The sequence below is a fragment of the Quercus lobata genome, chromosome 4, assembly GCF_001633185.2.
Source record: "Quercus lobata isolate SW786 chromosome 4, ValleyOak3.0 Primary Assembly, whole genome shotgun sequence".
In the NCBI taxonomy this organism is placed as follows: Eukaryota; Viridiplantae; Streptophyta; class Magnoliopsida; order Fagales; family Fagaceae; genus Quercus; species Quercus lobata.
The window spans coordinates 47847017-47918869 of NC_044907.1; the positions used below are offsets into that span (position 1 = coordinate 47847017).

Genomic DNA, 71853 nt, shown 5'->3' on the forward strand with positions numbered 1-71853 from the left:
CTTAGGTTTTAAGAAACTGATCACCTTTGATGGAGGATAATTAAAATAGGAAGACATAACTATTCCTCAACCAATCTTCATTGTCTGGAAAAGTATCTGATTTGTTAACCTCCTTTAATTTTTCTTTTTTTAAAACTCGTCTGTATGGTATTGTGACTGCTTTGGCATGACTGAACTCCTTAGATTCAGAACCTTCAATACCTCACACACCCCCCCCACCCCCCCAACACATACACCACAAAAGGGGAAAACTGAAAAATCTTCTCCTCTTGTATACTCAATCAAGCATGTGAAAGGACATGGTTGTCTTGGCTGAAACACACAGAACTTAATTGCTTGTTTATTAAAACTAAAAAAGGAATGTGAGATATATTTCTGTTTAGCATCTTCACTACTTGATACTATATCTTGACAAGGTGTACTCAATCGTCTATCCTGTAGGTGTTTGTGCACCCTAGATAGAGTTGAATGGTGAATGAGAACTCATGTAGCCATTTCCAATTAGTAGGGCTTAAGGATTAGTTGTGTATTTCGGCATCACCCATCATGTTACTCTGTAAGTAAACCTTAATCCAACCTTTGTTTCCAGCCTTTTCCACTTCAAACCCTTACCCTAGGTCTTCCTAAACACTACAACAAATGCTGTCCAGAAACTCCTAAATCATATTTGGTATCACCACCTCTGTCCCACATCAATCTTACTAAGCTGTGTATAATAATGACTGGTTTGGTGACTTAGGTCAAGAATTTTGAAAAATTACTAAAATGTCAAGTTTTTGTTTGTATTTGGAGCTGGAATACACCTAAAAGCACATAGAAAGAAAAAAAGGAAAGTAATTATAGGACTATAGGAGAGACGAGTTGAACATCAACTACAGTTCTTGGCCATCACACATCAATCAAGTAGCTGTTTTCCCCCTTTTTTTTCATTCATTTCTTTAGGAGTATGTAAATCCATAACTAATACAGATGATGGCCAACCAAACTTGGTGCCCATGTTTTGTCAAAGTCAACATACTTGCTGCTGAACTCAAAACTGATAAATCTTACCCTACCTTGACACATGAGTTACACAAAACTAAAGTCAGAAGCTAAAAGATTGCAGATATATCCTTATGCTTAACTTTGTAGAAGGGTCAAGATTTATTACAATAGTTCGTATTTATCAGAGAAGTGCCAAGAGCTTTCAGACTTGAAATTGGAATTGATTTGATGATCTACCATTCTGCAATATCCACTCTGCTCTGTGTGTTTTTATGAGGGGCAGAAGTGCCATGCATCTGGGATTATTGAGGTTCTTATTGTGAGGTTTCCCTTTTAAGGAAAAAACAAATCTGTCAGTATTTTTAATACTAATGCTATAACTGGCTAATTCCTTCCTGTCTACAAGTCTCTCAGTATTTTTAATACTAATGCTCCATGGTTGTCTATCAACTCATGCATGATATTTAATCTTACAATTCCATTGTTAGCAATAAGTTAAAGCTTGAGTTGTGTTTCACATGCAGGTACCTTATTGGTTGACATATGACTTCCCACCTGAAGTCAGGGAAAAGCTTAAACATCAGTGGGGATCAGACTGGAAGGGTCAAGCACAGAAGTGGTAAGCATATGATACAGCCATACATTGTTAGATGCGGTATATATGGTGAAGGGGCTGCAACTGAGTCTAGATTAGGTCAGATTCGGTTTAGATAATTAATCAAACTGAGGATTAGTTTATTAAACCTAGGAAAATTCAAATGTCAACTTGTAACCATAGGAGACATTCAACCTAACATAACCTAATTTAACGTACAAAATTTCAGAATTTTTTGGTTGGGTGCACATAGAATATAGTAATTTGGATATGCAAGTAATTATAGAATTAAATTTATCTCCATAGATGTACATGCCTGTGAGTGTAAATTTGTATTTAACTTCGTCAAACTTGGAAACCCTTTCAGGTTTCTTCTTAAATTCACTGGGAAGGATGAAGAAATCAATCCGTTGGGTGATGGGACCGAGAAAGCTGAATTTGGCGAGTGGTCATGGATGTCTCCGGAACAAATAGTTGAGCTTGTGGGTAGACTGTACCTTATTACTTTTTTTTTTTTTTTACTGGTTTAAAGATTTGGTATTTTGTTCTTGTTGGTTTACTTACATGGTCTTTTTTACATTCTATGCAGGCAGTGGATTTTAAGAAGCCTGTTTACAAGGAAGTTATGACAGTTTTTGCTCCACATCTTCAGTAAACTTAAGTTATAGTATTCACTATTTGGTTGCTTCGAAATGGGCAGTCCTTCAATTAACCGAATGGGATGATTCAAAATTGGAAAATAATTCAATGAGCCATGGTTGACTGAGTTATACATACCGGATATCAGTTGCAGGTCCAAGTCTTTGTAATGACAACATGTTTGCTTTATCAATCAAAAAATTTAACCTGATAAATTCACTAGGCCTGTTTGTGGCAATATCATCCTGTTTGTGGGGGATATCTCTTCATTCTCGACAGAGTTAATTGTTTATTTAATTATTTTACCCCAAGCCAATAAATGCTCAAGAACCTGCCAAATCACTGGCCAATACTTGGGCAAATCAACGTTCCCTCTCTCCTCAATTGATGCATTTTGTTATGTCTTTGGCTCAGTGGTTTATCTTTAATGAACTCATGCTAAATTTGCAGGAGGATGTGATTATTTGGTATGGAATCTGGATTCGATTGTTGTAAGAGGAGTGGCAGTACTGTAACCCTGACACTACAAGCCTTTAAAGAAGTTGAGGGCTGACAGCCCACGCCAATGCCTTCACTTTTAATGGTTTCTTTGGTTGGTGTTATAAGGTTGGTTTTAATACCATTTATCACAATCCATAACGAGTTGGCCATATTTAGACAAGGGTAGTGTTTGTTACATACAACTTTGTGTATAAGAAATTTGTAGTTCAATCCCCACCTTTACCAAAAACTGATTGGTGTCTTGGTTTGATGATATAGAGCTATCATCAGGAGCGGACGCCATAAGTTAAAACTCTCTTAAAAAAAAATGTATTTACCTTTTAGACAATACCTTCATAGCTATCGGAACAATACCTTAATAACCATCCAAAATTGCTTATAATTATTCAGATCGACTCATTACAACAAACGTGGGTCCCAGTACACGCAATGTCTTTTTAATCTAAATCTGCACAATCCTTGTCCTCCTTCTGGAGTGCAGAGAATCAGACATAAAGAAGACAATAAATATGTGCCCACAAATGGCTTTAATTTTGGCACATGGATTTGAAGCACCAAGGATCAAAATCTGTTCCATGAGAAATTCCTATGTACGGAAACTGCATTCAATGACGAAACGGCTTAGAAAATGCTATGCCACTAAAAAACATGCACAATCTACTTCGGAATGGCTTGGTATCTGCCTCAACTTAACTGTAATGGGTCCAAGTGAGCATTGCAAGTATTAAGTCTTGGTGATTAGTTACAAGATTGCAAGAAGTGCACAAGGTTAGTTGCAAGATTGCAAAATGTGGAACTAAGTTAATTACAATTGCAAGAAGTATTCAAGAAGTTGAGTCAAGTTGGTTGCAAGATATTAGTTGATTATTTTAGCCAATAAGACTTGCAAGTAGCTTATATAAATACTTGTAATCCCTAGCAATTGATTATTAGAGGAATAAGTCATAACATTTCTCACTCTCTCTCAAATTCTCTCTTTTTCAATTTTCCCCTTCCTCTTCCTCCAAGTCAAATTCCATCCATTCACTTTTATTTCCCCAAGAAACCAGATTGAATCATTACATTAACCAACTCCTTCAGCAATCTACACAAGTCATCTTGATTACAAGCTCAGTTGCTAGACTGAACAAGTTCAACAAAAAAAGCAATAAAGAACAATCTCTAACTTAAAGAACCATGACTCTTTTAACTCGTCTTCAGAAGTATGTCTTGTATGTGATTAGTAACAATATTTGCTACAATCTCAGGAGAGAACCTTCTTATCATGTCCTCTCTTGATTGCTTACCTTTGGCCTCAGCTTCCTCAACATTATTCATCACATGCCTCATTATGAATGGCCCTTCCATAACCTCACGCATTTTATCCATTGGCAATAAATAGTTGTTCTCCGTTTCTGTATTATCATCTACATTGTTTTTAATAAATTTTCATTAACGTGAAGGATTGTGAGAAAATTGGATTTTACAAGTGTTTCAGTGACCTTTTTTGACCCAAAATAAAAGTGGAACCACATATTCTTTGAGGGTAGTTAAAGTTGGGTTGTGTTTTTCTCATCATGTAGTCACCTAATTAAAATTTAAAACTATAAGGAGTGAATGAGAAATTAACTCATAACTGATAAAATTGTTTACCTGAACATTTGATAGAAGTGGTGAAATTACTTAAATCTCAAGTAGAAAATGGAAGAGACATTTTATGAGTTTATATACAAGTATATTGGTTATTAGGTTGGGCCCTAAGAGACACCTCATTTTTGTGTAAGGGGGAGGACCAACCAAAATGGTTTTTCTATCCCACTCCCAATCAAGTTGGTTGGGAGTGGGATCATTATAGTAAGTCTATTCGCTTCACGCCTATTTGAAGTTTTGAACTAGTGCATATATATGTTTATAAATGGGAATTCGGTTGTTCATTCCAGAAAACTTTTTTATTCTCATTTTCTTGCAATAGAGTCCTCCAGAGAGGAAACACACTTTTGTACATAGATTGCTATGATTCTTCTGTGTAAAGTAGATTATTGGATTCTAGCATCTTGAACCCCAAGTCTCCTCCTTAAACCCCAAGCTCCATATCCCTATCTAGCGGATGCTTTCTTGATTGTTTTGATTGGTTCACAATAGTAGTGTTAATGGTCCGATCATAAAAAATTATGAAGTGCTAAAAAGTAATCTTTGACCCTTTTTTGTTTTTTTACTATTATCATTATTATTTTAATAATTAGATAGTTACAATAGGACAATGAGGATTTGAATTCTAGAAATTATAGTCAGTAAAGTTACAAAACTTTTGGATTTAACTATAGCCTCTCTAAATATATTTCTTTTAAAGAAAGTTTCTAACTTACGATGTCTACTTTTGATGATTGCTCTTCTAAAACACCAATCTTATTTTTCATACCAGAAAAAATTAGTTAATGACCCATAATCAAGCCAATACTAGTATATCGTGTGAAAAGGATATTTTCTTTTTTCATTATCATCATCCACGGATTCTCTCCCCAAGGTTATAGGAAAAAAACGCTGGTATTTATCTCATCAATCCTTCTAAAAGGTATATCATATCCTATTTCTCTATCTCTGTGTTCTCTGCATTGTGTATTTATATCATTATATGTATGTTTTTTTTATTTTTTTTAATTATCTATTTTAGCTGCAGATTTTTGCAGCTTCAAGGCTAGATAAACCCAATTCTTGGCAAATGCCGCAGGAGAATTCTTTTATATTTTTGTTTCCTTTGATAATTTTTTTTTGAGTATAGTAATTTGATTGCTTTTGAAACTAAATTGCTGTGTTTGCGTGCTGTGTTAATTTAAGACATTATGTATATAATTTTGTGTATACTATTATTATGTATATAATTTTGAAAATTACTATTGAATACCATATATACAATATCAATTCATAATCACGGTTTGTGAAATTTTACTAAATACAATACAAAATATAAGAATAAATTAGTCCAATAGTATCTCCTAAATTGAATGGGAATAGGTGCATAAAATCGTTCAACTCAATTATAGTTTATTACGTTCAAGATTTTTGCATACAAAATATCTAAATAGAAACAGTATAAAAAATATGCTCATTAGTTCAAAAAAAAATGACAGCAAACATCTAAACAATTTAATTTGTATGGAAAGCTAACAAAAACAAAATCGAATTTTGATTCTAATTGAATTTTCACTAAATTTTGATTATATATATATACGCACACTAGTTGAATGTTCATGCGTTGTACGGTTTTGGTCAAGAACTTATTAAATACAATATATAATAATGCATTTGATAAATAATAAATTAATGAAATATTTTTTCTTAATAGAAAAAAATTATTGTATGACTTTAGAATTCTCTTCAACAGTACCAATTTTCCAATAAAACTAAACAATATTTGATTCCATAATGAAAAACAACACTATTTCAAAAGTACTAAGAATTAGCTTTCAATTCCTATTAAAAAAAAATAAGTATGAGAATCACTAATTTTTCTTATTTATTGTTGGATTGAGATTGTGATATGGTGATAGATTGAACCTATTAATAAAACAAATTTCCTTGCCTTTCCATTTTAATGTTACAAATTGTGTTTAGATTGTACCTACCTTTCATGATGGCATAACTTAGATTCATTAGATACAATAAATGATTTTTGCCCATGCATAGTAGATGGAACATAACCTAATTGATATAGGATTTTAAGATGGAGAAACCGTACAATTTTTTTGGAAAAGATATTGATTGAGTTTACAAAATTTAATCTTTTAAATGGTAAACATGTGGCAGAGGTTTAATTTAGCTATTTTAGATAATGTAAATTATTCTTGATGATGAGATATAGATTATTACTGTAGGGTCACGATTCAAGGCCCAGGCCCAACAGGTATGGGGTTCTGGCTCAAGGAGCCCGATACAATGAATTTATAGAGAGTGGGCTTCAGAACTAGGCCTTAACGAAGTGTATACTAGCTAAAATTGGGCCATGCAACAATTGAAAGTAAGGAAATCCCCTTCATGTCCATTAGATATTCAGTCCGAGGAGACGTGGAGGATGTATATCGGTCCCTGTTCAAAGGCTATGGTTCTATACTGTTCTTCTGTTCTAAGTTCCTTTTTTCTCTGTCCCCTTCTTCATGGGGACTCCCCTCTCTTATATAGCCCTCTTGAAGTCATCAGGGCCTAACACTTGTTGATCATCTGGACCTTCACTTGAGTGCCTGTCCCATTGGACATCCCCCCCATCTTTCTGTAAGTTGTGGTAGCCAAGACAATACTGTTCACAAGTCCTCTCCACATTAATGTGGCCAGAAAAGTAGCTACCATGCATTTAATGTGGCAGCTGCAGCCTTACCCTTGGCATCCTACCCTTTCTTCTTTCTTACGGGCTTGTGGGACTCATCCTTGTTACTAATATTCATTGGGGTGAATCCTTTTAGCTGGTATAGTGCATGTTTGAGCCATATTTGGTACGTCCGAGGAGACATTTCTCCTCGGATCGCCTTTTAAACATCTTCAGGCCCACAAGAATTGGGCCGGGAGCCCTTTTGGCACCCACGCCTTCTCCTCATACGTGGTCGAATTTTTCATACGGGATCCAAGACCCATTGTATGATCTTGGGCCTTTCACCCCTACAATTACAAATTAGTTTTCTTTTTTACAAAAGATAGTGTAGACGCACGTTTTCGGTAATATAGTTTTAATTGCTATTCAAACAAATTAGATTTCTCTTAAATATAATTATTTATACTTTTCTTTAGTTATTTTATAACTTCTTTGGATAAAGTTATAGGTTGATAACAACTTCTTCTTCTTTGTGGGGTTTTATTTTATTTTAATTACAATGGTTTTTTTAGATAAATATAACATATTATTTTTTCTTATCAACTTTTCTTCTATCGTTTTATCATTTCTTAGGATAAAGTTGTGTTGTTCTTTGTGGATTATTTTATTTTATTTTAAACTTTCTACGTTTGATAATTAGGTTTTAATTAAAAAAAAAAAAATCATATCCTATTTCCTTACAAACATCAATCACGTTTGTTTGTTTGTTTGTTTTGTTTTTTTGCTTTTCATTCTATTCGTAAGACCTCTCTTTTTTTATTAATTCTATTTTTTTAGTATGGCAATATAACACGTTGATTAACAATACTATTTTTAATAGGATTTAAATTTTATATCAAATGGGACTCTCTATATATATATATATATATATATATATATATATATATATCCTTAATAAAAAAAGAAATCTATCTTATATCCTTATTGACTCAACCATCAATCACATTTTTTTTTTTGCCTTTGATTCTATTCATATCTTTTTTTTATTATTATTAATTCTATTTTTTTTTAGTATGGCAATATAACACATTGTTTAACAATTATATTTTTAATAGGACTTAAATTTTATATCAAATGGGACTCTAACAATATGCATGCTTTCATTCTAAAAAATAAAAAAAAACAATATATATGCTTTTTTTAATTCCATTTTTTCATGGGATAAGAGCAACATGTTAATTAGAAATCTTAATTATAATGGATAACAACAAACACTTTAATTGGAAATTCTAATTATAATAGGATATAGTGATATACATAATATTTAATTTTTTTATTTAAAAAATTCTTTAATTTTTCTTCAATTTGATGCAGTCACTTGGTGCAACCTGGCTTCTAAGCCCAAATTTTATTATATAATATATGATATGATATTATCTAATTAGTAATGAATGGTATATAATCATGGTATATTATATAAATAATTTATAAATTTGAATTATTTTTAGTTACAAGAAAAAATATCTTATAAATATACCGTCATTCAAACTCTTTCAGGTGGTTCTATTCTCCACCATTACCTGGAGTTTATGGTAGCGGAGAAATAGAATGAGAGAAAACCAGTCAACTTGGCCACTTCATGAGGTTGGTAATGGAGCAAAGGCCTTAGTGGTGGAGTTCTTTGATGTCCACAAACAAGATCCAGGACCGATCGACTACTAGACTCGCCCCAGTCCGCTGATCTCCACCTCCAGAAAATCTTTATAAGTCAAATTTTGATGCAGATTTTGGGATGAGAAGGTTTAGGGGTGGTGTTCCAGGATTCCACAAATATTATTGCAGCTTTGAGCCAGAAGATTGCAATGCCTCAAACAGTGACGGCAGAAGCTTTGGCAGCAAACCGAGCGAAGGTATTAGCCAAGGAGTTAAGTATTTTCAAGGTGGTGGTCAAGGGTGATTGTCTTCAGGTTATCCAGGCCTTGAATGCTTCAGGAAGATGTCACACGATGTATGGTCATGTTATTAAAGAGATTCGACTCGTTTGGTAACGTTGTTTTAGTAATATTGTTTGTATTTTAATATGTGTGAGTGAAAAAGTGTGTGAAAATACGTGTAATATTGTTTAAATATTAAAAACTGTTATTTAAGAGCACTAGAACACCCTTTAGTTGCTATTTTACAACCTAAGCCACCCAAAACCCACTCCATCCGGGTTTGTAAACTTAAAAAATTTGCAACCTTACTATTCATAGGTTGTAAAAAAAATTATTTTAATGTGTGGTTGTGTGTGAAAAAAAAAAGTGAGTGGAGAAAAAGAGAGAGAATAATACTTTTTATTATTTTATTAAGTAGTTTATATTATTTTATTGGATTGTATATAAAAATAAAAATTGGGATGTAGAGTGAGTCATAAAATGGGTTGGTAAAATAGATAAAGTAGTGTTTGAGGATACAAAATAGTTTTTTTCTTTTTTTTTGCATCCCCAGATACTAATGCTCTAAACAATGTAGACAAATGGGCCCTCGATACCTTGGACCCACCTTACAGCATTGTTATTTTCACGATGTGAGAAAAGAAGGAAATAAGTTGACACAAGCCATCGTTAGAAGAGCAATGTCACTTACAGACACTAACTTATGGGTAGAAGAACTACCTAGTGATTTGGATAATATATTTCAATTTAATTTAGATCAATAAAATTACTTACCTTTTTCTCAACAAAATAAAAAATTCTCTTTCTCTAATTTTATATATAAAGCTAGATATACGATTAGATTTTTTATGGTTTATTTATATTGACTCTTCGTTTTTTACATTGAATTAACTCACTAGGTACAAAAATTTAAAAACTTAGATTAGATGTGACATGTAACACAAAATTAAACTCTACTTTTTTTTGTCGAAAGAATTAAACTCTACTTGAAATTCAATTTTTACCATAAATTAACTCACTTTGCACAATTTTTTTTATAATTTAGGGTATGTTACTATATTTGGTATCCTGTAATAGTTCTTATAATGGAATAGTTATTTATGTGTAATTGCAATTCAGTCATTTGATTACATCTTTATTACATGGATTAGTTATTATATTGGAATAACTATTCTTAAATTGAAGAATAGTTATTCATTTTTAAAATAAATGTAATAGTTATTTCTTAGTGCATATAATAAGTTTTAAGAGTATAAATGCTTGTGGTCACTCCACAAGTATAAATGTTTGTGGGGTGTGAGGGGCAAGGAACAGGGTTTAAATCTTTAAGAGAAAATTTCACATATATATACACTTAGATAATGATAGAGTAGAAATTTCTTCTTGTCTTAAAAAAAAAAAAAAAAAGAAAAAAGAAAAGAAAAGAAAGAGTAGTAATAATTTTTCCACTAAAATGTATTTTAAAATTACTCTCTGTTTTGATCCGATTGACTCGACATGACCGTTCTGCCATGTCAATAGTCAAAGAAGGACAGCAATGGGATGAGTGATGGAGAGTTTATTATGGCACCGATTCTCCCTCTTTATTAGCTCTCCTAAATTCAAGTCCCTGTCACTGCCACTCTCGCTTCATAACCAAAAGCCTTCAAAAACTGAAAATCTAATACACTCTCCTATTCCTATACATCATCTTCCATGGATTATACTCCCCAAGGTTACAGGAGAAACGTTGGTGTTTGTCTCATCAATCCTTACAAAAAGGTATGTTATGTCTATCTCTTTCTTCTGTACATGGGTTTTTATATGTGTATGTGCTGTTGAATTGACTTGCATGTTTTTCTTATTCTTTTTTTGGTTGTGGCAGATATTTGCAGCTTCAAGGTTGGATATAAACAGTGCTTGGCAAATGCCGCAGGTAGTTTTTTTTTTCTTTTTCTTTTTTGGTTTTACATGGAGGTGTCGTAATTTGATTGCTTTTGAAACTAAGTTTCTGTGTTTGCTTGCTGCGAAAATACGCGATATTTTATAAATAAAATGAGAAATAGACAGACCCCGTTTGTATTTGATGGACCTATGTTCTTTCCAAGGGTGTTTTATTTTTTTCATCGATGAAATGGGTTTCTGGGAAAGAAAGTAACTTCGTAAGACTTTGTTGATGAATTATGTTTCATCAATCAGCATGTTTTATTTTATTCTTATTGGAATTTTTTTAGTTTGATTTGTTTTTTATTGAAACAGATGGAACCACTGTTTCAAATCTTTCTTGTGTGAGGAGTTGGTGACTTGAGTTGAGTGATACAATAATGACCCACAACAAACAAAAAAGGGATGCTAAATACAATGTGTGTGTCGATATTGTGTCAACAAAAAGGAATTCCAAGTTTAGGTTCTGACCACAATTTGGAACTAAAATGCAAACTTTATTGTAGTATGTGCTTGAAGCGGAGGCTATGATGGCTGTTGTATGTAGAAATTTAATGTTTAATCTCAGCATGTAACTTGTTAAGGAAAGTCTGATCTGTGCTTGTAACTGCAGCATTTTGAATTTGAATGCAAATACTGCATATGGGGCCAGCATATGGTTTTTTATATGCCAATATATGGAGAAAATGTAGAACTTGTGAATGACATTGAGGGTTGCAGCTTTGTAAACATGCTTAATTGTTTCTTTGTCCTACACAATGTGGGTGCCTCCTATCCTAGAAAGCACAGACACTTCATTTAGGGTGTTGTACCTAGGGGTGTCAATTCGGGTTAGCGTGTCGGGTTCGTGTCGTGTCAAGGTAGGGGTATTCGACTAAATGGCTCAACCCTAACCCGACCCATTTAATAATCGTGTCATGATCCTTCAACCCTAACCCGACCTGTTAACAAGGCGGGTTGACCTGACCCAACCCATTTGACACGCTTAATAAACGAGTCGTGTTGGGTTAACACAAATGTAACACAACCCATTTCAACCTACATAATATTAAATATAACATTCATCTAGAAATAATTTTTTTTACATCACAAAAAGTAGTGCATACACTTCAAGTTTTCAACCCATATTCAAAATAATATAGTTCAACAAAAATATAACATTCATCTAGAATATAAGTTCTTTACACTCCAAAAGAAGTGCATACACTTCAACCCAAATTCAAAATAACAAAGTTTAACAAAAATAAAATAACATAGTTCAACAAAAATATAATATCTTTGAAACTCGCCAAATGCTAAGAATCAATATTGAAAGAATTTGAGCAAACAGTAGACTAATCCTGACTATGACCATGATTATCATCCATAGATTCTTTGTTGATGTCCAAATTTATAACATCTTCCACAAGCTCATCCATTTTCATTTGTGCAAGTTCTATGCCAAAAAGAAAAAAAAAAAAAAAAAAGTATTAGTAGCTCTAGGGTCTATAAAGTTTCAATTTCAAATTATATCTCATGTAAATTTTTGTAATTACTCACTTTTCTTTTTAAATTTAAAATAAAATAAATATTTATTTGTTATGCGAGTTAAACGGGTTGTGTTATGTGGGTCATTTCGGGTTGACACAAATAAATTGGCGTGTCAAACGTGTCTATTGTGGGTTACGAGGGTTGACCTGCTTATGACACGTTTCTTATCGTGTCGCTTTCGGGTTGACCCGTTTATGACCCAAACCCATTAAGGTCCAACCCTAACCCGAAAAAACCCGTGTCGGGTTCATGTCGTGTTCGCGGGTTGGGTCGAACATTGACACCCCTAGTTGTACCTATATCGGACACGGGATACGCTTGGGACACTTTTGTAATTGTGTTCCTTTTTTGAAAAATTGTAGGACACAACTGGGACACTTATCTTTTATTTCTTTTTAGTTTTAATCTTGAACACTTATCTAGTTGTCTTTTATATACTCTTTTAGATCTTATACTTGGTTTGTATCCTAATTTCTAATCATCATACATTAATCATGAATTCCCTTTATTATCCTTTATTGCTCTTAAATTAATATATGTTTAACATTTTATGAAAAAATAAATGCTTAACAATATTTAAAAGTAAAAATAGAAATATATTTAATAATTAATTAATATACGTATCCCTGCCATACCAATACCATCCCAATTTTTTTAAAATTGCCATGTCACCGTGTCGTACCCGTATCCGTGTCCGTGCTTCATAGCTCCTATTATATTATCTGAATTATTAAAATAGGCAATCTGGGAAGTTACCTATCAAAAAAAAGGAAGTTGAAATGAAGGGTGTTCTGATGATTGCAGATCAGTCATAAAGGGGAACGAAGAAGTTGGAAAGAATTTACCATATTTAGGAACTTACAGGAATCCTGTGTCTTACATAAAGGGATATGTAAGGGTTGCGGTATTTTATAGAAAATGTTGAGATTTGCTACTAAGTTCAGATCCAAAAAACCACTGTGTATGTTTTATGTTTTATAAAGTATTGCCAAACTTGATGTACTTTTTAGTACCAAAAAGCAATTTAACAAGACATCAACTTGTCATCAACAAGTCCAGCATATAGTAATTATTACTGTAGTCTGTCCAAAAAGTTAATAACATCCACAATGTTTTATCCCTATAGTGATAGGTATCATAGAATAAGTTGACGAGTTCATCTTTTTTCTCAAGGTATAATTACTGGTTCATCCAATTTTGTGGAATTATGTTTATGTGAGGGCCATGCCTGCTTTTATAGTTTCTTGATAAGTGACAAAAAAGTCTGAATTTCATCCACATGCATGGGTCCTCACCTCAGTGTTGCTTCTGCCTTGTTCTTAGGTTCCATTCAAAACTGTTCAAAGGATAAAAATAATATAGAATTTTATGCGTGAGAAAGAAATTTTAGAGGTGATTTAGTGATTATTAGGATTCTACTCTAGATGTTTCTAATGCATTTCATATGCAATTTAGTTGGTATTTTACATTTTGTAACTGTAAATTTCCAAAACCTTTTATGCAGTATTATGCATTTGTTCAATCATTTTGTTTTCAGAATTCATTATAAACTTGTTTAGTGATTTTGCAGTGGTAGCTGTTCTTTTAGTTTCTTGAAGTCAGTGCTAGGTTGGTATTAGAATTTTAGAACTGCACAACTATTGAAATTTCGGGCTGTTACATATAGTTTGATAATCTCTTGAGACTATATCTCCAATTATCATTGCATGATGAAAGCAATCACTTCAAGGCATCAGCCACTGGGTCTATTAGCAATTGGGGATATATACAAGTTTTTTGAATCAAATTGAGCCCGTCTACAGTTATTTATAGTTAAATTTTGGAGACTTGAAACCAAAACTAAGACTTCTGTTTCTGTCTTCCATAGAATATGTGATGGGAGAAAAAGCATCATAGTTTTTACTATGAAGATGTCAATGTTTTGTGGTTTTAATTATTGAACTAAAACTTCTACTAATTAAAGTTGAGGTAGTCTTTACTAAACTTGTGTTTCCTTTTTGCACAATATGATTCTTTTATGTGAGATTATAATTGGTGTTTTGTAAAATTTAATTTAATAGGGTGGTGTCAATGAGGGTGAAGATCCTAGAAGTGCAGCCATCAGGGAATTAAGAGAAGATACAGGAGTTAGTTCAGTGGAAATTGTTGCAGAGGTATGAATTTTGGACTTTCTTAAATTACAAAATTTTGGGATGCTTGTATAACAGTCTCTCTCTCTCTCTCTCTCTCTCTATATATATATATATATATATATAACTACATTTTGCTTGAGGAAAGTGTGAGATTGCAGCAGAAATTGCATAATAAAGTTATAGATACTTCGCTTTGGAGATCTGAATTGATTCTCTTATGCCTAGGTTTGGAAAAGCTGACCAGCTTTGATGGAAGAGAAGTTAATAGAAAGGCATAACAATTCATTAACCAATATCAATTGAGTGCTTTTCCTATTGAGGCACATTAGCCTTTTTGTTCTTTCTATCACTTTCTCTTCTTTTCTTCTCTTTGTTGTGGTACTATTCACAGGTACTATTTATACAGCCCTGAACACTATAAGTTTCTCTCTTGTCCTTCCTTCTCACCCCAAGTCAAGCCCTTACTCTTGCCTATCAAAACTGTAAAGCCCCACGTATATTCTCTATCAAATAGCCATAAAAAAGCTCACCAAACCTTAGCCAATTTTGGAGCCCTAACATCTTTCTCGTACAATTCTAAACCCTAGATCCACACATCCTCCTAACCTTTGCCTACCATAAGCATGCAAACAAAGTTCCCCAATTTGTCCGAGGTCACTTGTACCGATGACCACCAACAAACTTGGTGTCCATGTTTTGTCAAAGTCAACATACTTGCACCTGAACACAAAACTGATAAATCTGGGGCGAAAATGGGTAATTACCCATCAAAATCGAACTATTTAGTTAATAGGGTCCGTTTGGAAACATATTGACAAACTAGCAACTCGAGCCTCTGAGGCTCGATTTTGAGCCCCTAAATCGAGTTTCTAAGGCTCGATTTTCATGCGTCGTTCCTCTCTGATGTGGCGCTTTGTCCAGGTGGCATCAACATGAAAATCGAGTCTCTAAGACTCGATTTACATTTAAAACAAAAACAAAAAAAAAACTAAAGGGCAGCAAGAAAAGAAAGCCCAGAAACAGAGAAGAAAACCAGAGGAAAAGAAAACCCAGAAACAGAGAAGAAAGCCAGAAAACCACAACGCGTTCATCAGAGAAGAAAGAAAAAAAAAAAAAAAAAACCCAGAAACAGTCGCGCGGCGAGGCGACCTGGGTCGCGGTGCGACGCGACCTGGGTCGCGGTGCGACCTGGGTCGCGCGCGGCGACCTGGGTCGCGCGCGGCGACCTGGGTCGCGGTGCGACCTGGGTCGCGGTGCGGCGACCTGGGTCGCGCGGGGCGCGCGGGGCGACCTGGGTCGCGTGGGGCGACCTGGGTCGCGCGCGGCGACCTGGGTCGCGCGCGGCGACCTGGGTCGCGCGCGGCCTGTGTGTGTCGCCATTCCTTCTTCTTCTTCTTCTTCTTCTTCTCTTTTTTTTTCTTTCTTTCTTTCTGCATTTTCTTTCCGCTGTTTCTGCATTTTGGGTTGCATTTTGGGTGATTAATATTTTATTTTTCGGTGGAAATCGAGTCTTAGAGACTCGATTTTAACGACGCATGAAAATCGAGCCTTAGAAACTCGATTTAGGGGCCCAAAATCGAGCCTCTAAGACTCGAGTTGTTAGTTTGCCAATATGTTTCCAAACGGACCCTATTAACTAAATAGTTCGATTCTGATGGGTAATTACCCATTTTCGCCGATAAATCTGATCCAATCTTGACGCATGGCTCACACAAAACTAAAGTCAGAAGCTGAGTAAGCAGCTGGTGGTAAAAAAGTAAAGGACTATAATACCCTTGGCTAGAAATTACAGATATATCTGTATGGCTAAATAACTAGAGGTTCTACCTTATTTTTAGTACCAAGATTTATCTTACAATGGTTGGTATTTACCTGAAAAGTCCCAAGAGCTTCCAGCCTTGAAGTTGGGATTGATATGATGATCTATCATTCTGTAGTTTCCACTTATATTCTGTCTTTTCTTAATTCTGCAAGAGAGAGAGATTCAGCTAACTAAGCCCTTGTTTAAAGTAGCTAACTCTTTGATATGTGAGCCCTTGGACTCCTCTTAGAACAATATTTTGCCATTAAATGATTAAAACTTTAGATCCCCTTGGGAGCTTGTTCAGGTAGAAATTACCAAACAAGCTTAGCGGCTAGAAATTGTGGAATTTATTGGGAGTAGATTTTGTCTCCTGCCTTATTGATGCACTGATAAATAGCTTTGGTAACCCCTTCTAAATTTGTTTAACAAATTTAATTATTGAGAAATGGCAATGCCTTCAAGAGCTGATTTTTTTGGGTATCATGTTCAAGTCAAGCAAGATGTTCAATCTTTTTCTTTTTCTTTTTTGATAAATAAGAAAGATCCGTATATAAAAAAACTACTTTATGCAAAGGAGTACAAACTAGTCAAATGGTACAAAGGAAGAAAGAAAAAGAGAAAAGTCTAAAACTTAATTACAAAAGAAAAGAGAATTTTCTTTTGTCTCTTAGAATAGGTTTTTGATTCCTTTATTTATTTATTTTTTCTATGTTGTTCTTTGTTCACTATCGTGAACTTGTGTATCTTTTCTTCTTTTCTATTAATAATATTACTTTCTTACCTATCAAAAAAAGAAAAAAAGAAAAAAAGAGAATTAATAAACAGAGGAAGGGATTCACTAGATGTGAGAGAAACTAAGCCCGTGACCAATCAAACAAAGAGCCACTGAAAGAAGCAAACAGCTTGTTATGCGAACTATCCACATCCTCAAACTTTTTTCGCCGATTACACTCCCTCCATAATGATTAACAGGGACAGAAATGCCAATTACGCTCCCTCAAACTTTCTAGTGCGTGTCAATGTCTAATATCCAATCTGCTGTGTGTGTGTGTGTGTGGAGCAGAAATGCCGTGGCATCTAGTTTTATTGGGGTTCTAATTTTTGTTTTGTGCCCTTTAATCCTAACATTCTTTAAAAAAAATAGAAAATAAAACTTCGGCTACATTATAACTGGCTAATTTCTTCCTGTCTACAAGTATTTTTAATACTAATGCTCTGCAGCTGTCTATCAACTCATACATGATATTTTAATCTTACAATAGATCTGGAGTCCTGCCCTATAGCCAATTTTGCTACATTTTGTTGTTAGGAATAAGTTAAAGCCTGAGTTGGGTTTCACATGCAGGTACCTTATTGGTTGACATTTGACTTCCCACCTGAAGTCAGGGAAAAGCTTAAACATCTGTGGGAATCAGACTGGAAGGGTCAAGTACAGAAGTGGTGAGCATATAAATGGAGCCATGCATTGTTAGATGCAGTAGATACAGTGAAGAGTTGCAACTGAGTCTAGATTAGGTCAGATACAGTGAGTTAAGGGAATTAACCAAACTGAGGATTAGTTTATCAAAGCCAGGACACCTCAAATGCCAACTTAAACCTTGGATGCATCCATTGTAATTTAGGGCACAAATTTTCAGATTTTTTTTTTTGGGTCGTGAGCATGTAGAATATAATTTAGATATGTAAGTAATTTCAGAATTAAATTTACCTCTGTAGATGTACATGCCTGCGTGTAAATTCAGTTAACTTTATCGAGCTTGCAAAATTTTCAGGTTTCTTGTTAAATTCACTGGGGCAGATGAAGAAATCAATCTGTTGGGTGATGGGACAGAGAAAGCTGAATTTGGAAAGTGGTCATGGATGTCTCCAGAACAAATAGTTGAGCTTGTGGGTAGACCTTACCATCTTAGTAGTATTTTTACTGGTTTAGAAACAGCTGGAATTTTTATTTTGGTCTTGTAGGTTTACTTACATGGTCTTTTTCTATAATGTGCAGGCAGTGGATTTTAAGAAGCCTATTTACAAGGAAGTTATGACAGCTTTTTCTCCATATCTTCAGTAAACTTAAGTTATAGTATTCACTGTTTGTTTTCTTGCAAATGAGCAGTCCTACAATTAACCGAATTCGATAATTTAAAACAGGAAAATAATTCAATGAGCCATGGTTGACTGAATTATATATACGCCGGATATCAGCTTGCAGGTCCAACTCCTTTAATGACATCATTTTGCTATGTCAATTGAATATATTCTAATAAATTCACTGGGCCTGTGTTGTGGCCACATCATGCTGTTTGTGGGAATATCTCTTCATTTTTGAAAGGTTATTACATAGTTTTTCTTAGGACAAGACTTAAGTACGATACCTTAATTGTTGTTCCTTAAGTTTTCAAATTATATTTCTACATTTGGATAGTTTACACACATAAGCATAAACGGTGTTAACATCATTTTTAACACTGTTTATACTTGTGTGTAAACTATCCACGTGTAGAAATATAATTGGAGAATTTAAAGAACCACACCTAAAGTACTGTGCCTAAGTTTTTTTTTTTTCATTTTTCTTAAATTTAACTGATTACATATTCTGAAATCCAGCAGATTAGGGCCTTAAGCTATTTGAATAAGTGTTAATTTTTAAGTTCTACTTTCAATTTAAAATATCAGGAAGCCCATCCAAATGATTTTATCTAGGGGATTATTTATATGGTCAAGTACAAAAGAAGTATTTTAATTATAAAATCTTATCTGAGTTGGTTGTTTATTTAATTATTTTACGCCAAGCCAATAAATACTCCAGAACCTGGGAAATCACTGGCCAATCCTTGGGCAATTCAACCTTCCATCTTTTCTCAATGATTTCTCTTTTATAAACTCAATGCTAAAGTTGCAGGAGGATGTGATTCCCTGCTATTGAATGGAGATCTTCTTGTTATATGTTTCTAAAAAATAAAAAAAGAAGAAGAAGAGATCCTCTTGTTATACGAGGAGAGGTACTGTCACTAGAACCCTAACACCTTCACTATCCATGGTGTCCTTCAAATCTTTTTTTTCCTAGAATCATCCTTCATACTTCATAGCTATCCAAAATCACTGATATAGTCCAAATCAACTCATTATAGCAGATGTAGGACATAGTACATGCATTGTCTTCATAATCTAATTCCACAATCCTTGACCTCCTTCAGATGTACATAGACAATTTTAGCCAATAAGACCTGCAAGTAGCTTATATAAATACTTGTAATCCATATTATTTCATCATTAAAGGCATAAGTCATTGCATTTCTCACTTTTCTCTCTCAAATTCTTTCTCTCTCAATTTTCCCTTTCTTTCTTCTTGGAGGGTGACTACATCCAAGTGAAATTCCATCCATTCATTTCTATTTCCCTGAGAAACCAGATGGAATCATTACATTAACCAACTCCTTCAACAATCTACACGAGCTATCATGATTACAAGTTCAATTGCTACAAAGAACAATTTCAACAAAGAAAGCAATAAAGATTAAAGAGCATGCAATCTCCAACTTGAAGGATCGTGACTCTTTTAACTTATCATCTGAAGTATGTCTTTTATGTGACTGATACCAATATCTGCTACAATCTCAGGAGAGAACCTTCTTATCATGTCCTCCCTTGTTTGCTTACCTTTGGCCTTACTTCCTCAACATTATTCATCACATGCCTCATTAGAAATTGAAGGCTTATCCACTGAAGGTTCAGCCCAAAGATGCCCTGTGAATGGCCTTTCCAGAACCCCGCTTGTTCTGTCCGTTGGCAATATATATCTGTTCTTATTCGTGTCTGTATTATCATCTATATTGTTTTCAATCAATTTCTTTTAACATGAAGGGTTGAGAAAATTGGGTTTTGCAAGTGTTTGGGTGGCTATCTTTGACCCAAAAATACAAGTGGAACTCACACATCCTTTGAGATTAGTTAGAGTTGGGTTGTGTTCTTTTTCCATGAGGAGAATAATGTCTGTAGTTTACCTATTTAAAACTGTAAAGAGTGAATGAAAATTTAACTCATAAAACTGCCCACTTGAACATTGTTAGACTTGGTGAAATTAATTGAATCTCAAGTAGGAAGTGAAAGAGACATTTTATTGGTTTATATTTAAGTGTGCATTGTCTATTGGGTTGGCACCCAAAGTGGCACCCCACTTTTGTGGAAGGGGGCAGGCCAACCAAAGTGGGCTTCCCAAATCAATCCCCCCACTCCTCTCTCCCTATCCGTCAATGGTTTCTTGACGCTTCGATTCGTTCACAACAGCTGTCTTAACAGTAGGTCCAACCATAACTTGTCATTAAAAAAATTGTGAAAAGTAGTGATAATGTTCTAAACATATCATTTCTCAAAAATTATCTTTGACCTCTTTTATTATTTATAGAGAAGTCCTCCATTAATATTTTTACTACAAATCTTAGATGGTAAGTAGTTACTGGTTTTAATTTGAATCCATCACTAAAATTATTTTTTTGTTCATTATTAACATCTAATAACAACGTACCACTTTGAATTGTTATAAAAATGTTGTGGCATTTTTCATTATTATTAACTAGTCGCAAATTTGTTGAAGATAATTTGCTTTCCTAATTTGTTGAAGATAATGTATAATTTGCTTTCCTAAATTTGTTAAAGATAATTTACTCTCCCAAAATATTAAACAATTTCTAAACTTTTTATGTTAAGTGGTCCATATTATTCTAAATTATGTTATGGTACGTCATGTTTCATAATTTTTTTTCTTTACAACTAAACTTTTTAAGTTTCAAATATATTATTCAAAATTTTCATTCTCTTAAAGGAAATTATCATGATAATCAAAGCTCATTACAAAATTACACTTGATATTACTCGAATAATTGATATGCACATTCAAATACGTAGTCAAGATTGTTTTTTGATGGTGCCGTATTCAAAGACACTAACATGTCAGGCGTGGGTGTGGTGATTAGAGATAATAACGGCTCTATTTTGGCATCTTGCTCGGAAAAAATTCCCCAAGCTTACAAGCCAGACAAGATTGAAGCTCTGGCAGCAATGGAAGCTCTATCATTTGCTCATGAAGTGGGTTTCAGAAGTGCTATTTTGGAAGGTGACTCTCTTGGACTAATTTAGGATTTGAAGTCAAAGGTTCACTCTTTATCCCTGCTGGGTCTGTTGGTAGAGGATGTGAAGGTGTATGCAAGAAATTTTGTAAGGTTGTTGTATTCTCACACTAAGAGAAATGGTAATAATGTAGCTCATAGTCTGCCTAAATATGCTATACACATACCGGATTTTCTAGTGTGGATGGAATATGTCTTATCACACCTTGTTTTTGTTTTACAATCGGATGTAGTTAATTTACATTAATAAAATCACACAGGCTCATTCTTGAAGAAAAAAAAAGATTGTTTTTTGATATATATATATATTTAAATTCTCACTTCCACAATGACTAAGTAACTCAAACAATAATTAAACAAAAGCTATAAGTGGGAGAGAGAGGACTTGTGATAGGGAACTCAAAAAACACAACACCAAAAAGTATTAAACCAAAATAAAGTTATAAGAAATACAATGATTCGTTCACTTAAAGTAAAGTACCAGGAAAGAATGGGAAAAAAAAAATCTTAATAAAAAATTTAAAAGGTGAAGCATAAAAATATTATTTACCATACAATATTTATTGACGTAATTTTGTACACAAGCTATGTTAGAAATTTGAAAAAATTTCTTAATATCCAAACTTTCTCTCTCAAATATCAAAAGCATGGAAAACGTATATAAAAAATGGATAAGCCAGAGAACAAATGAAGCAACTACTTTCAAGACCTAAAATACAATAAATCCATATTTTTGGAGAAATAAAAAAGGTTACCTTTAATACCTAAGATATAGAAACGTATCTGTGGGTTCCAGTTAGCTCAACTGGTAAAGTCTTTGATGGTTGTATAAGAGATCTAGGGTTCAATTTCCGCCTACACCAAAAACTGATTGGTGTCTTGGTTTGATGATAAAGAGCTATCATCAGGAGTGAACGCCATAAGTTGAAAGTTGAAACTCTCTCAAAAAAAAAAAAAAAAAAAAAGTAACGCATCTCAAAATTAATAATTAAAAAAAAAAACACACACAAAAATGTGAAAAATTTTCCCAAACCAATCCCCTGCAAAACTATAATTTAAAACCTAATATATATCCAAAATTTTCACCCTCATATCAAATAGAAAAAATGTATACAAACACTTTTAGGACCCAATCCCAAAGCCCAACAAAACCATGATTCAAAAGTTTAATAATAAATAAAATCTCATAAAAATCCAAATGTTCTCTCCTGAATATCCAAAACACAAAAATCACATCTCAAAATTTTATAATCAAAGAGGGAAAAAAAATGAAAGAAATAAATAATCTACAAATTTGGTGAACTTTATCTTGTCAATCACTTGCTACCTCAGATAGGCCATAGCTAACTGGGGAAAAAAAAGAAAAAGAAAAAAAGAAAAAAGGAATAGGTTAGGTACTAAATAAACTAAAATATCACAAATCCTAAAATGCAAGGTGATTCCCTACTTCTATTCCCTAAGAATCCTTTTTTTTTTTTTGCAGTTCCTATAGTGAAACAATTTCTGAAGTGTCAATGCTCATCATGTTTGTCATACAATTTGATCAATAGTGTTAAAATTATAAGAGAAATCAACGTTGGTATTGGATATCCGAGTGTATAACACTTATTGGACATGTCATGGATTACCAATTGAACCTTTTTGCCTTTTGTTAAATTTATTTTCTTCTTCTATCACCCACCTTATTATCCTATGATAAGTAGTATATATAGATGTTGGGGATATTACACAAAATAATAATGGAAGAACAAGGTTAACACAAAAGACAAACAGAAAATAGATAACTTGGAGGCACTAGATGGTTTTCCTTAGACAATATTTTCCCCCCACACTTTGTTGCTAAAGGGTTATTGCAAATTTGTCCCCATGATACAACCAAGATGTTGGGTTCTACAGATAGCAATTCTGGAGAATGACCACTGGATTTCAAGTGAACATAAGCCTCTATTTATACCCATAGTGTTATGTTTCATCAAAAGGCACGTATGAAGAGTTAAAATGTTTCATAAAACCATTAACAAGGTTTGAAACCTCTTCAACCTTTTTGAATAATCACCAGAAAATTCTGCTAAAAATCATGTTTCACGATTTTCGATTGATCGAAAATTACTTTCGATCGATTGAGTGCTCTTTTTGATCAGTCGAATAGGAATTGAACAGCAATCGAGACATCCAGAGACTCTAGGATTATTTTCTTACCATTTTCGATCGATCAAGCCAAAACTTTGACCGATCGAAAATACTAATTTTCAAATTTTCACTTAGAAAATTCTAGAACTTGAATTTTTACTTTATGAAATCATATTCTCTGAACTTAAACATTATTATTACAACCTATCCTTGTATATACCCATATATACAACAATAGATTTAGTACAAAATGCAGCACTTCTTGTTGGAGTTTTAATGGTCATTGGATATTGAAATATGTCAAAACCTTTGAATTTCTTAGTGAAAATGAGGGAAAACTAATACTTAAAGATGAGTACATTTCTTTGGTGGACTTAAAGTAGCATTGTATGAAAAAATTGTAGCAATGGAAAAAATAGCTCCAATGAAGCCTACTCAGACGTAACTCGAAAGTATCAATGTCAACTCCATTATTGCTTATGCAACTGTATTTTGTTTCCAATCATGAGCTCCAAAAGAGTGAGACTTGAATAAACTATAGTAGCTAGATCTCACTGCAATTCGTTTACTATATTCTTCACCATGGTTTTAAGAGTAATTTACTGTATCCTTTAGGTTTACTGGAAAAACCTAAAGAATATGGGGGATTAAAAAAAAAAAAAGAACTAACTTGAGAGGTGTTGAGGCTTATTTTGACAAGCCTAGTAAGAGAAAAAGCCCAGCAACACGGGCAGATCAAAGTTGGCAAGCAAGAAAAAGCCATTAAGCCCAAGTGGCAGGAATGAACGGCTCACGGGCTCATAAAGTGGGTCTTGAGGAAGCAAACAGGCTTGAATGGGCCCGTAAAGAGAGAAGAAGCAAACCTATGGGTAGTATGTAGAAAAGCAAGACTGGGCCACAGCAGGCCCAAAGTAATGCAAGCAAAGAAAGTAAGGGGCTAATGAAAGACCCATCAGCCTCAAGGATGAGGTATAAAGTAATTGGGTCAAGGAAACTTAAGAGAGTTAGTAAAGGCCCATGGGAAAGTAAGACTGGATAAGGGCCAAGGAAGCTAAAGGAAAGCAAATGGGTTAAGGATGCCTAAGAGGGAAATGGGACATGGGAGCTCGCAAACAATGTAAGAAAAGGCCCAGTGAATGCACTAAGTCAGTTGGAGGAAAATAAACTGCAGGCCCAAAGAGGCTAAGCAGGATTGAGTCAAACAATATTACAGTAGGAATAATAGAGTGGTATGGAAGGAAATGCTAACAAGGCCACGGAGTGAATACAGAGTAGGCCGGGGGAAGGAAGGCCCATGATCCGACAAGGCCCAACCCCCAAAAGAAGCAAGTCATAAAGAATGGCAAATCAGAAAACAACCCATGCCATAAGAAGCCAAAAGTGCATGACAGAGCATACAGACCAATCTCCAGATCACAGCAAATGCATGAGTAGCAGGCAAAGAAGGTGAAGCACGCGCAAGACCCAGACGCCACCAGCCTGTACCCAGCCAATATAGGAAGTGGTGGGTCATGGGTCAGAGGTAAGAAAGGGCATGGTCTGGCAATGGGAAGAGGGAAAAAACCTATTTTGGGGTTCTTACTCAGGTTCTTTTGGGGGAAATATCCTGCTGGAATGACATGCCACCCAAAAGAAGTAAGGATGAGCTAGAACCACTAGGTGCATGTCATGAGGGATAGAGAGAGAGCATACACATTGTAATGGCTAGAAAAGCCACGGCAAGCAAATAAACAAAATAGTCTTCTTTGTCTGGCAGAAGGGAACGGCATAGCCAGCACATGTAAGTGGTGTTGGCTGAACAACTAACGACCAGTAAGTGGTCGGCAAGGACACCCACACCAGACAAAGGCAGTTAAGGGCTAAAACAGTAACTACTAGTCATGGCGGGCTCTATATAAAGGACCCGTCGCTGTGCACTAAAGGGGGGAGGAAAAAGGGATTGGAAAAATCAAAGTAATAGGAATTTCTAGGAAAAACCATAACCCAGAAGTAAGCATTGAGAAGGAAAGGAAGTAAAAGAAAAGAAAAGAAAAGTAAGGAGTAATGAGAGAAAGAAAAAATAGAGAGTTTAGAACGGCATGCATGCATCAATAGGTTGATTTCCTCTCTCCCTCAATAGCCTTGCTCTCTATAAAAGGCAAAAGATATGTATTTGGGCATAGACCATTTAGGCCTATTCCCTCAAAACAATTAATTTCTTCTCTGAGATTACTCGTGTTGAGGGAACAGTTTTCCCTTCTTGGTTTCAATCCCGTGTATTACTTAGCATGGTAGACTAACACTTTGATTTTACTAACTTTGTTTATCCTTCACTTAGCTTATTTTGTGTACGGAAAGCTTTTTGTTGCTCACTTTTATTTATTGTGGCTAAAAGTAGTGATTGTATTCTTTTGTGTTATCCGTATTATATCTGTCCGCCATAACTTCTTTATAGCGGCTTTGCTTGCCATGGGCATGTAACCAAAGCCTGGTGGACGTGGCGTAGTTTGTGCACAAATCGGACCAAGGTGGGTTCTAGTTGGACCGGTCCCAACTCCCTTATCCAAAAAACTCAGGCCTAGTGCAGTAGGAAGTAGCCCAACATTACAAACAAGGCCCACCACCTTACAAGAGGGACTTTCCAAATTTACAGAAGTAGGGTAGAACAATTGCAAATATATAATAGCAATTGAACGGTTTTCATAACTACTTGGTTTGGGAGAGAGAGAGTCAAAGTTGAAGGAAGTTTGAATTAAAGGTCAATTGAATTTATGTTAAAAAAAATTATAATAGAGTGGCAATTGAACGGTTTTCATAACTACTTGATCGGAGAGAAGGAGAGTCATAAAGTTGAAGGAAGTTTGAATTAAATGTCAATTGAATTTATGGGAAAGACAAAATTAGGGAAATATTAATTGAGAGAGAGAGAGAATAATATATATATATATATATATATATATATATTGTGTGATGTAGTAATAAATGTGAAAATGTTAATTGCAAAAGGAAGGGGGAAAAAAGCTAGTGAGGCTAATGACGTGGCCGATGATGTGGTTTAACAAGAGTAAATATTATGTTTCAACTTTTAGATATGTAAAGAATATAGATAGGTTGTGAATTTTGTGTCTATCAATTCATCAAATTAATTGCTCCATAATGCAATTAAGGGTCCCAATTAAAGATTTAAACTTCTAATGTCACAGTTTCATTGCAGGATTTAACAAAAGATATAGTAAGGTATTAGGTTTAGTATTAAAATTATGGTTTTTCAATCTGGTAAGAATGTAACCACATTGGATGAAATAATAAGTAATTGGGATATTCAATTAGGGTTTGGTAACAGAAGTTGGGAGAAAACATCATAGATTTGGGATAACTCAAAGAATTAAAATTGTTAAGATTAGGACTTAGGCCAAAATTTGTGCTATTGATGTTCTTAATTATTTTTTCAAATTGAAGGTCCACTTATCAAATTAAGAAACCTAATTATAGTTTTGAACGTCTAATTGGATGAGGTGACCAGCTGATTTCAGAATTTGAAATGAAGAACCTTGGGAAGGCGATGAAGATACTTGCTATGGAAACTGCACCAAATAGAGTGAATAGTAATGTTCTTTTGACACACACAAAAAATGGGGTTCATTGGGGATTTGATTAGTTCATGTTTATTATGAGTTTGGTGGTAAAAGAAACTTTGATTTGTAAAGGAATGCTTCAATTGAGGCATAGAGTAGTAAATGGTCCGCCATGGACTGATAGGCTTTTATACTATTTAAAAAAAAAATGAAGATAAAAACAAATAGGATTAAAAAAAAAAAAATTAACACGATCTATGCTATTTGTTACACTATATTGATTTGATATATTACACAGAGGTGTTTATATACACAATATTGAGTATTGCATCAGTGGCTTGGGCATTTGAGCTAGAATTGGACCGTATGCCAATGAAATTATTGCCAGAGACAATTCAGTCATTGACAAAAATGCATTAGGAACTAGGAAGATCATACTGCAATTAATTACAATATGCCAAGCAAATTGTCCTTAAGTATCATATTATGTTGCTTCTATCCCAATGAAACCAACCCCTACCCAAATATATAATAATATGATAAAGTTTATTTTACAAGCTTAGTAGACACTAAAATGGGCTTCTAATGCCAACAATGACAAATCAGTTACATGACTTTAAGGGGGTTTGAGCTGAACTAGTTTCATTATTTTGTTTTGACCATATGAGATGTTGTATCCGCCTAAACTCTAGCATTACTTCTCTCATGGCTGGCCTCTCATCTCCCTTCTTCTTGATGCATCTCAATGCAAGCTCAGCGAATGCTTGAATATCTTCATTGCTTCCTTGACTTAGCATCACATCATCAACAATTTGCAATATGCAATTCTCTTCCATTGACAAAACAAAGCAATCTACCAATTCTCTCCCACACCTATATATGTACAGAAAGTAAAGTTACAGTTTTGGTCATATTTTGAATATAAGTTGATATTTGATATTTCATGACAAACCCCAATTATACTAAAGTAGAGATGCAAGAAAATAAAAACTTAACCAAAAAATTGAGAGAGAGAGATAACTTTTTTTTTTTTGGTGAGAGAAAACTATGCAAAGAATAGAAGAAAGAATAACAAATTTATAGTAAAAGAGTGTGAATAAGAAGAGACAAAATAAGGGAAGATGAAGAGTGATGTTAAAGTAAAAGGTAGTGGGGAGATGAAAAGGTGAGGGAGGGAGAAAGGTTGAAGAAATAAGATAATGAAGCGAATGTTGATGTGACTTAACTCTAGTATAGTACAAATAAATGCTACATTTAAGCTATTTAGATAAATAGAGACTATAATCTCTCTATTTTGAAATTTTTGTTTCCCAAATTAATTATAAAAAACAAAAAAAAACCCAGTGGCCTCTCTTTTTTAATAATTTAATAATTACAATAAAAAAGTGAGGACTAAACTTTGAATGTTATGGACACAAGAAGTGCAAACCAATTGAATTCCAATATATATATATATATATTTTTTTTTTTAGGTAAAAACAAAAAAATTTATTAAGAGAAGACTACTTCATTAGAAAATAGAAAAATGAAGTACCCACAAAAATATGTACAACCAAAAGAGAAACCAAAAACAAATATGTCAAGCCAAAACCCGCCTCCAAGCTCTATCCAGAAAGTTGTGGAAGGTACAAAACGTGGCCTGCGGGAGTTTACAGCGTGGGAAGCCAACCATGTTAATAGATGTAACAATACTGCTGCCCATTTGTTAGCACGGTATGCTAGTGCTGTATCTCATAGTGTTGTATGAGTGGAAGATACTCCCCGAATGATAGCCTGTCAAGTTAGTTTGGATGTATCTTTGCTGGGCCCGTGCCCCATTTAAATGAAATGATTTACGTATTGACCATCAAAAAAAAAAAAAAAACAAATATGTACAAGAAATTCCAAGACTCTATTTTTCATACACTGATACAAGAAAAGAAATGAGTGAATGACCGATAATTAAGTCAATGCTAGTATTAATTGACTTGATTAATACTAGTAGATGCTCAAAAACAAAAGCCAATACTAGTATATATCGCAGGAAAAGGATTTTTTTTCTTTCATAATCATCATCCATGGATTCCCCTCCCCAAGGTTATAGGAAAAACGCTGGTATTTGTCTCATCAATTCTTCTAAAAAGGTACACTATATCCTATCTCTCTATCTCTGTCTTCTCTATGTGTGTATTTATATGTATCTGTGGTGTGGGATATACATATAATATAATTTTTTTTTGAGCTGCAGATTTTTGTAGCTTCAAGGCTAAATAGACCCAATGTTTGGCAAATGCCTCAGGTAATTTTATTTTTTGGGTTTTATATTGAGGTATTTAGTTTGATTTTTTTTGAAACTAAATAGCTTTGTTTGCGTGCTGCGTTAATTTAAGATATAAAAATAACATGAGAAATAGACAAGACCCCACTTGTATTTGATGGACCTGAGTTCTTTCCAAGTTATGTTTTGTGTGTGGAGTTGGTGATTTGAGTTGAGAATTGTTTTAGATTGAAACAAATGGAGCTGATATTTAAAATTTTTCTTGTGTTTGGAGTTGGTGACTTGAGGGTTGAGTGATACAATAATAATGACCCACAACAAAGGAGGGATGATAAAGACAATATGTGTGTTGATATTGTGTTAATAAAAGGAATCCCAAGTTTTGGTTCCAACCATAATTTTTGGAACTCAATACAAAATTTATTTTAGTATGTGCTTGAAGTAGAGACTGTGATGGTTGTTGTATGTAGAAAGTTAATGTTTAATCTCAGCATGTAACTTGTTGATGAAAAGAAAAGTGTGATCTGAGCATGTAAATCCAGCATTTTCAATTTGAATGCTAATACAGCATATGGGGTCTACATCTGGATTCATATACACTAATATTTATGGAGTTAATGTAGAGCTTTTGAATGACAATTGAGGGAAGTTATATGACAGCTTTGTACACATGCTTAGTGATTTCTTTGTCTGGTACTATGTGGGTTCCTCCTATCATATTATCTGACATTAAAATAGGAAATTTGGGAAATTGAAATGCAGGGTGTTCTGATGACAGAAGCTTCGAAATCATAAAAGGGGAATGTAAAACTTAGCAAAAGTTTACCATATTAAAAAATGTTTATGAATTCCTTGTCTTACATTAACTTATATATAAGGGCTGAGATATTTAATAGAAAATTTTAAGATTTGCTACTATCAGATCCAGAAAACAATTTTGCATGCTTTATAAAATATTGCCAAACTTGATGTATATTCTTTACCAAATTGCAATTTAATAAGACATCATCATCATGTCACGGACAAGTCTAGCATATAATTATTACCGCAGTCTTTCCAAAGGGTTCATGGAATTTACAATGTTTTATCTGTATACCGATTGAGATAATAGATAAAGTGGATGAGTTCATCTTTTTTTAAAGGTACAATCACTGGTTTATTCAATTTTGTGGAGCTGCATTTATGTCAAGGCCATACCTGCTTTTGCAATGTATTTTCTCTGTGACAAAAAAGTCTGAAAATCATCCACATGCATGAGCCCTCACCTCTATGTTGCTTATTCAGAACTGTTCAAATGACAACAATAATATATAACTTTATGCATGAGAAAGAAATTTTAGACACGATTCTTAGGATTCTACTTTCCAAGTTTCTAATGCTTTCATATGCAATTTAGATTGTTATTTTACATTCTCTAACTGCAATTTTATAAAACCTTTTTATGTCTTATTATGTATTTGTTTATCTTTTTCTTTTCAGAATTCATTATGAACTTTTTTAGTGATTGTGTTGGGGGTAGCTGTTCTTTTGGTTTCATGAAATTTTAATGCTAGGTTGGTATTAGAATTTTAGAACTGTACAACTATTGGAAATTTGGGGCCATACAATTTACAAGTACTGTGATAATCTCTTGAGTCTATCTCCAATTCTTGTTTCTTGATGTAAGCAACCATTTTATGGCATCAGCCACTGGGTCTATTTACAATCTGGGTATATATTAAGTGTTTTCTGGATTGGTGTGAGCCTGTCTTCAGTTATTCATAGCTAAAATTTGGAGAATTGAAACCAAAACTAAGACTTCTTTTCTATTCTTTAATTTTTTTTCTGCTTCTCTTTCTGTCTTCTGTTAAATATGTGATGTTAAAAAAACATCATAGTTTTTAAATGAATGTGTCAATGTTCTGTGGCTGTGGTTAATGAACTAGAACTTATAGTTATTAAAACACTCATCAGAATAGTCTTTACTAAACTTGTTTTTCCTCTTTTCACGATTTGGTTCTTTTAAATGAGATTGTAATTGGTATTTGGTACATTTTATTTTAATAGGGCGGTATCGATGAGGGTGAAGATCCTAGAAGTGCGGCCATCAGGGAATTAAAAGAAGAGACAGGAATCAGTTCAGCAGAAGTTATTGCAGAGGTAAGAATTTTGGACTTCTCTTCCATAATTACAAATTTTTGGTATGCTTGTGTAATTCTTTCAGATATTTAATATGCATCTCACTTGAGGAATATGTGAGATTGCAATAGAAATTGCTTTATAAACCTGTTTATACTTTTCTTTGGATATCTGCATTGATGGTCCCTCTTTCTTATTTTTCTTTTTTGATAGGTAATAAGAGTAATATTAATCATGATGAAAAAAAATACATGATGTTCATGATAGTGAACACAAGCAAAAACAACAAACAACATCGAAGAAAAATAACTCAAGGGGAAATTCTAAGAGAAGAAAGAAACTCTATGATAGAAGAACAATTCGAAGAACCCTAGCACCTAAACCAATCAAAAAGAGTTCTCTGGCATAAAGCTTGTAACTGAACCAGCGATTTCTCAGTAGCCTCAGTAGTTCTCTGGTATAAAGCTTGTAATTTACGGTCTCTTATACATAGGTTTTAAGAAATTGATCAGCTTTGATGGATAAATTAAAATAGGAAGACTTAACAAATCCTGAACCAATCTTCATTGTCTGGTAAGGAATCCGATTTGTCAACCTCCCTTTTTTTTTTTTTTTAAACACTCCTCCATCTGGTATTATGACAGCTTTGGCATGACTGTTCCTTCAATTTAGAACCTTCAATATTTTACTCACCTATCTTCCAAACCCCACAGAAAGAGAGGGCGTGGGGTACGAAATCCTCTCCTCTTTTCCACAATTCCACTCAACCAAGCATGTGAAAGGAAATAGTTGTTGGAAACACATTGAACTTGATTTCTTTTTATTAAAAAGGAAAGTAAATAGTTCTGTTTAGCATCTCTACTACTTGGCACTATGGTGTTTGTGCACCTAGATAGAGTTGAATGGCAAAGAGGACTCTAGCCATCTCCAATTAGAAGGGCTTAAGGCTTTAGTTAGTTATGCATGTGGTGTTTGAGATTGAGAGAGAGTGATCCAGGATCTATGATGCAGACAGCAAGAAGCTCACGAAAGAGCAATTTAAAAATATGAACCAAAGGGGCACACTCCTCTAGGCTGCCTTAGCTATTATTATTATTCGGGTTTGTTTCTTTACATTAGAAAGTTGCTGGTTTAGTATAATTTAGTTTTATTTAATTTTAAAAGTCTAGAGTATTTTTGTAATTCTCAGGTTTTGGGTGTGGGCAGAAGTTTTTGTCCCTTGCATCTTATTATTATGGGTTTTCATATGTTATTAGGTTTTATTTTTGGGTTTTAATTACCTAGAATTAGTAGTCAATGCCAATGGAGCCGGATAGGGTTAGGTTTAGTTGGCTACATATATTGACGTAAACAATATTTTATTCATTGGAGAGAACTAGTTTTATGAGAAAATTGCAGCAATTATGCTATGAAGGTTGTGTGATGCAATCCTTCTCCAAGGTGTGATGCCAAGGAAACCTAAGTGTGATGCTTAGGAGAACTAGTTTTGATGCCTAGAAACTTTTCTCTTTAATTTCCAGAAACTTGAAAGTTGAAACCTCGCAACCAGCCCTTGATTCCTCACTCATAGAACCCAAAACTATCTAGGGTAAAAACCTAGTACAACCCACCTTTTATTAGCCTTGAAGTTGGGATTGATTTTATGGTCTACCATTTGTAGTTTCCACTATTCTTATTGGCTGATTTTCTTAATTCTAAGTAAGAGAGAGAGAGAGAGAGAGAGAACAAGCTTAGCCCTTGTATAAAGTATTTTAACTCTTCGGCATGTGAGCCCTTGTACTCCTTTTAGAATTGTTAGAATTATGGTTAAGTGATTAAATTCATCATTTCCTAATAGTTTAAGCTTTTGGGACAATCGGTAATTTAATATAGTATCAGAGTAAGAGATCCTGAGTTTGATCCCTGTCTTCACTCTATCTCCCATTTAAAATGTTAAATTCTCACTTGTTGGGCCCCCACTTATTAAGGGGAAGTTTAGGCCCACAAGTGAGGGGGAGTGTTAGAATTATGATTAAGTGATTAAATTCATCATTTCCTAATAACTTAAACGTTTGGGACAATTGATAATTTAACAAGAACAATATGTAGCCATCAAATAATTAAAACTTAATATCCCCTTGGTTCAGGTAGAAATTACCAAGCAAGTTTTAGCTTCTAGCACTTGTGGAGCATTGATCACCTCTCTATATTTGCTTGCTTTAACAAATTTTATCATTCAAAAATGGCAATGCCTTGAAGAGCTGATATTTTCTAGGTATAATGTCTAAGAGCAGGCATGATTCCAAATTCAAGTTATCTTTTTCTTGCATTTTATCTCTTCGTTGGTAATTATCTTTCTATACATCCATAGCCACACACAAACTTTGCAAACTTGCATGCACAAGCACCCATCCAGAGAACAACCACACCCCCCCCTCCCCCCCCAAAAAAAAAAAAAAAAAAACAAACACACACTGCCTGAGTAGAATGACTTTTATGTGGGGATTCTAGGATCAAATCCTAGGTCATAGTACACACACACACATATATATATACATACATACATATATATATATATATATATATATATATATTTCTTCTTTTTCTTTTTGATAAGCTTAAAATATCTCTATCATTCCTATATCCTAGTTTTATAATAGTCTCTCAAATGAGCTTGCATCGTGGTCCATATTACTTTGGACTTAATCAACCACCCTACTCAACTGGTTGACCTACTCTCTTAGGACTACATCTATGTTCTAAGGCCTCTCTAAATTCAATTTTTCTTGGCTTTGCAGACTTCAAAATTTCCCAAATATGAAACAAAAATAGTGGATTTCTATGCTAAAGTTTAGTGTTGTAGTTTTGAATGAATGCCAATGTCTAATATCCAATCTTCTCTGTGTATGTGAGCAGACATGCCATAGCCTCTAGGTTTATTGGGGATTCTGACTTTTTTTCTTTACCTGGGCTACATTTTAACTGGCTAATTCTTCCTGTCAGTCTATCAGAATTTTTAATACTAATACTCTGCTGCTGTCCAACTCATGCATGATATTTTAATCTTACAGTTCCTTTGTTAGCAATAAGTTCAGGCCTGAGTTGGGTTTCAAATGCAGGTACCTTATTGGTTGACATACGACTGGCCTAAAGTCAAGGAAAATCTTAAGGGTCAAGCACAGAAGTGGTGAGCATATGAATACAGCAATACATTGTTAGATGCAGTATATATAGTGAAGGGCTGCAACTGAGTCCAGATTAGGCCGAGTCAATTGAGTTAAGGCCATTGGATGCATTCAACCTAACATATTCTTTTTTAGGGAAAAAGTTTCGTATTTTTTTTGGCTGGGAGCATGTAGAATATAATTTAGATACACAAGTAATCTATCTATCTATCTATCTATCTATATATATATATATATATATATATATTTAAAAGCTAAAGCGTAGCATTTATTGTTGCTACGCTCCTGTTGAGCCACATCAGCGGCAAGACAGATACATCCTTTTCTCTTTCTTATATTTTAACTCTTCTTCTCCCCATTTTCTTTTGTATAAAATTGATATCATTTCTCCCATTCAATCCATATTTTTCCCAAGAAAAACTGTGAGTACTCCCTCTCTCTACTTTCTTTTGGTGGATTTTTGTTCTTTTTTATAACTTTCATTAAGGTTGATGATTTTTTTTAATATGTGTTTGGTATTGTGTTTTTTAAATTTCCCACCAGTCTTTTTTCTTCTTTCTATTGCTTTGGTTGAAATTTTGGTAATACTTAGTTTTTTGGAAATAGGAATTTAAGTTTATATCAAAACACAATCTACATGACTATGAATTTGAATATGCCTACCAATTATTTGAGTAATAAATTATTATAAAGTCTGTCTTTTATTCCTTTGATTTCATTTTATTTTGGTTAAGATAACATTGTAATTTTGTGATGAGTTTCTATTATTATGATAATCTCCTTATTCCTGAAAATTTTGAATAATAAATTTGAAACTTATAAAGTTTAGTTGTGTGTTAGGCAAATATAACACACTACAACAAAAGTTAGAAGAATATGATTCATCTTAAAAAAATATTAATCAAACATACAAAAAATAATAATATGATATATTTGTAGAGATTAAAAAAAATAAAAAATACTTATAAAAATCTTAAAAAAGAAGAAGAAGAAGATAATACTTGAAGTAATTGTTACTTTTTATATACTACACCTCATTACATAATATTTATATATTCCCATGCATTGTGTGGGTTTGCGGCTAGTTTTAGATTTAAATTATCTCCATAGATGTACATGCCTGTGTGTGTAAATTTCTGTTTTAACTTCATCAAACTTGAAAACCCTCTCAGGTTTCTTCTTAAATTTACTGGGAAGGAGGAAGAAATCAATCTTTTGGGTGATGGGACTGTGAAAGCTGAATTTGGTGAATGGTCATGGATGTCTCCAGAACAAGTAGTTGAGCTTGTGGGTAGACCTTACAATCTTAGTAGAATTCTTTACTGGTTCAGAAACGGTTGGAATTGGTACTTTGGTCTTGTGGTTTACTTAAATGGTCTTTTTTTCCATTCTGTGCAGGTAGTGGATTCTAAGAAGCCTGTTTACAAAGAAGTTATGACAGTTTTTGCTCCATATTTTCAGTAAACTTAGGTTGATGATTGATGTATTGACTATTTGGTTGCTTCCAGATAGGCAGTCCAATAATTAACCGAATGAGCTAGTTCAAAACAGGAAAGTCATTTAATGAGCCATGGTTGACTGGGATATATATACTGGATATCAGCTTGCAGGTCCAAGTCGTTGTAAATGAATGATGTTTTACTGGTTTCAAATACTGTCATTCAACAGCTTAGGCTATTCTGATGAGTGTTTTTTTTTCAATTCGAATACTCGCAAAGCTCATAAGTTTATTGAGATGATTCTATCTATGGGTTTTATCTATGTTTTTATGGTCAGATTGAATCAAAGGTAATAAGAGAAACAGTACTGTCACTAGAACCTGCCTAGGTTGATTATCAAATCAACATTCCGTTTTTCCTCAATTGATACATTTTGTTATGTCTTAGGTACAATGAGTTCTCTTCAATAGACTCATGATAAAGTTGAAGGAGAATGTGATAACCTGCTGTGGAATTTAGATTTCGATGTATCTCACAAACAATTGTTATAAGAGCAACACTACTGCATTAGAATCCTGACACTACAAACCTCCAAAGAAGTAGAGATGGCAAAAATTATCCATCCCTCTCAACCTGCCTATCCCGTTCCTTCCTGCGTGGGTTTTTCCCACCTCAAAGAAGGAACGAGATGGAGATGGGTTTTGTTTGCTTCGCCCTAGCTCACCTTATCCTGCTTTGAGTATATAAATGTATTTTTATATTTTATATAATATGTACTTATATTATTTGTATATATAATTTAATGTGTTTTTATACATATCTTGTTTATAATTTAATTTTCTATAAATATTCTAGTACCATCACTATCAAATACAAACTCCATTTACCTATTTATCACCCAAATAATTCACAAAATACCTTGTACAAAGCTAATCAGAATTCAAAAGTGTCACACTCGCTGAAAAAACAATGGACTTGAAATTGTTTCATATAAATTATACACATACATACACATACTTATCAGACAGAAACACAGCAGTGGCAACTGAAAATTACCTTCCTCCATCTAAAAGCCAAATGAATTCAACAGAGAACATTAACGGTACACACACGAGACAAAGACAGAGTGAGAGGTTCTTGAGCTAACGATATTATGGGATTTGGGTATCAAAATATGTCCCATGAGAAACTTCCTTGTATGGCTTGGTATATGCCTCAACTTAACTGTAATGGGTCCAAGTGAGCATTGCAAGTATAACTCTAAGTGAACAAGATTGGAGAAGTGAACAAGGTTAGTTGCAAGATTGCAAGAAGTGAAGCTAAGTTAATTGGACAAAGCTTGGGTCCAGTGCTCAAGCAAGTACAAGTTAATTACAATAGAAAGAAGTGTTTTAAGAAATTGAGCCAAATTGCTTGCAAGTTGTTCGTTGCTTATTTTAGCCAATAAGACTTGCAAGTAGCTCTTGTATAAATACTTGTAATCCATAGCATTTCATCATTAAAGGAATAAGTCATAACATTTCTCACTTCTCTCCCAAATTCTCTCTTTCTCAAGTCTCCATTTCTTCTTTTTCTTCTTCTTCTTCTTCTTGAAGGGTGACTACCTCCAAGTCAAATTCCATCCATTCAGTTTTATTTCTCCGAGAAACCAGATTAAATCATTACATTAACCAACTCCTTCAACAATCCACACAAGCCATCTTGATTACAGGATCAGTTGCTAGACAGGCCAAGTTCAAGAAAGCAATTATAAAGCGCATACAACCTCCAACATAAAGAGCCAAAACTATTTTCAACTCACCTTCTGAAGTATGTCTTGTATATGATTAGTAACAATTTCTGCAACAATCTCAGGAGAGAACCTTCTTATCATGTCCTCCCTTGCTCGCTTACCTTTGGCCTTAGCTTCCTCGACATTATTCATCACATGCCTCATTAGAACTTGAAGCTTATCAACTGAAGGTTCTGCCCAAAGATGCCCTATGAATGGCCCTTCCACAACCTCACTCATTCTATCCACTGGCAATGGATAGCTGTTCTCCTCTGTCAAATACTCTGTCGGCCCAGACCAATTCGTGGCAATCATTGGCAAGGACATTGCCATGGCTTCCACAAGAGGCCTCCCCCACCCTTCCCCTCTTGATGGAAGAACAAATGCATTAACTGCCTTGTATAGTCGCGGTAAATCAGTTTGAGCAATGTGAGTATCAATCACATAAACTGGAGCCCAACCAGCTACTGGTTTTTCCATACCAGATTCCTCCACAAACTCCACTATCTTGTTCCCAAAATCTCCATCAGAATGGTATGGATTTGTTAGTAAATACAAAGCAACCCCATCAACACTAGAGAATTCCTTCAAGTATGATCTTAACAATACATCCCAACCTTTCCTATACTCCCACTTGAAGATACTCAAAAACATAAACTCCTTTTTCGAATTCAAGTTCCGGGTTGCTGTACCTAACACCAATTTCCCTATATAAGAAAGGTCTAAAGGCTTATACTTGAGGGGATCAAAGAACTTCACATCAATAGGCTGAATGATTTTGACCACCTTAGAAGGATCAACCCCACTTTGAATAAATGTAGATACATGAAAATCAGTAGGAACCCAAACATAATCCATTTGATTACAGCGCTTAACGTGTTCCAAATTCACCCTATCAGTCTCAAACATGGTCCGGCCAATCACGGACTTGAAATTTTGGTAAGCACCTGGTGGGCACGGTAAGGTTTCAAACAAAGGAGGGTTCCAAGCACCAGGCTCACTATGACAAACCACAATGGTCTCATCCATTCTACATTCTGTTTGGTAAAGCTCAAATGCCAACTTCTGGATATATTTTGGCAAGCCTTCCCAGAATTCAAGTGATTCAAGATCACCATGTTGCTCAATGGCCAATTTGAAAATTGGGTTTTTCATGTGTTCATGGAGGGCCAAGATATATGACCAACTTTCTGAGCTGTACCCACCACCTGAAAGAAAAGGAGCCATCCATAGCACACAAAAGGGGGAAACGGAAATGGGTTTTGGTGCTGGGGCTTGTTTGGGTTTTGGGGTTGGGTTAAGAAAGCCTAGAAGGGTTTGAAGAAAAGTGGGGTGTGCGTGTGAATGTGATGAGAGAGTGTATCTTAGGTGTTGGGTTTTGTAAAAGTTTGTTTTGGTGAAAGTGAATGAGATTGCTAGAAAGAGAACAAGAATGGATGATATATATAACAGAATTGGTTTCCGTTTTAATGTTGGGGGGAGAGTTTGATTTGGTTGTGGTTGATTAGTGGAACGGGTTTCATTGGATTCCATGGCAATGTATTGAGAGAAATGACACTTCCAAATGTGAGCAAAAAATTGAGTCAATGACTAAGTTTGGAATGAATGAGAATTTGAGAGAGAGAGAGAGAGAGTTAACTTTTTGCCGGAGGAAAGGGAAATCGACGAGAAACAGAGAGAGGCCTTAATATTTTACTATACTCCATGTTGACTACTTGTTACTTGATAGGTGTTAGTTGCATCTTCAATTCCCTCTTCTTCTGGGCTTTGGGCCAATATCCTCTTTGCAGGCTTGAGACTCATCTGCACTGGTCTTCGTGGACCATTCTTTCGGGCTGGTGTTAAGTTTTCAAGAAACTACCCTGAACTAACCCACAATCTTCCACCGACAGAGGACATCGAAGTATTATGCGAAATTGATGAAAGCCCAAGTCCTATTTTTTCGCCATTACTGTAACAAGAAGAATAACATAATGTCATCGAGCATATGGATGGGTAAGATAAGCATGTGAGAAGCATTGTGAATCCTTTGTTAACAGCAAAAGGACAACTGTACACCAACATACATAATTATTATATGTATCCATGAGAAAATTTAGGACCACAATCTTTTGTATCATAATTTTGCCACAACTATAATGTGACAGATTGTGAGTGATGGATCTATGTGAAAGTGATAACACTGATAAGTAGTCAGTCTCAATCTGTCACATAGGATAGTTATGGGAAAGAGTGTGGTAAAGATTGTAGTCCTAGAATAATTCTTTATCCAAAACATTTAGTTAGAAAGTTGTGGAGCTGTGGAAGAAAATTAACAAATGATATTAATAATTTAAAAAAAATTAAAAAAGAAAAGAGGGAATCCAAGATCTTGAACTGCTGAATTTCATGCAATCTGACTCTAAACATCTGTATTCCTCACATTTATAATTTGTTCCCTTTAAACCCATGACCAATTTGGATAGAGGGGGAGGGAGGGGTTGGAAATGAGCTAATTTGTCAACTCTACTTTACTCTCCCTCTACCCAAACTAGCCACAAAAGTTTAATTTATTTTGCTATCAACAATTATTTGCCGGTTGCCTCTAAAATCCTGCTAGTTGTAATTTGAAGTATATAAAGCTGATGTAAAGCTGGAACCGTAGATAGGAAAAAATAATATCAGAAAATCCCCCCATACTACTTTTTTTTTTTTTTTAACTGATTTTTCTTGTTTTGTACATTTTAAGCTGTGACTTAAGTGAGTTTTCTCACTAGGCAAAAGACTGAAATAACAGTCGAACAGATTTGGTATCAGAATCACGTCCAGAGAAACAAGTGTTAAAAGGCTGAAAGCTAAAGAAAAGGATGTAAGGGAGCAACTCCTTGTCTACCATAAGCAACTCGAACATTGGTGTCCAACAAGTCTATGAAATGGTAAACACTCAATGGTTGCTGCAGCCACTAATGTAACTTTCTCATTGGATATTTCCCCATGAATAACATCTTGGGACTGAGAGGATCTGTAAAAAATCTGATGAGTTCTAGAGAAGAAAGATCAGTGATAGCATCCACGTGGAAACCAATGCCAAAACCAAGCCATTTATTTTCAATAGAAGACATCTTTTGGAATTCTTCCTCTTGATCACAAAAGGATGCATTCAGAATATTGGGCCTCTTGGACACATGACCTTGCAAATCTGTCTTTGACAAGCAAGGTCTCCGACAGCTATTTCCCAAATGAACACTTTAAGGCTTCTGTGCAGTTCAGACTTCCTCCACAACTTTCTCCAAGAATCCACCACATTAGCAATAAAACTTTGTCCTTGATAATCCAAAGTGGTGATTGAAAAAAAAAAAAAAAAAAAAGCCCTTCTTGTCCCTAATCCAAACCAATCCATCAGCCCTTGACAGCAGAGGTATCGGGATTTCACTATAGATTCCAGTCACAGTGTAACTGTCAAATTACAGGATACATTAAGGTACATGCCAACCCTCTACATGCATTAATTGTCTTCATACATCATATGCATCCATCATTCCTCTCATAGTGTGTAGATCCCATAGCATGCGCTAATTATCTTATGTGTGGGATTTAATCAAGCTCCGCACTACTAGAGGTTGGGAGGGGGATAAGTCCTATAGGATCCATTGGAGTCTATATTTCTGCCATCTCCCACAAACTTCCCTTCCCTATGACCTCAAGGACTCTCAACACTTACTCCTTTACCCAAGAAGCAGCCCCATTCTTCTTCCCCCTAGGCTGATGGCTGTTCATTGCATATTTGCCTCTTGAGTATGTGAACCCACAACTTTTCTTGATTGAGCTTATTATATTGTACATTCTGAAAACTTATCCTACAATGAAATTGCACAACTGGAACTACACCAAACCAAACTGTACAGCATCACGTACATCTACAAACTTGTTATCATGTCAATAAGTGACTAACAATGAAAACTTCAAACCAAAAAGGAGAAATATAATCTAGCATTAGCTGAATCATGCATGACTGAAAGTACGACTATTTATTTATCAAACAAAAGTCAAGAACTGAATAATGTACACCTTTGTTTTTTGTGTAAGCATGGAAGATTTGTTACAAGAAAAGATAATATGCAACACTTGAAGTTCATTGATTGTTTTGACTCAAAACATCTGAGCCTGAAGTTAGGTATCTAGCAGTTCAAGAGGCATAACTTTTTATTTATCAAACAAACATCTCATGTCTCCAATGTTAGGAAAGAGAATTCCATTTATTCATGTGAAAATGAAAAGCTGAAAGGAGCAGCAACTTCTACATCTTTGACCAGAAGCGACTCAAGCTAGCTTGAATTGATCCATGTGGTTCGTCAGTTGGTAAATATACATCATCAGCAAACTGTTTAAAATCATAAGTCAGTTTCATTTTACAGCTAATACATTAACCTCAGCAGAAAAATCAACTTTGGAAGACGCTGAAAGGAGATTAATCAATTTTAAGGCTTTGAGGGCAGTGGCTTTGAATATACTAAGAAGATTCAACAAAGGCATGCAAACATGTATGTTATAATGCCATTAAAATTTTGAATGAGCCATGAGTGTCTCAATTGTTCATTCTCTAATTACTAAATGCCTCCACCCCTCCCTCTTGTCAAGGAATTTGGACTGATTGATTGAATTGTTGTTACAGTTATCTTCCCCCTCTTGCCAATGAGCACTGACTCAAATGGCACTTCTTTCTCCCACATATGTGGACATAGGAAAAAATAGCGCATGTGTAGCTTACCCATACAAAAAAGGGGGCTAGTTCCATTCCTTTATTTGCGTGATTACAATAAGAAATAAATAGAAAGAAAAAAACCCATGATTTAACTATCATATCTGTCCTTAATTATTTACCTTTCATTAGTTGAAGGGTAAAAAAAAAACATTGTACTTATTTAATGAGCTTGATTCCATCCAATTTGGATGCAATACATATAAGGGAATTCCACCCCTTTTTCTTAAAAAAAAAAAAAAAAAAAAAAAATCTCATCATTCCCTTCCTTTGCATTTCTCTCAAAATCATGCCACTGACCCACACAAAATGATATACACATACTTCCAAATATGTTGTTTGTGATGTGCTACATCAATTATTATATATACTTCAAAAATTTGCCACAATTTCTGGCAGGCATCACTTGTAAAGAAAGGTCTTACCTTCACAATAGTTTGATTATCTTTGTTTTTTAGATTAACAGGAAGGAAATGGATATTTGGCATCTTTAATTTGATGGATGATATGTCAGGAAACCTGGAAGCATGGAAAAATCAAGATTCAATCTCAAAACATTGCTCCATACAAAAATCAACATGTGGGTGAGTGAAAGTATCTTGATAATGCATGCTCATGTGTGTTTCTGCCTGAGTGCATGTGCGTATGTGTTTGAGCATACCATACAAAAACCAACATGTGAGTGAGTGGAAGTATCTTGATAATGCATGCTCATGCATGTGTATCTGCGTGTGAATGCATGTGCATATGTGTTTGGACCTGTGAATCTATGTGGGAGTGGGGATAGGTGTTTGTGTTGGTGGATATGTGTGTGTGCGCATGTGTGTGTGAAGGAGAGAGAGAGAGAGAGAGAGAGAGAGAGACCTGTTGAGTACACTTTTTGCCATTAGATAAAGAGTATTCTGAACAGATGGGCTATACACTCCCTCTTTTGGAGGACCATAGAAAGTGTCCACCAGATCCTTTTTCACATCGAGGTATCTGTCTGTAAAGAATTGTTGCTTCTGAGGGACGCTAGATAGAGACTCATATGCATACCTGCATCCATGTTTATCACAGAAACATTACATTTTGTAAACTCCAATTAAAAACTCAATATAGGAGTAGAGAGCCAAAAATATATGTTTGTTTTCACTTGATACCTTGCATCAAATTTGATTAAGTTGAAGAGTATCATACCTCCATGATGCTGTGACCTCTGTTGCCAGCATCCTCTCCCGTGTTTCAGGAAGAGCTGTGTTTTGGTCCCTAATGTACCCCTCAAAACCTGACTGCTCATGACATAAGATACAAAGTAAGCAGTCATCAAAGAAACCAAATAATGGGACAGCCATTGCATGGATGAAGAAGAAACATCTTCTTCGAAAGCCTAAGAATGAGGCAAGTCAAAATCAAGCAAAACGCATTTTTTGTGCAAGAACAAGTGTCCATGGTAGTTAATTAGGTCAAAAACTTTTTTTTTTTTTTTTTAATAGTTAATGCTTCTAGAGTCACTAGTACTTTCATAATTATGTAATTACTAGTTGTAGGCCGCAGGATTTGGATTTTATATGATTAATATATATATGAGCCTTATTTATGGTTCATGAATTTTACTATGGGCTTTGGTCGATTCCAATTAGAAGTTTGTATACCTATCAAAATAAGAGTCCTAGTTACAATAGATTAAGGAAGAGGTGGTAGTGCTATAAATATGCTCAATGTACTTTAAAGACTTCAAAGTTTATTAATGGACTAGTTCTTTGGCTGCTAGTACTGAACACCCAAATCAGATCTCTTATTGTATACCCTTTACCTTAACTTTTTCACATAAGTTTGTTGCTGCCAAAAAATTTCCAAAAACCAGTTTCCTTTAAAATCCATTACCCATTACCCACTAACTATTATCACATAAGAAAGCCCTCAACTAAATAACATAAAGGTTGTACTAAATCAATACTGGCATCAAGGCTGAAATCCTGAAACTTCATTGCTGAATCTTTCTTCTGTCAACAGCTCAACAAAAAAAGATGGTTGAATCAGTTGAAAGAAAAGGTCTCTTCCACTGGTTCGAAATCTCTACTTCCCCCCTCCATTTGAGGTCAAAACTTTCCCCAAAAAAAAAGGAGACTTCAATGGATGCAAAGTTGGAACAGTTGTTCACCATACAAGAAACTTTGGATAGACTGTCAGCCACTGGTCTTGACAAAAATTCTGCTGAAACAGCCACTGATAAAGATCCATGGTCCTCTAAATCAAGTCTGGATTCAACACCAATGTTTTGCTCACACCCAACACTTTTTCTTTCCTTAAGTTCCCATGGAACCAGCACTAATAAGGTGCTTCCATGGCAAATACAATCCAACACAGGGTTAATGAGTCAAGGAGTTGCCTTTATGTTGCACCACAAGTCCGCTTATAAGGAGAGCTTAGATGGGTTGATGTGGATAAAGGCATTAAAACTAGAAGCTAGTGAATTTTATAGGGGGACCAATCTGGAGATATGTTTTGACTGATTGCATAGTTTAGAAATCTTCTTCAGATCATCCAAGAGTGAAAAGTCTTCTTTACAAAGGCTAAAGTAAAGGGACAGCTACAATCTGGAAGAAAAATTGTCAACAAACAAATTATGCAACCACTAGATCTTGAGAAGACATGACAGTTGCTATCGCTTATTACTTGGTACCACATAATAACAACCAACAAGCTCACTTGCAACTCACACAATTGGTGCAAGAGAGTTCATTCTAATAAAGAGTATACCAACAAATTCTATAACCCAGCTACGTGAACAGGGTTTCCATGGAATAAATATGTGGTGATTTCTATGTATTGTCGGATTTGGATACAAGTAGACTTTACACCAAGGGCTGATGCAATTCTCATTGCATACCAAATGGGAAAAGAGTACAAAAAGAAGGTCTTATAAGAGCTCCAGTAGCAAGCAACATTTGGAGTGACAATAATTGTAGATGCTAACTGAACCAAGTAGTTAATGAGCATCAAGGTATTTTTATGCCTTGCAAGAATGCTCATCCTAGTGGTCCATTGTCATTATGAGTACGTTGTAGTTCTAATCATGCATTAAAGTGCCAAACTCAGGATTTTAGCATTTTTTCTTTCCAAATTCCTAACATCCTAGTTGCGGTTGAAGAGGAAAGCTCCAAGAGAAAAGCAAATACACTAATGGAGTCCAAAAGCTTGAGCTTGAAGATGAGATTGTGCACCCTCAAATATAACTTCAAAGTGAATTATGAAAACCTAGATATAGATGATAAGTTTACGATAGGCATCATTTGTCCACTTTTTTCAAACTAAGCAAGATAATTAAGTAAATGAAGAGTGCTGCCATAGAGGAATTTTTCTTTCAAGCTCGAGTTAATAGTTTTTTTTTTTTTTTTGGGGGGGGGGGGGGGGGTGTTAGCCGGAATGCATTCTTTAGTTATTGTACCTGGAGTTATATCAACGCAATACAAAAGGAAACGATGAAGAAATTGGGATTAAAGGTAGAGTCTCATTTAGAGCCATATCAGTTACTTAGACAGTTCCGGTTGCAGTAAAATATTTAAGATTCATTTGGTGTACTTTGCGCTTTTGTCTACTTGTAAGGGTTCTGCCTCATTCACCTTTGATCACCTCCAAAGCAGAGCCTGTAGACTCACTATCTGCTAAAGTTCAAAAACTAATTACGTACAAAAGCAACTCAAATCCTTCTCACTCTACATGCTTTTTTTTTTTTTTGATAGGTAACACAATATTTTATTAATAAAAATCATAGCAAACCTGAGTACATTGGGGATGTACTGTAGAGGCAAAAATCAAGAACCAAAATTACAACGATCAAGTAAAACAGGAAGTCAAGTTCCATCGAGTTGGAAGTCAATGTCATCTCATCAAGTTCCAGAATATGCAAAAAGTGATGGAAACTTCACCGGAAAATCCCTCCAAGTCATATCAAAGAGCTCTTTTCTTTTTTTTCTTTTTTTGAAAACAAGAACAGCCCCAAGTACACAAGGAATGTACTATGGGTGCAATACAATCAAGATCCCAAATTACAATGGTCAATCAAAACAGGAAGAGAAGAACATAAATATGTAAAGCTAAGCTCCACTTGAGCAAAGAATGAAAGAAAAAGAGACTTAATCTCAAGAATAGAACGTTCACAGTTCTCAAAACTAATAGCATTCCGTTCTAGCCATATACACCACATTATGCAATGCGGCACAACGCACAAACCTCCAAATAACTATATTGCCCAGCCATTAAGCAAACAGCTCAACGACCCTTTGTGGCATAACCCAATGGATACCAAACAAGCTAAACACCATTATTTATTTTGATAAGTAATAAAGATTTATTAATATAAAAAAAGAGAGACACCCAAGTACACAGGGGTGTACATATCAAATACAAAAATTACACAAATCAAGTAAATCCAAAATTGAAGAAAAAGGTTGGTTTCTCCACACTAAGAACCAGTCCAATAAAATTTTGAAAAATAGAAGCTTGAGATCAGGCATAGAACGCTCATTGTCTTCAAAACACCTACTATTTCTTTCCTTTCAAATACACCACATCAAATAATGAGGAACAACCATCCATATATCTCCATTACGATGGCCGACCAAATCGACCTTGCCAACAAGCTAAACACCATTATCCACAGCTCATAAGCTATAAGGCAATGAAGAAGAAGGTGATCTACCGATTCCACACATTGTTTGCACATACAACACCGGTCTATCACAATTATTCTCTGCTTCCTATGATTACCTATAGATAAAATCTTAACCCATTTTCCAAGGAAATGGCTTGACAGTAGAAGGGGATATAGGGAATGATAAAATCCTCGAACCTCAGGCCCTTTACTCTTAGCCAGCTTCCAAAAACTTTTGTCAAAGACAGTCCACCCCCCCCCCCCCCCCACACACACACACACACACACAAAAACATGGAATAAATCGTGTCCATAAACAAGGCCAATGATTCTAATTCCCAATCTTGCACTAGACAAGAGAATTGAACATCCTAGTAAAGCCTCCCATCAAAAAAACAAATAACCTCCACTACAGAAGATTCCTTAGGCCATCTAATACTATAAAGTTGTCCCTACACCACACTTCCTGCCAGAACTTCACTCTATTACCATCACCCACATCATACCGAAGAAATCTAGAAAAAGTCGACCAAACTCTCCTGATGGAAGTCATATCAAAGAGCTCTCTTAGATTAAAGATCTATAACAGTAATTCACCCAAGTGGATAGTGCTGAATACTAAGCAAATTTGGATATGCTTGTTGAGAAAGTTTCAGATTAGTCAATTCTCGTTTTATAAATTTCCTTTATTTTCCCCTCTTCTCTACTGTTAACTCTTTTTTAGTTTTTTTTTTTTTTGGGTGGGGGTGGATGAGGATGAATTCACATTTAAATTTTACCACTGGCTATTAGCAGTTAATATTATATTTTTGCAAATCTGAAACTAAGATAATTCCATTAAAATATAAAATACATATAGCACAGGCAATAAATAGATCTACAGATTAGATTTGTTTTAGTATATTTGATGGATAAAAGCATAAATTTAAGGAAGGAGGCTGGCTTTCTTGCCTTATTAAGCAAGAGAAGAATGTGAAGTACATCTGGGAGCTGATTCTGCTTATCTGAATTGTGAAAGAGAAATGAGCTTACCTTAGTTGTTTTCAGCAAAGCCAACCCTTCAACACCAGAAGTCAGCTGTATCACACCGGACTTCTTTACTATTACTTCTGTTGTATGCTTCTCAGATCCAAGTTTAAAACCTTCAATAGGTAAGATGGTGGCAAAATTAAAACAATAAAGTATAAAACTAGAACCACAGGCCATTTCTTAGCCTTTAAAACCAATGTAACTACGGTAAATGAACAGAACACAACCAAAGGAAAAAAAAAAAAAAAACTCTAGTCGATTTAGCCAATGAGTTTTAACTGAAATGACACATCTCTTCTTGTAAGAGCAAGATGAAGGGTGATGTCATGGGTTCAAGACCCACCATGTGTGTGTGAAGCTTACCAATCAAAAAAAATCTAGTCAATTTAGTTGAGCAGTCAGTTGCAAATCCTGGATTAAGGTTGTGGGATGGAAACAAATGGACCAATTATATATCTCTTGCTCTTTTCTTCCAAAAGTTTTCCACAACAAAATATTTCATTATAAATTTGATTTAAAATCTGATAGAGAATAAGTAAAAATGAATTTCAGAAAAATGATTAAGAGATTGCCTTTCATTTACAGTATTTGGCTACCTATATAAATATATAGGGCTAAAATTACTGGAATTTAAAAGAAATTTTAAAACTGAAAACTTTTTTGAGCAATGCTACAGATACAAAAGTTTTCACAATTACATAATCAGCAGCTTATTATTGATTCTCACATGGGCCCACCACTAATACTACTTTTTTGTCCACCATTAACAACTTGCCACCTCACATAGTTGTGAAATTTATTGTGTCTCTAGACTTATTAAACTCTTTTTGGGGGGGAGGAACGGGAGACTGCAGGGGCAGGGGGTGGGGTTCGGGGGGGGGGGGGGGTGGTTTGAATAAACAAAGTGGAGAGAGAATCATAGGGCAGGCACCAGATCTCTGCTCCTAGGAGGTAAGGGGAGTCTGTATTAATGAAGCTTCACAAGTAAAAGGTTGCACGTTAGCACACTTCTGTTTCCTTCACTTTGTGCAAGTGCAAGCATATGCACAAAGCGAAAAACAGAAAATTTTAAACAATTTTGTTGTATTTCCAATTTTAACTAAAAATTTAGGCTCACTTACTATGATTCTTCTGACCAACACTGTAACAATAATAACAGGTTGGTGGGTGCTACCAGCAACTGGGAATGGGGGTAGACAGTGGCATATAGCCTCAGAATGGTTAAAGTGGTAGAGTACAGACAGTGCTTGTTGTGCACACAGAGAATAAAACAAGATTCATGAATGTCGAGTGGAATGTGCACAGGGTAGCAAAGGCCCATGGATTGTTACTACACATATGTTGAGTGGTTTCGCTAGTGAAAATATCAATGAAGTAAAATATTATCACTAATTTGTGCGAGCCAATTGTATTTCTTGATAAAGATTTCTTATATGAACTGTTTGCTCTTCACAAATATCCCCGAATAAGTTTTAGCAACAGTGCCAGTTGCACCTCAAAATATTACCTGAGCATATTTTAGAAATTAAACTATAAGATGACAATATGAGCATAATTCATGCCATTAAAGATTTACAGGTATCCATCATCATAACGAATTCATCTTTTCTTTGATCACAGAATTCAGTAGATATCAAATATAAGATTGAAAAAGCTAACCATGTTCATGCGGTTGACCATCTATATACACACGCTCCCATGGCTTTTCCACTATATTTATAATGGCATGAGTAACCTACACAATTGAAGAACAAGGATTGACTTTTCCCCAATAAATGGAAGATGGAATAATATCATATACAAAACTAAAAATGTCATGCAAAGTGTAAAACACAATCTTTATTAGAATTTTTGATAAATGCATTCTTTATTAGAATTAAATTAGATAATGACAAACTAAAATAAGGGTATTGCTAATAGATGAATGATGGACTCCATTGACTTTGATTCCAAAAAATATTCCCTTTTTACTAAAAACTAATATATAAATGAACATTAGAATGTTGAATTGAGCTAAAAGAAATTAACAAAACAATATGCAGATAGATGACTAGATGTTTGATGTGTTTAACTTTTTTTTTTCTTTTTTTTTTGTTTGGTGGGAGGAGGTGAGTAAATTCAACTGCTAAGCATCTTATTCACAAAAGCATATGCAATTTTTTTTTTTTTTTTTCACATCATTTGAGAACCTAACTAGAATCTACCCGTAAAAAATCTTTGACGCTTAGAACACAACAGACTCCTAGTGCATTGATATCTCCAAGCCTTGCTTTTGACGCCCAGTGGAACTTCAAATTTTATATAATGATGGATAAATATATAAACCTAATAGTTCTCTCTCACCCAGTCACCCCTAATTTTGCCATGTAATCCTAAGGAAATCTTAGAGTTATAAAATGTCAATGTAAAATGCAGTTAAATATATGACTTCCCCCACCAATACCTTTTCATCATACATATCATTTACTCAAATTTAACAAATAAGAACGGTTAAAAAATTTACATATAATTTTGCCTTCTTTTTCTTTCTCCTGACAACATTCCAGGAGTATCACTAGCAATTTCCTAAAGGGCAGGTCTTGGCATTTAGCATTCAAGCCCTAAACCTCCAATCCACCTAAAGCATCAATAACGAAGACGTACCACTGCATCTATTAAGAAAGACTAAACTTGCTTACGAACTATGTGCAAAACATGCTGTCTATATGCCAAAATCCAGCTGCCTCTACCATCTACTTTATCATTCATAAAAACTAAAGAAACCAAAGATAAAAATACACTCCAATCTCAATGTTGAAAAACTAATATAGGATTTACCTGGTGGTAAAATGAAGTGAAGTGCTTAGCAAGTAGAATTGCAAATTCCTCCACTGAAACTTGTTCTGAGCATTCCTTTGCTTTCACATATACCTGTGTATTGCAACTCTGTTAGAATCTATGAAGCACTGACACTGACAAGACACAGCGACACGGGCCACACGGGCATTTCTTGAAAAATTAGGACACGAAATGCGCGGGATACAGCAATTAATTGTGAAAAGGTCAAACCACCAGGGTATAAATCCTAATTTACCCAAAAATAAATTCATGCTTGTGTATATATCTCCTAAAACGATTCCATACAACACAAGTACACAACAGTCCTCAAGATGTTGAAGTTTTACACTGATCTAATCAGGATATACTAATCCCAGCCTCCTAACTAGTCAATCAATTCATGTGTAGATCTCATATCTCACAAGAAAATAAGGCCCCATCAAGGTATGATATTCTACCTGATCAGTTGCTAAAAGCAGAGAAAGCAAATCTAAACATTGACAACCAATCGGATCCTATCCATTTAGTAACTAGAAAATTGAAAAAAACAAATATATTAAGCAATAGAGCCTAACAAAACTATTTCACCCACTTCAAAAACAAAATCAGTCAACGCTTTCTTACAACAACAAAAACAAGTTTTTTAAAATTGTTTTAAAAAAAATAGCCAAATGGGTATTATAAAAAGTGTAACAGAGAAGAGAAGTGCACGGTGTTTTTCATGGTATCAGTGGCAACGATGTCTGAATTGTCATCATGGAGATAGGCATTGACACAATCTGAGAGAAGGCTGATGTTAACGTTCCACTCCACAAAGAAATGGCGACCCTCTTTGTTCTTCCAAACCCTGCCCACTCTCACCCTCTGTTTACCATGCCTCTGCTCGAAGTTGAAACCTTCTAGTTGGCTCGCCATGGTGTTTGCTTGTTTTGGTTGATCTCTCTTTGGTTTAGTTCAGAGTCCGAGGAGAAGTGTTTGGACTTTTTAAAGGAACGAAAGAAAAAGTGGTTGTGCTGACAAGAGTCCGCGTGGAATATTAGTATTGTTAGTTGCGTCTGACAAGGAAAATCTCTTTCTAGAATGTGGTGCAGTGTACTCTAGAGAAACACCAAGTTTTACATAGGCTGATGTGACATGCTTTTAGAGATAAAAAGTGATTTTATGGATACGATACTGAAATTGGCAAATTCAATTAGTGTGAAAAAAGGAATTATTTATGTATGTGTAGTATTATTCCAATTTCACTCTCACATAGTATTGTATTTGATGCAATTATTTTCAATGACTGAAATTAAGGATTAAGAAAAACAACTTTTAATTTCATCGCTTTAATAAAAAAATTTGAAATTAAAAAGTAAAATTGGTAAAGATATTTTGTGAGTAGGGAAGGCGATCCAAATCCTTTATTATTTACTATTTTTAGAATTAATTAAACAAAAAAAAAATGAAGATAGAGCTAGTCAATTTAAAATTTTAACACAAAATAAAATGCAATTTTTTAAAAATTTATTGATTTAAAAATTTATTAGTAATGTCGTATAAAAAATTAGTGAGGAAATTGTCCAAACAGGAGTGTTGGAACACCTGCAAGAATGAAACAGACTATTAGAGGGCATTAGTGTGGTGTTGGCTTAAGTTTCTCCTATACTTAAGTTAGGAATTCAAGAAATCCAATAAAGCTCAAAATGTTGTTGTATTAGAGCGTTTGTTTCCTCTCTCGAAATGGGAAATGTCAAGGAGTTTATATATAGGAGCCTCAAGCTAATTACCTTCCAAGATTTTTATCATAATTAAAAAACCCAAGGGCTTTAAGTTTTAGATAATTAGTGATTTACATATAAAATATTTTATACCACATGGAGAGTTAGCTTTTGTGTTTCTTTCTTGGGTGTATACAGTTTCTACCTCCCATACACACCAAGTATTCTAAGAAGAAATCCTTCACGATGGCCCAAATTAATAGATAAAGGTTTGAGATTGCATATGAATAAAGAATTAGGACCATATCTCAAAAGTCAAAAGAGAGAAAGAAAAGGACGTGTTTTCGCCATTACTTTTTTATAAAATATTTTTAAAAATAGTTTATAAATCTTAGGATATTTTTTAACATTTCCCATAGCCTCAAACCAATGTGCCGGCGCACTGTTTTGAGGCTTATTCTGTAACTGAGATAGGGCAGACTTCCTCGACTAATTTACAATTAAATTTCATTGTGCACACTGTTTTGAGGCTTATCCTGTAACTGAGATAGGGCAGACTGGCTTACAATTAAATTTCATTGTGCACACTGTTTTGAGGCTTATCCTGTGACTGAGATAGGGCAGGCTGGCTTTCTCGACTAGTTTACAATTAAATTTCATTGTCCTACTAATAATAATTAATAATTAATTAAGGAATAAAGCAGCAGGCACTGGGTGGCCACTTTGTTTTGTCCATATTCGGGTTTAATCATTTTAAAAGGCTGGGTTATAGCTGGATAGCAGATTTAATAAAAACAAATCTTTATCTGAGGTTTGAAAGAATCACAATTCATCCTAAATGCGAAGGAAAAAAAAAAATACACTCTTCCTTTTAGGTTCCTTGTTATTTATATTAGTAATGAAATATTTATTCACCAAAAAAAAAAAAGTAATGAAATATTTTAAATTGTTCTAAAATTTCTTTACAAAAGTTTAACTATGGTTAATAAAAAAAATAATAAATTGCAAAATTGGTACCTATCTTTTATACTATATTTCAATTTACTCTCTAACCTTTTAATTATGTTAATTTGGTCATTAACCTTTTAGGGTTGAGAACATTTTATTTAGTTGAAATTGAAAACTTTTTTGCTGAAAGTGTGCTAAAGTATACTTGTACATTAAATTTTTTTTTTTTTTTTTGAAAATGTGAGAAAATATGGGAAAAAGTGGGGTTTTAAAAATTTATACATAAAAGCTAAAAGCTAAAAGTTGAGCTTATAAACTCATACCAAAGACAATCTTAGTGTCGTGTTAATTTAGCCTTTACTGTTATATTTTAAATGAAAATTGCTAACATGGCAAACAATCAAACTAAAATTTTAGTTTATTCTTATATCAAGGGAAGCTAATTTTTTATTTTGACCGTTAGACACATCATCAATTTTCATCCAAAAGATAATGACAGTAACTAAATTGACACGGTATTGAAAAGTTAGGGACTAAATTGACACAATTGAAATGTTAGGGATCAAATTAAAATATTATGTATAGGATAAGGACCAAAAATGTAATTACCCGTAAAAAATTTCACCTCCTACTCAAGCTATCAAGGTGTCTATACTATTTTTTCAAGGCACTTCCAAATGTGTGTTTTTGTAATATTTTTGACCCTTTTTTTTTTTGGTTAAATTTTAGTATACATTTAGAAAAATCTCATTACTTTTCTTTTAGAAGAAAGCTAATGATTCCATTAAAGAAAAGCCATGTTGCCTTGAATTACAACTAAAAGGTGAAATGGAATATCCTCCATATACACTAAAGAACTTGTGACATGGTTAGTATGTCTAGCAAGGTTATGAGCGGTAGAATTTCCTTGGCAACAAACATGAAAAAAAACTAATATACTTTAAGGAATCCGCAAACACTATAGCATCCGAAATTAAATGACCATATGAGACTAGAGAGGCTTGCTCAGCTTGCAAAGAGAAGATTCTGATTTCTGAATCTTCTTCAAGTACAGCATTCGAAATACCTATATCCCAAGCAAACTTGATAAGACAAGATGATGATTTCTAGTGGCGGCTCCAGAAAATTTTTTTCTGGGTGGTCATGAAGAAACATAAATTAAACAGAATCTAATAAAAAGATAAATTCATATATTGACAACAACCAAAAATAAAAGTGAAAAAAAAAAACCCAAATACATGAAATCTTACAATTTTCTTTTATGATTTTTTTTTTTATATATATATTTTGAAATCGTTGCATGATAATCTCATTATCAATACTACAAGCTATATCTTTTTCAAAATTTTAGTTAAATAAATTTTTTCTTGAATTTTTCTAAGTCTTATTGCATGATCAACATAGAAGTGGTCATAATCACTATCCACCCCTTCGAAATATTACAGAAGGGAACAATAAATAGAAGAGAAGACTGACGACTACAATACTGTAGGACGACGAATGATTGGCCAAAGAGAAAGCAAGAGGCCTAGACACTCTAACAGCTGACTCGTTCGCTCCACCCCACTAAACACTCCTATCGACCATATACTTACATTTATCAAAGATGACCCCATGTTGGAATGGCCAAGGAGGATGAATGGGGATCCAAGCAAGCGATCAAAGCACCAAATATTGACATTACCACCATGAACATGGACGTGACACAAAGGAGTGTTATGATTTGAAACAACAAATAGAGATCCTTGTAGGCCAAAGGAAGTTGCAGCGAACTGGAGCAACCCAACAAGACGGAAGACCAATTCTCCACGAAAAAGCGCCTTTTAGACGGCAACCACCCTACAAGAAAGACTTGATGGGCAGAATCTACCTCACCCTTAGAATACCGAATACCTGAAGAATATTTACTCTACTTGGGATTAAAAAAAAAAAAAACAAAAGCAAACAACCAATACCGCCTACCCTTCTACAATATCTCCGAGGTAGTACTGATCATCCAAGTCACCAAGGTGACGAACAATCTGAGAGATGATCAACTCAAGTAGCGAAGGCAAACATGGAAGGGGGGGCAATAGACGAGGAATATTTGTACAACGCATCAGGTGGATGGTCACTATACTAAGTTACCTATGGGTGGACGGTCACTATACTAAGTTACCTACAGGTAGACGCATGGCCAAAGTCGCCTACGGGTGGACAACCACTACACTAAGTTACCTATGGGTAGATGCATGGTCAAAGTCGCCTACGGGTGGACGGTCACTATACTAAGTTACCTACAGGTAGACACATAGCCAAAGTAGCTTACGAATGGATGATCACTACGCTAAGTCACCTACAGCGAGACGCATGACCAAAGTCGACTATGGGTGGACGGTCGCCACACTTAGTCACCTCAACAAATTCATGACCCCAAGTAGACGAATAACAAGGTGATGAGGTAACACTTAGTCACCTCAACAAGTCTACGACCTAAGGTGGACGTCCAATAAGGTGACGAGGTAACACTTTATCACCTCAATAAGTCCACGACCCCAAGTAGATGACCAAAAAGGTGACGAGGTAACACTTAATCACCTTAACAAATCCACGACCCAAGGTGGACGACTAATAAGGTGACGAGGTAACACTTGGTCACCTCAACAAGTCCACGACCCCAAGTGGACGACTAACAAGATGACGAAGTAACACTTAGTCACCGACCCAAGGTAGACGACCAACAAGGTGACTAGGCAACACTTAGTCACCTCAACAAGTCCATGACCCCAAGCGAACGACCAACAAGGTGAAGAGGTAACGCTTAGTCACCTCAACAAATCTGCGACCAAAAAATGACAACTCAAAAAGTGGACGGACACCAAAAAAAAAAAAAGGGACGGCTGCATGTCTGTGAACAAAAGTGGACGAACACCAAAAAAAAGATGGATGCACCCATGAACAAAGTGGACGGACACCAAAAAAAAAAGGACGGATGCATGTCCATGAACAAAAGTGGACGAACACCAAAAAAAAAAAATTGACGATGCATGTCCATGAACAAAGTGGACGGACCAAAAAAAAAAAAAATTTGATGACGAGGAAACACTCAGTCACGTTGGCAAGTTCACGACCCAAAGTAGACGAACAAAATACCTTAAGAATGGGACGTTAATAGAGGACTACAACACGTCCCGAAGGTTGAAAGTTCGGGCATCACGCGTCCCGGGGGCAGTGTATCAATGGCCTACCGTGCAAAAGGATGCCCAATCCTACGTATAAGCATACGACAAATGTCAATGCTGCAGCAAGACCTCAGGGCTAAACACTACAAAAGGAAGCCGACAGACACTTATCCCTCATCCCAATGGGATCGATCGACAACTAAGGATACCAACAATCAAGGATGCCAACAGCACCCGATTCTCATTCAAAATTTAAGTCCTTCTACCTATGGGTAGAAGAACGAACCAAGTCACTCACGAGTGTCTTGGTTGAAATTTAAGTCCTTCTACCTACGGGTGGAAGGACGAACCAAGTCACTTACAGGTGCCTTGGTCGAAGTTTAAAGTCTTACTACCTACGGGTGGAAGGACTAACCAAGTCACCAGCAAGTGCCTTGGTACAAAATTTAATTCCTTCTACCTATGGGTGGAAGGACGAACCAAGTCACTCAAGAGTGTCTTGGTCAAGATTTAAATCCTTTTACCTACAAGTGGAAGGACAAACCAAGTCACTCACGAGTGCCTTAGACAAAATTTAAGTCTTCTTACCTTTGGGTGGAAGGACGAACCAAGCCAACTTCCCTTGGTACAAAATTTAAGTCCTTCTACCTACGGGTGGAAGGACGAACCAAGTCACTCACGAGTGTCTTGGTCGAAATTTAAGTCCTTCTACCTACTGGTGGAAGGACGAACCAAGTTACTTACAGGTGCCTTGGTCAAAGTTTAAAATCCTACTACCTACGGGTGGAAGGACTAACCAAGTCACCAACAAGTGCCTTGGTACAAAATTTAAGTCCTTTTACCTACGGGTGGAAGGATGAACCAAGTCACTCACGAATGTCTTGGTCAAGATTTAAGTTCTTCTACCTACAGGTGGAAGGACAAACCAAGTCACTCACGAGTGCCTTAGTCAAAATTTAAGTCTTCTTACCTTCGAGTGGAAGGAAGAACCAAGCCAACTTGCCTTGGTACAAAATTTAAATCCTTCTACCTACGGGTGGAAGGACGAACCAAGTCACTCATGAGTGTCTTGGTCGAAATTTAAGTCCTTTTACCTATGGGTGGAAGGACGAACCAAGTCACTTACGGGTGCCTTGGTCGAAGTTTAAAGTCCTACTACCTACAGGTGGAAGGACTGACCATGCCACCAGCAAGTGCCTTGGTACAAAATTTAAATCCTTCTACCTACGGGTGGAAGGATGAACCGAATCACTCACGAGTGTCTTAGTTGAAATTTAAGTCCTTCTACCTACGGGTGGAAGGACGAACTAAGTCACTCATGAGTGCCTTAGTCAAAATTTAAGTCTTCTTACCTTTGGGTGGAAGGACGAACCAAGCCAACTTGTCTTGGTACAAAATTTAAGTCCTTCTACCTACGGGTGGAAGGACGAACCAAGTCACTCACGAGTGTTTTAGTCGAAATTTTAGTCCTTCTACCTACGGGTGGAAGGACAAACCAAGTCACTTACAAGTGCCTTGGTCGAAGTTTAAAGTCCTACTACCTATGGGTGGAAGAACAAACCAAGCCACCAGCAAGTGCCTTGGTACAAAATTTAAGTCCTTCTACCTACGGGTGGAAGGACGAACCAAGTCACTCACAAGTGTCTTGGTCGAAATTTAAGTCCTTCTACCTACGGGTGGAGGGATGAACCAAGTTACTTACGAATGCCTTGGTCGAAGTTTAAAGTCCTACTATCTACGGGTGGAAGGACTAACCAAGCCACCAGCAAGTGCCTTAGTACAAAATTTAAGTTCTTCTACCTACGGGTGGAAGGACAAACCAAGTCACTCACGAGTGTCTTGGTCGAAATTTAAGTCTTTCTACCTACGTGTGGAAAGATGAACCAAGTCACTTATGGGTGCCTTGGTCGAAGTTTAAAGTCCTACTACCTACGGGTGGAAAGACTAACCAAGCCACCAGCAAGTGCCTTAGTAAAAAATTTAAATCCTTCTACCTACGGGTGGAAGAATGAACTAAGTCACTTACGAGTGTCTTGGTCGAAATTTAAGTCCTTCTACCTACGGGTGGAAGGATGAACCAAGTTACTTACGAATGCCTTGGTCGAAGTTTAAAGTCCTACTACCTACAGGTGGAAGGACTAACCAAGCCACCAGCAAGTGCCTTGGTACAAAATTTAAGTCCTTCTACCTACGGGTGGAAGAACGAACCAAGTCACTTATGAGTGTCTTGGTCAAAATTTAAGTTCTTCTACCTACGGGTGGAAGGACGAACCAAGTAACTTACAGGTGCCTTAGTCGAAGTTTAAAGTCCTACTACCTATGGGTGGAAGGATGAACCAAGTCACTCACGAGTGTCTTGGTCGAAATTTAAGTCTTCTACCTTCGGGTGGAAGGACGAACCAAGTCACTCACGAGTGCCTTTTTCAAAATTTAAGTCTTCCTACCTTCGGGTGGAAGGACTAACCAAGCCACCAACAAGTGCCTTCGTACAAAATTTAGGTCCTTCTAACTATGGGTGGAAGGATAAACCAAGTCACTCACGAGTGTCTTGGTCGAAATTTAAGTCTTTCTACCTACGAGTGGAAAGATGAACCAAGTCACTTATGGGTGCCTTGGTCGAAGTTTAAAGTCCTACTACCTACGGGTGGAAAGACTAACCAAGCCACCAGCAAGTGCCTTGGTACAAAATTTAAGTCCTTCTACCTACGGGTGGAAGAACGAACCAAGTCACTTACGAGTGTCTTGGTCGAAATTTAATTCCTTCTACCTACGGGTGGAAGGACGAACCAAGTCACTTACGGGTGCCTTAGTCGAAGTTTAAAGTCCTACTACCTACGGGTGGAAGGATGAACCAAGTCACTCACGAGTGTCTTGGTCGAAATTTAAGTCTTCTACCTACGGGTGGAAGGACGAACCAAGTCACTCACGAGTGCCTTTTTCAAAATTTAAGTCTTCCTACCTTCGGGTGGAAGGACTAACCAAGCCATCAACAAGTGCCTTCGTACAAAATTTAAGTCCTTCTAACTATGGGTGGAAGGACAAACCAAGTCACTCACGAGTGTCTTGGTCAAAATTTAAGTCTTCCTATCTTCGGGTGGAAGGACTAACCAAGCCACCAACAAGTGCCTTCGTACAAAATTTAAGTCCTTTTACCGACAGGTGAAAGGACGAACCAAGTCACTCACGAGTGCCTTGGTCAAAATTTAAGTCTTACTACATACGGGTGAAAGGACGAACCAAGTCACCCAAAAGTGCCTTGGTCCGAACCAAGTCACCCAAAAGTGCCTTGGTCAAAATTTAAGTCCCTTGCACCATAAATAATTTCAAGCTAGCCAGTCAAAGACTGATAAATCTCTCAGGATCCAAATCGAACTGTCACCCCACGGGTCCTTCCACTTTAAGATCACGGACCCATAGCGTGAAGGGGGCAACTGAAGAGGAAAAATTATGCATGACAAAGCTATCTGGATGGAGGTGGCGCGGACAGACGTGGCATGTACAGACCGAACGACCACATGGCATCCAGCCCATTATTATGTGGTCTCCAAGGAATCTTAAATGGAAAATACTTGCGACACACGATTAGCCCTGGTTTGTAGAGTCCCAACATGAGTAGAATTCTAGAATATACACGCATTAATGAGTATCTTCCCTATAAGGAAAAGACTTGTTCCACAAGCAAAGGAGTCCGGCCCTACGCTACTATAAAAACCGAAAGACCCACAAGAAAAAGGTACGCACAATTTCTCTAAAGCTCATACTCTCTAACATTATTGGAGCTCTCTTCTGACTTAACTTTCGGAGGGTCTTTGGCTGGTACCACACCGGTACTCTCTGTAAGGTCTTTTTCTGTGTTGGGCAGGTCTGGTATCGAGCGTGTTGGAACCGTGTGGCTCATTAGTGATTTTTTCGGCATCATCATTAACAAACTAGTTGAAGGGGGTTTCTAATGAACTTGGGATTTGGGGAGTTTCCTAGGGCTAGGTAAAGAGGTCAGGGTTATTGTATTTGCTTTCTCAAATTCCAGAAGCCGATCCATAGCTTGTTGAGGTACTTGATCAATTGGAAAGGTCTATGAGCTACCCCTCAATTGGTCTCTCCGGAACCAAATTGTCCATAGTATCATCGCTAAAGGTTCAATTTATTACCCATGAAGCACCATTTGAACTTAAAACCACATTTATTTGTGAGTCTTAGTTAATTCAACTAGTAAAGTCTCTTATCGTCAAATAAGAAATTTGAGCTTCAATCCACCTATTCCAAAAACCAATTGGTATCTTGGTTTGATGATAAAAGAGCAGTTATCAAAAACGGATGCCATAAGTGGGAATTATCTTTAAAAAAATCACATTTACTTCAGTTACTATGGTTCTCAACCAAAAATTTAATGATAAACGGTTTTATAATTAAGTGGTACATATTTTTGTGGAGGAGATTTCCCACGTAAATTTTCTTGCCAGAATAAATGATTTTTCTATTAGTCAAAAAAAAAAAGAAAAGAAAAAATTAAAAGCGAAATATGTTATTCCCATAATTTGTATAAATATAAAATATTTTTAAGATAAGAAAAGAAAGGAGGAATAGATCACGGTTTATTGATATTTTTCCTTTTATCCAAAGGTTATCATCATATTTATCCACTTGTTATGGAAGGAAAAAAAATGCTAGAAAACAAATTGGTAAAAATGGAGTGGGAAAAAGAAAACAAAAAGGGTTGTGTTAATAGGCACTTTATGGTGCCTGTTAACAACTTTTTTGACTTTTTGTTGACAACTTTTTTGTTTTGTTTTGTTTTGGTTTTTTTTTTCTTTTTTTTTGGTAGCTTTTTGTCATTTTTTTTTCAAGTTTATAAGTATTTTTATGTATTTTTCTTTTATTTATCTCATTTTTTTTTTATAACGTATGAGTGTATGACCCACATTAGGGAACTTTAATAAGCACCGCACAGTGCTTGTTAACATTTTCCATATATACGCCTCCGCATTTTAACCGCTCATCGTTTAAATGCCGCCCGATCTATATTATTGATTTGTCCCATATATATATATATATGAGTTGTGTTAATGGGCACTTTAATAACAATTTTTTCGACCTTTTTTGACAACTTTTTAGTCTTTTTTGCAACTTTATGTCATTTTTTTTTTTTTCAGTTTTATGTGTATTTTTGTCTTTTTCCTTTATTTATTTCATTTTTTTATTATGTAAGATTCACGTTAAGAAATCTTAACAAGCATTACGCGGTACTTGTTAACATTCCCCAAACTAAAAACAAAGAAAAAGTAATTTGCTAGGTGATTGCTACTTTCAACTTTGGCAGTTAATTTATTCTCAAAACAAAACTTTGGTAGTTAATTTGTTTGGTAGCTGAATAAGGAAATGCCAGACCGTATCGCAATGTCACACAGTTACTAAATACTCTAGAAGCCTTCGACAGTTGACACAGCTGACATGAACCGGCAAGTAATGTATTTCTTTGAGCAATGTAACAGACAAAAAAAAAATGTCACAACATTTGTTACAGCAGTTAAGTTTTACTGGTTTTCATATGCATACATCATTAACATCACTTTTTTTTTTTTTTTTTTGGTATCACTAACAATCTGTGGTGCAAGTAGTTATAAAAATTTTTGTGCCCGCAAACTTTCTCTGTTTTTTCCTCCTAGGAGAAACAACTTTGGACACTTGGTTTTTGCACCTTGTCTTGGTTTTCATTTGTCTTCAATGGTGCTGAAAATTGCAAAGACACCCCAGCAAAGTACTTAAAATAATGGCTATCTTCTCGTGGTTTTGTTCTTTGTTCAAACCAAAAGTGGGCTTGCAGAGTGGAATGGCAAAATCTGGAGAAGAGAAGAAGAAGATGAGGGTAGTTGTGATTGGTGGTGGAGTTGGTGGCTCCATTGTGGCTTATTCTCTCCAATCTGTGGCAGATGTTGTCCTCATCGATCAGTAAGCCTTCAATCAGGGTTGTGTGTTCTTTGTAGCCCTGTTAGTTGCTGCTACCTGTTTGCAAATGAAATAAATTATGTGTGTTTGGGATGAATAAAAAAGTATTGTGAATAATCAAATTTAAGCAAGATTAAAGAAGATAATGATCAACACATAGATTTTACCTAGTTTGGCGACATGGCTACATCTAAAAGAGCTGCTATTAGTTTACTATTTATGAGAAATTAGAGTTTATATTTAATGCTATATATCCGGTGCAAATCCCAAAATACCCTTGATTCACAACAATGAAAGTTTTATTTTCTTCAATTATATTGCCATAAATAAATTGAAATGCAATTGTGAAGTCATCTTTTTCTTTTTAATTACATTTGGTGTCTAATTTCAGAAGGAAGAAGGATAGAAATTCTTGTAAACTGGTATGAAGGAAAGTTCCTCCAATATAGTGCATGGAGATTCAAATGACTAGTATATTTTTGATCACATGACCTATTTAATAATCACGTTATTTGTTTAAATAATTTAATATGTCATGCAATTTATTTTTCATATCAGCCCGTTCTATCCTTAAAATTTTTGCTAATGATAGACTTGGGATTTGGGAAAATGTAGCTTGTGAATGGGTCATGAATGGAAATTTTGGGAATTTGTTTTGTTATGATCACAATCAAATGATGCGAAGATACAAGATTGTAAAGTAATTTAAAAAAGTACTAGAGTTGATGAATAGGTAGAATTATCTTGAAGTTGAATAATCTCAAACTACTTGTTTTTCTTTCTTTCATGTTATTTCTTAATAACAATGATGTTTGAAAAACAAAAAACTAAATACTGGAAGCTGAGAAAGTGGTTCTCAAATCCTAGGAGTTATTATGGACTTGTTTTTGCATATGATATCCAAATTGGCTGTTAAAGATGTGTGAATGACATCAGGAAGGAGTACTATGACATCCCATGGGCAAGCTTGAGGTCAATGGTGGAGCCATCATTTGCTGAAAGATCAGTGATTAATCACATTGATTATCTTCCTAAAGTTCAGATTATTGCATCTTCAGCGACTAACATTACAGACAGAGAAGTCACGACTGAAGATGGCCAAAAGGTTGCATATGATTATGTTGTGATTGCAACAGGTCACTTGGAATCTGCTCCCAAAACTAAAGCAGAGAGGCTCAATGAGTACAAGGCAGGTGAACACACTATGACACATCTGAGTAAGAATATTCTATTACTGTTTTGTTTGTATAGACTATTTGCATGATAATATACTTCTGGTACATGATGGAAGAAGCAAATTTTTCCTTGAATCTAATCTGACACTATTCTCTTTTCATGGCACAGATTTTGAAAAGATAAAATCTGTTAATACAGTTTTGATTGTTGGAGGGGGTCCAACTGGTGTGGAACTTGCTGGTGAAATTTCTTTTGTTTTTCCAGATAAGAAGTTGATACTGGTGCACCGGGGGCCAAGATTGCTGGAATATATTGGCTCCAAGGCTTCCCAACTGGCAATGAATTGGTTGACTGCAAAGAAAGTTGATGTGATCTTGGATCAATCCATCAATCTGAACCATTTGAATGGTGGCATTGTTCAAACCTCTTCTGGAGAAACTATAAAAGCTGATTGCCATTTTGTGTGTACGGGGAAGCCGATAGGTTCATCTTGGCTTAATGAAAGCATTTTGCAGAATAGCCTGAATATACATGGAAAGCTGGTGGTTGATCAAAACTTGAGGATCAGAGGTCATAAAAATATCTTTGCAGTAGGAGATATCACCGATATTAAAGTAAGTCTAATCTTTTTGATAGGTTGTGCTACTGGCAGACATTTGAACTCCATATAAACTCATGTTGCCATGCATCAGTAAATCAGTATGTAATTTTGTCTAGTTAGAGAAGCTTCAGTTGTTCTTATAGACTACAACCTCAAACCAGTCTTCCTCTAAATTATAGAAAATCAACATTTTATTACAGAGGTAACACTTTGGGGATATTCCATTTGAAGACTTGATATGCCTATGGGATCTTTTACTTCAGCACGCTTCATCCATATAGGAGGCTCTTGTATGGTTATCTATATGGGAACCATATGTCAACCCTACATGCTCATCTATTGGCTCTAGTACCACTTGTTAGGGGAATAACACATTGAGGAGATTCTAGTTGAGACCTTTCAAAAGCTTAAGCCCTTCCTTGTTCTTCCTCCAATGTGGAACTTCCACTCGCATGTGTATACCAAACAAGTTTGACTATAGTTTAGTTATCAGTCCCCTGGCTTCTTGATTAAGTAAAAATGAAGGTCATTTTCAGCTAGATGAATAGCCTCACATAATCTAATGTTTATTTGGTTTGGTGAGCAAGTGCCACACAGCCGCGGATGTATTATTCTATGGATTTATATTTTAGAAGGAAAAAAAAAAAATATATATATATATATATGTGTGTGTGTGTGTGTGTGTGTTCTGACTTCTAAGATGTCTGATTAGCTATGGTTTACTAAGCAGGAGATCAAACAAGGGTATGTGGCACAGAAACATGCTCATGTGACTGCCAAGAACTTGAAGTTACTGATGAATGGAGAAAGTGAGAGCAAGATGGCTACTTATAAACCTGGTTGGGAAATGGTAATTGTCTCACTTGGGAGGAAAGAAGGGGTGGCACAGTTTCCACTAATTACAATTGGTGGATGCATTCCTGGTAAAATCAAATCTGAGGACTTGTTTGTGGGGAGGACAAGGAAACAACTTGGACTAAATCCTTATTTGGACGAAAAATGAGCTAAATTCTAAGCACATTGCTGTTTCTTTATGTTTATTGGTTTACATCTTTTAAATCTTTGTATATATTTTGTGCCTTTTAAAAATGTTGGCTTTTCATTGAACCAAATGAGCACAAATGTAGCTACCAACGCGGTATTGACAATTGGCATTCTCTACTTTATTCTCGATTTCAATTACAAAATGCAATTCATGGAAATATTTTAGTGAATGAAAAATCTCTTAATCCAAAACAAGTGCAATCTGAATTATTAACAACAAAAGCAAAAAGTTAGAATGAGTTTAAGAAGGTTTTTATAGTGTTACACAATTACAAGAATGTGTTGCCCTTAAAAGATTGATACGATACACCTTGAGAGAAAACTTGGTGCAAATTAGTTCTAAGGCCAAATAACCCGCAGGATTAGACTACAATCGACCTTAATTTTGAACGCACTTCCATGCATAGAGGTTCAAGAACAACCTTTAATAGCCCCTTTCCTTAATCAATTTAACAAGAATACCAATTAAGTAAGAGAAAAATACAAGGGAGAGCAAGAATAATTTTAGGAGAAGAAAAGAATGATACACCAGTATTTTGATGAGAAAAAAATAATAGCTCAGATAGGAAAGTTTAATGGCTTAAATAAGCCATTGACTTGATTAGATTATAATAGAATAATGAAAATTCTATAAAAAAAAAAAATGAAAATCCTAAAATAACACAAGTAGAATTAGTTGAAAATGATAATATTATTTTACGAGGTAACAAAAAGTATGATTAGGGATTGAATAAAATGAAATACATTTTAATTAAGCAGTAGAAAATGACATGTTGAGTATCATAGTTGATCCAAAAGTTCTCTTTCTTTTTTGGAGAGAAAATGATGAAATTTCATTGATAAATAAATTAATTACAGGAAAAAAAATACATAGAGTACAGTTTGGAAGATATTAGGCTCTCAAATAAAAAGTACAACAACAATCAAACCAAGATCTAAATAGAAATAACATTACAATTTGGAAACAATTCCTATATTTTCAAGAAATGGCATCACAATTTGGTCCAACTTAAAGACACCAAGACCACTTAGGGGAAAACCAAATTTAGGAAAGAGAAGCATATCCCATCATGAAGACACCGGTGCTTGGTAGCTAAGAGGAGGAGACTACCTATTGCTTGGGACCCATGCTTAAGATCCAACATTTTTGTGTTGAAGAAACTTAGATTTGGATGGGTCCGAGTTAGATTTGGATAGAAAACTCCCTTTTGGAGACTTTAAAGGATAGTCCAATTACCACCAGCAGATATAGGCTGGTCCAAGACCGCATAGGGGAAAACCAAGTCTAGGAAAGAGAAGCATACCCTATCATGAAGACACTGGGGCTTGGTAGCTAAGAGGAGGAGACTACCTATTGCTTGGGACTCGTGCTTAAGATCCAACATTTTTGGGTTGAAAAAGCTTAGATTTGGACTGGTCCAAATTAGATTTGGATAGGAAACTCCATTTCGAGAACTTCAAAGGACAATCTAATTACCACCAGCGGATTTAGGATAGCCCAAGACCACACAGGGGAAAACTAAATCTAGGAAAGAGAAGCATACCCCATCATGAAGACACTGGGGCTTGGTAACTAAGAGGAGGAGACTACCTATTGCTTGGAATCCAACATGTAATAGGTAATATATATATGTGCAAGTATTATTTTTTGGGTTTTAAAATTTTTGGGTTTGTGTTCTTGTTTAAAATCCACTTAGATCTCAATTCATGTGATTTTTTGTTTTTAATTCTATTTTTAATTATTTTTATTTAGTATTATTTTCTAAAAATTTTATACGCTGATGTGGCAATTTTAAATGTGAAATTACATTTTTTTTAAATAGTCACGTCAGCATTTTGTGTGCCAACAGTTCACTCCGTTTACCACATAGGTTTTTTTTTTTTTTTTTCTTTTTTCTTATTAGTGAGATAACGGTAGGAACCAAAATGAAACGATTTTTTACTTTAGGGACTAAAATCGGTAAAAAAAAAAGTAATGGACCAAAGTGGGAATGTGATGAAAATGTAAGGACGAAAATAGTATTTCCGCCAAGAACTTACCCACTCCCCAAAAATTAAAAATAAAAAATAAAAAAGTTGCGTAAATTAAATGGGAAATTGTGTACATTAAATGTACAAATTGTTTAGATCTACAAAAAATTTGAATATTCAGAATTGCGTAAATTCAACGAGAAATTGTGTACAATATATGTACGAATTTTTTGGATTTACAGAAAATTTGAATTCTGCGAATATGTTAAATGTACAGAATTGCGTAAATTCAATGAGAAATTGTGTATATTAGATATATGGATTGTTTAGATTTGCAGAAAATTTGAATATCCAAAATTGGGTAAATTCAACACGAAGTTGTGTACATTAGATGTATAGATTGTCTAGATTTGTAGAAAATTTAAATTCTGTGAATACGTTGAATACACAAAATTGCGTAAATTCAATTGGAAATTGTGTACATTAGATGTATGAACAGTCTGGATTTGCAAAAAATTTGAATATTCAGAATTGTATAAATTCAACGGGAAATTGTGTACATTAGATTTACGAATTATTTGGATTTGCAGAAAATTAGAATTATGAGAATATGTTGAATGTACAGAATTGTTTAAATTAAACGGCAAATTGTGTACATTATATGTACGCATTGTCTAGATTTGCAGAAATTTTGAATATCCAGAATTGCGTAAATTCAAAGGGAAATTGTGTACATTATATGTACTGATTTTCTGGATTTGCAGAAAATCTGAATTTTGCGGATACATTGAATGTACAAAATTGCGTAAATGCAACGAGAAATTATGTACAGATAGTTTGATTTGTAGAAAATTTAAATATCCAGAATTGCGTAAATTCAACGATAAATTGGGTATATTAGATGTATGGATTGTCTAGATTTGCAAAAAATTTGAATATGCAGAATTGTGTAAATTCAACTGGAAATTGTGTACATTAAATGTGTGGATCGTCTGAATTTGTAGAAAATTTGAATTTCGCAAATACATTGAATATATAGAATTGCATAAATTCGACGGAAAATTAGTACATTAGATGTACGGAATGTCTGAATTTGCAGAAAATTTGAATTCTGCAAATATGTTGAATGTACAAAATTGCATAAAATTAGCAGGAAATTTTGTACATTAAATGTACGAATTGTCAAGATTTGCAGAAAATTTGAACTTTTAGAATTGCATGAATTCAATAGGAAATTGTGTACATTAGATGTACAGATTGCCTAGAATTGTAGAAAATTTAAATTCTGCGGATATGTTGAATGTATAGAATTGTGTAAATTTAACGAGAAATTGGGTACATTAGATGTACGGATTGTTTGAATTTATAGAAAATTTGAATATAAAAAATTGCGTAAATTCAATGGGAAATTGTGTACATTAGATATACGGATTGTGTACATTACATTTGCAAAAAAATTGGTTTATGCGGATACGTTGAGTATACAAAATTGTGTAAATTGAAAGGGAAATTGTGTACATTAGATGTATTGATTGTTTGGATTTGCAGAAAATTTAAATATCTAGAATTGCGTGAATTCAACGAGAAATTGTGTACATTAGATGTACGAATTATCTGGATTTGCAGAAAATTTGAATTCTGAAGATACATTGAATGTACAAAATTGTGTAAATTAAATGAGAAAATATGTACAGAATTGCATAAAGAGCTTGCCATCATGAAGGGTGGTCTTCCCTTTCAGGTGGGTCCCTCTCTACTCTATATTCCTGATCAGGTGGGACCCAATGCACACTCCTCAAATGACTCCATCGGAACTTATGCCAGCGTCTAGATTCGTGTTCGGTAGGTGGATTTTTCCAAGGCATTATATCATGCCTTCAATGATATCTTGTGGTGATCAGTTTGGGCTATGCCCTGTTTAGGCCTTTCATTATAGTTTGGTATTGCTGATGGTCGGTTTAGGCCTTTTGGCAACGTTCGATATAACTCGGGTGGGTCTAACTTATATGAGCCTTGATCTTGGGTTAGGTTTTGATTCATGGACCGTATAGTATTAGTTAGACTTATGTACTTTTTGTGTAATAGTTATCAAGATTGTTATTTTATACTTCTCTCGTAATTATGCTTGTGGTTTTGTCACGAATTGTGCAAGGGTGAGATTGTTAGGGTCATATTTTCTATGTAATTGGCTAATTCTTTGACAAAACGCATTTTATTTATAATTGGGTAGATCTAAGTTGAGTTTAATGTATCAAGGAGTATGTTGTTCAAATATATCAAGTGGTATCACTAAAGACATGAAGGTTGATCTAAGAAATAAATGAAGAAAAGTTGTTTCATTAAGTCTTGGCACAAGCTCCACAAATGCTGCTATCAAAGATTAATGGAGAAACTCGACATAAGCTTGATCCATCAAAATCTACGATTTCAGAATTTCCAGATTTGAAATTTAGCCCATGATGACTTGGATTATTAGGGTTTCTCTTCTTACAACCCTAGCCATATATAAGGCTTATTTTAAAAGTCTTCATACACGAAAACAAAGACCTAGAACTCATATACTCTGTAAGAAGCTACTGCGTTTTGTGCGCCTTAGGATTTTGTAACCAAGTGCTTCCTGATCTTCATCATTTATTAAGTGAAAAACTTTGCAGCCAACAACAATCAATCAAGTTGCTAGAGTTAATCACAGATTGGAGATTTATAAAACAAAGGAAAGAATGCTACTACAATATCAAGTTCAATTAGGTATTGAAGCAAAGGTTCAACTAGAGGTTGGTTGTGAGAGACCAGAATTTTTGGGGTGCTCTCGATCAAAAGAGAAAGGAATCGACACCTCTCTTTTGGGGTTATTTGGAGTTGCCACTTATTTTTTAGGATAAATTGCAAATTACATCCCTAAAGTTTGGGGGTGATTGGATTTTATACCCTAAAGTTTTAGAATTTGGAATTTACCTTTTGAAGTTTAAGGTGTTTGGATTTTACACCCTGACGTTTTAGAACTTGGATTTTACCCCCTAAAGTTTAGGGTTGTTTGGATTTTACACCCCCAAATTCTGAAACTTTAGGGTGTAAAATTTAAAAACTCCAAAACTTTAGAGAGTAAAATTCAAACACTTCTAAAATATAGGGAGTAAAATTCAAATTCTGAAACATTAGAGTGTAAAATCCAAATATCACCAAATTTTAGGGGGTAAAAAGCCATATTCTGAAATTTCAGGATGTAAAATCCAATCACTCTCAAACTTTAGGGGTGTAATTTGCAATTTACCCTATTTTTTATTACAAAAAAAAGAAGAAGAAAAACTACAATATACAATTTACATATCTAAAATACCTCAAATTTCATTAATTAAATGTACGAATACAATTTGGTAGAACATCATTATAAGGCTTTGGTCCTAAATACAATCTACCAAAAAAATAAATAAATAAATAACTATTCTACGAACCAAGACCTATGATTCGAGGGCTAGGTTACAGAATGGGAAGTTGTTAAGCACTCATTCTGCCTGGACAAAGTCTGGCCTTCTAGACTTTGAATGATCATTTTAGTACCTTTATTCAAAATGTTAAATTATATGCAACAAATGCCATGTCAGATTCTAAATCTATGGTTAAAATACTATTTAAGAATCCTAGATCTGTAATTTAATTTTGTATGAAAGAGATTTGATGAGATTGCTTGATGAAAAGTTTAGATCTGAGTTTCCATGGTGAAAAAGAATGATTTTTTAAAAATAAATTTTCAGATCTAGTTTTAGTTTTTATAAATGTGAGAGAAAAAAAATTATGAAAAGATAAATTTTTTATGAATTATATAGACCTGGTTTTGTCTCAAAAATATACACATTAGATTTTAATGAAAAATATAGATCTAGTTTTATCTTAAAAAACACAGATATGATTTTAATGAAAAATACAGATCTGGTTTTCTTAAAAAAAATAAATATCTAATTTTAATGGAAAATAAAGATCTGGTTTTGTCTTTAAAAAATACAAATCTAATTTTAATGAAAAAATACAGATTTGGTTTTGTCTTAAATACAGATATGATTTTAATGAAAAATACTAGTTTTGTCTTAAATACAGATATGATTTTAATGAAAAATACTAGTTTTGTCTTAAAAAAATACATATATGATTTTAATGAAATATATAGATTTGTATTTGTCTTAAAAAAATACAGATTTGATTTTAATGAAAAATACAGATCTG

General features: G+C 34.8%; 6 protein-coding genes across 7 annotated transcripts in view; 4 read left to right on the forward strand and 2 right to left on the reverse strand.

The window, feature by feature from the left end:
* The window catches only part of LOC115988062 (nudix hydrolase 26, chloroplastic-like), a 5356-nt gene extending 2766 nt beyond the window's left edge, over nucleotides 1–2590 (forward strand). Inside the window, exons 4-6 of the mRNA XM_031111696.1 lie at nucleotides 1509–1603; nucleotides 1947–2061; nucleotides 2169–2590. Coding sequence (XP_030967556.1) covers nucleotides 1509–1603; nucleotides 1947–2061; nucleotides 2169–2234 — 276 coding nt within the window. The 3' untranslated portion in view covers nucleotides 2235–2590. The remainder of the gene's footprint in view (nucleotides 1–1508; nucleotides 1604–1946; nucleotides 2062–2168) is intronic.
* A 7802-nt stretch (nucleotides 2591–10392) lies between these two features.
* Nucleotides 10393–18600, forward strand: LOC115988063 (nudix hydrolase 26, chloroplastic-like). Its single transcript, XM_031111697.1, has 6 exons — nucleotides 10393–10693; nucleotides 10797–10847; nucleotides 14446–14538; nucleotides 17667–17761; nucleotides 18094–18208; nucleotides 18318–18600. Exons 1-6 carry the CDS (start codon nucleotides 10628–10630, stop codon nucleotides 18381–18383), a joined length of 486 nt encoding a protein of 161 aa, XP_030967557.1. The 5' UTR covers nucleotides 10393–10627; the 3' UTR covers nucleotides 18384–18600.
* A 10136-nt stretch (nucleotides 18601–28736) lies between these two features.
* LOC115983729 (nudix hydrolase 26, chloroplastic-like) lies at nucleotides 28737–36358 on the forward strand. Of its 2 annotated transcripts, none has more exons than XM_031106491.1 (6): nucleotides 28737–29245; nucleotides 29350–29400; nucleotides 31426–31518; nucleotides 34596–34663; nucleotides 35834–35952; nucleotides 36060–36358. In XM_031106491.1, the coding sequence occupies exons 1-6, from the start codon at nucleotides 29180–29182 to the stop codon at nucleotides 36071–36073; spliced, it is 411 nt and encodes a 136-aa protein (XP_030962351.1). In that variant the 5' UTR covers nucleotides 28737–29179; the 3' UTR covers nucleotides 36074–36358. The 2 variants fall into 2 exon arrangements, with proteins under 2 accessions (XP_030962351.1, XP_030962350.1); XM_031106490.1 differs by having other exon boundaries at nucleotides 28745–29245; nucleotides 35834–35948.
* Nucleotides 36359–37059: 701 nt separating this feature from the next.
* On the reverse strand, nucleotides 37060–39781 carry LOC115984266. The gene has a single exon (XM_031107229.1). The coding sequence runs from the start codon at nucleotides 39402–39404 to the stop codon at nucleotides 37893–37895; it is 1512 nt and encodes a 503-aa protein (XP_030963089.1). The 5' UTR covers nucleotides 39405–39781; the 3' UTR covers nucleotides 37060–37892.
* Nucleotides 39782–41855: 2074 nt separating this feature from the next.
* Nucleotides 41856–52109, reverse strand: LOC115984267 (uricase-2 isozyme 1). Its single transcript, XM_031107230.1, has 8 exons — nucleotides 51803–52109; nucleotides 51092–51184; nucleotides 49934–50009; nucleotides 48278–48387; nucleotides 43789–43880; nucleotides 43474–43647; nucleotides 43035–43128; nucleotides 41856–42231 (listed from the first exon to the last, which is right to left on the reverse strand). Exons 1-8 carry the CDS (start codon nucleotides 52004–52006, stop codon nucleotides 42148–42150), a joined length of 927 nt encoding a protein of 308 aa, XP_030963090.1. The 5' UTR covers nucleotides 52007–52109; the 3' UTR covers nucleotides 41856–42147.
* A 10618-nt stretch (nucleotides 52110–62727) lies between these two features.
* LOC115985360 (apoptosis-inducing factor homolog B-like) lies at nucleotides 62728–65623 on the forward strand. Its single transcript, XM_031108305.1, has 4 exons — nucleotides 62728–62846; nucleotides 63780–64036; nucleotides 64188–64633; nucleotides 65351–65623. The coding sequence occupies exons 1-4, from the start codon at nucleotides 62728–62730 to the stop codon at nucleotides 65621–65623; spliced, it is 1095 nt and encodes a 364-aa protein (XP_030964165.1).
* The last annotated feature ends 6230 nt before the right edge of the window (nucleotides 65624–71853 follow it).

Excerpts from the sequence above, each read along its gene's own strand:
- LOC115984267 (XM_031107230.1), bottom strand. The coding sequence starts at position 52,006 with ATGGCGAGCCAACTAGAAGGTTTCAACTTCGAGCAGAGGCATGGTAAA. Across the intron at positions 50,010-51,091 it reads TCACTTCATTTTACCACCAG|GTTACTCATGCCATTATAAA; the intron begins GTAAATCCTATA and ends TCAATTGTGTAG. Across the intron at positions 43,129-43,473 it reads GCAAAAAGTGTACTCAACAG|GTTTCCTGACATATCATCCA; the intron begins GTCTCTCTCTCT and ends CCATGCTTCCAG.
- LOC115984266 (XM_031107229.1), bottom strand. The coding sequence starts at position 39,404 with ATGGAATCCAATGAAACCCGTTCCACTAATCAACCACAACCAAATCAA.
- LOC115985360 (XM_031108305.1), top strand. The coding sequence starts at position 62,728 with ATGGCAAAATCTGGAGAAGAGAAGAAGAAGATGAGGGTAGTTGTGATT. Across the intron at positions 62,847-63,779 it reads GATGTTGTCCTCATCGATCA|GAAGGAGTACTATGACATCC; the intron begins GTAAGCCTTCAA and ends GAATGACATCAG. Across the intron at positions 64,634-65,350 it reads GAGATATCACCGATATTAAA|GAGATCAAACAAGGGTATGT; the intron begins GTAAGTCTAATC and ends TTTACTAAGCAG.
- LOC115983729 (XM_031106490.1), top strand. The coding sequence starts at position 29,180 with ATGGATTCCCCTCCCCAAGGTTATAGGAAAAACGCTGGTATTTGTCTC. Across the intron at positions 34,664-35,833 it reads AAGGGTCAAGCACAGAAGTG|GTTTCTTCTTAAATTTACTG; the intron begins GTGAGCATATGA and ends AAACCCTCTCAG. Across the intron at positions 35,949-36,059 it reads CAGAACAAGTAGTTGAGCTT|GTAGTGGATTCTAAGAAGCC; the intron begins GTGGGTAGACCT and ends CATTCTGTGCAG.
- LOC115988063 (XM_031111697.1), top strand. The coding sequence starts at position 10,628 with ATGGATTATACTCCCCAAGGTTACAGGAGAAACGTTGGTGTTTGTCTC. Across the intron at positions 10,848-14,445 it reads GTGCTTGGCAAATGCCGCAG|GGTGGTGTCAATGAGGGTGA; the intron begins GTAGTTTTTTTT and ends TTAATTTAATAG. Across the intron at positions 18,209-18,317 it reads CAGAACAAATAGTTGAGCTT|GCAGTGGATTTTAAGAAGCC; the intron begins GTGGGTAGACCT and ends TATAATGTGCAG.